Raw genomic sequence first — 72,089 nt, 5'->3', positions numbered from 1 at the left:
CCCCCATGCTTCACAGTAGGTATGGTGTTCTTTGGATGCAACTCAGCATTCTTTGTCCTCCAAACACGACGAGTTGAGTTTTTACCAAAAAGTTCTATTTTGGTTTCATCTGACCATATGACATTCTCCCAATCCTCTTCTGGATCATCCAAATGCACTCTAACAAACTTCAGACGGGCCTGGACATGTACTGGCTTAAGCAGGGGGACACGTCTGGCACTGCAGGATTTGAGTCCCTGGCAGCGTAGTGTGTTACTGATGGTAGGCTTTGTTACTTTGGTCCCAGCTCTCTGCAGGTCATTCACTAGGTCCCCCCGTGTGGTTCTGGGATTTTTGCTCATCGTTCTTGTGATCATTTTGACCCCACGGGGTGAGATCTTGCGTGGAGCCCCAGATCGAGGGAGATTATCAGTGGTCTTGTATGTCTTCCATTTCCTAATAATTGCTCCCACAGTTGATTTCTTCAAACCAAGCTGCTTACCTATTGCAAATTCAGTCTTCCCAGGCTGGTGCAGGTCTACATTTTTGTTTCTGGTGTCCTTTGACAGCTCTTTGGTCTTGGCAATAGTGGAGTTTGGAGTGTAACTGTTTGAGGTTGTGGACAGGTGTCTTTTATGCTGATAACAAGTTCAAACAGGTGCCATTAATACAGGTAACGAGTGGAGGACAGAGGAGCCTCTTAAAGAAGAAGTTACAGGTCTGTGAGAGCCAGAAATCTTGCTTATTTGTAGGTGACCAAATACTTATTTTCCACCATAATTTGCAAATAAATTCATAAAAAAATGCTACAATGTGATTTTCTGAAAAAAAATGCTCAATTTGTCTGTCATAGTTGACGTGTACCTATGATGAAAATTACAGGCCTCTCTCATCTTTTTAAGTGGGAGAACTTGCACAATTGGTGGCTGACTAAATACTTTTTTTCCCCACTGTACAAGACCACTGATAATCTCCCTCGATCTGGGGCTCCACGCAAGATCTCACCCCGTGGGGTCAAAATGATCACAAGAACGGTGAGCAAAAATCCCAGAACCACACGGGGGGACCTAGTGAATGACCTGCAGAGAGCTGGGACCAAAGTAACAAAGCCTACCATCAGTAACACACTACGCCGCCAGGTACTCAAATCCTGCAGTGCCAGACGTGTCCCCCTGCTTAAGCCAGTACATGTCCAGGCCCGTCTGAAGTTTGCTAGAGTGCATTTGGATGATCCAGAAGAGGATTGGGAGAATGTCATATGGTCAGATGAAACCAAAATATAACTTTTTGGTAAAAACTCAACTCGTCGTGTTTGGAGGACAAAGAATGCTGAGTTGCATCCAAAGAACACCATACCTACTGTGAAGCATGGGGGTGGAAACATCATGCTTTGGGGCTGTTTTTCTGCAAAGGGACCAGGACAACTGATCTGTGTAAAGGAAAGAATGAATGGGGCCATGTATCGTGAGATTTTGAGTGAAAACCTCCTTCCATCTGCAAGGGCATTGAAGATGAAACGTGGCTGGGTCTTTCAGCATGACAATGATCCCAAACACACCGCCCAGGCAACGAAGGAGTGGCTTCGTAAGAAGCATTTCAAGGTCCTGGAGTGGCCTAGCCAGTCTCCAGATCTCAACCCCATAGAAAATCTTTGGAGGGAGTTGAAAGTCCGTGTTGCCCAGCGACAGCCCCAAAACATCACTGCTCTAGAGGAGATCTGCATGGAGGAATGGGCCAAAATACCAGCAACAGTGTGTGAAAAACTTGTGAAGACTTACAGAAAACGTTTGACCTGTGTCATTGCCAACAAAGGGTATATAACAAAGTATTGAGAAACTTTTGTTATTGACCAAATACTTATTTTCCACCATAATTTGCAAATCAATTCATTAAAAATCCTACAATGTGATTTTCTGGATTTTCTTTTCTCATTTTGTCTGTCATAGTTGACGTGTACCTATGATGAAAATTAAAGGCCTCTCTCATCTTTTTAAGTGGGAGAACTTGCCCAATTGGTGGCTGACTAAATACATTTTCCCCCCACTGTATGTCTTCCATTTCCTAATAATTGCTCCCACAGTTGATTTCTTCAAACCAAGCTGCTTACCTATTGCAGATTCAGTCTTCCCAGCCTGGTGCAGGTCTACAAATTTTTTTTCTGGTGTCCTTTGACAGCTCTTTGGTCTTGGCCATAGTGGAGTTTGGAGTGTGACTGTTTGAGGTTGTGGACAGGTGTCTATTATACTGATAACAAGTTCAAACAGGTGCCATTAATACAGGTAACGAGTGGAGGACAGAGGAGCCTCTTAAAGAAGAAGTTACAGGTCTGTGAGAGCCAGAAATCTTGCTTGTTTGTTATTGACCAAATACTTATTTTCCACCATAATTTGCAAATAAATTCATAAAAAATCCTACAATGTGATTTTCTGGAAAAAGAATGTCTCATTTTGTCTGTCATAGTTGACGTGTACCTATGATAAAAATTACAGGCCTCTCTCATCTTTTTAAGTGGGAGAACTTGCACAATTGGTGGCTGACTAAATACTTTTTTTCCCCACTGTAGTGTCCTTAAAACAAGTGTGAGAGATTTTTATTTATTTTTATTTCACCTTTATTTAACCAGGTAAGCCAGTTGAGAACAGGTTCTCATTTACAACTGCGACCTGGCCAAGATAAAGCAAAGTAGTGCAATAAAAACAACACAGAGTTACATATGGGGTAAAAAAAAACATAAAGTCAGAAATACAACAGAAAATATATATACAGTGTGTGCAAATGTAGCAAGTTATGGAGGTAAGGCAATAAATAGGCTATAGTGCAGAATAATTACAATAGTATTAACACTGGAATGCTAGATGTGCAAGAGATTATGTGCAAATAGAGATACTGGGGTGCAAAAGAGCAAAATAAATAACAATATAGGGATGAGGTAGTTGGGTGGGCTAATTTCAGATGGGCTGTGTACAGGTGCAGTGATCGGTAAGGTGCTCTGACAACTGATGCTTAAAGTTATTGAGGGAGATAAGAGTCTCCAGCTTCAGAGATTTTTGCAATTCGTTCCAGTCATTGGCAGCAGAGAACTGGAAGGAATGGCGGCCAAAGGAGGTGTTGGCTTTGGGAATGACCAGTGAGATATACCTGCTGGAGCGCAGACTGCGGGTGGGTGCTGCTATGGTGACCAATGAGCTAAGATAAGGCGGGGATTTTTCTAGCAGTGATTTATAGATGGCCTGGAGCCAGTGGGTTTGACGACGAACATGTAGTGAGGACCAGCCAACAAGAGCGTACAGGTCACAGTGGTGGGTAGTGTATGGGGCTTTGGAGACAAAACGGATGGCACTGTGATAGACTACATCCAATTTGCTGAGTAGAGTGTTGGAGGCTATTTTGTAAATGACATCGCCGAAGTCAAGGATCGGTAGGATAGTCAGTTTTACGAGGGCATGTTTGGCAGCATGAGTGAAGGAGGCTTTGTTGCGAAATAGGAAGCCGATTCTAGATTTAACTTTGGATTGGAGATTCTTTATGTGAGTCTGGAAGTTGAGTTTACAGTCTAACCAGACACCTAGATATTTGTAGTTGTCCACATACTCTAGGTCAGACCCGTCGAGAGTGGTGATTCTAGTCGGGTGGGCGGGTGCTAGCAGCGTTCGATTGAAAAGCATGCATTTAGTTTTACTAGTGTTTAAGAGCAGTTGAAGGCTACTGAAGGATTGTTGTATGGCATTGAAGCTCGTTTGGAGGTTTGTTAACACAGTGTCCAATGAAGGGCCAGATGTATACAAAATGGTGTCGTCTGCGTAGAGGTGGATCTGAGAGTCACCAGCAGCAAGAGCGACATCATTGATATACACGGAGAAAAGTGTCGGCCCAAGAATTGAACCCTGTGGCACCCCCATAGAGACTGCCATAGGTCCAGACAACAGGCCCTCCGATTTGACACACTGAACTCTATCTGAGAAGTAGTTGGTGAACCAGGCGAGGCAGTCATTTGAGAAACCAAGGCTATTTAGTCTGCCAATAAGAATGCGGTGGTTGACAGAGTCGAAAGCCTTGGCCAGGTCGATGAAGACGGCTGCACAGTACTGTCTATTATCAATCGCGGTTATAATATCGTTTAGGACCTTGAGCGTGGCTGAAGTGCACCCGTGACCAGCTCGGAAACCGGATTGCATAGCGGAGAAGGTACGGTGGTATTCGAAATGGTCGATGATCTGTTTGTTAACTTGGCTTTCGAATACTTTCGAAAGGCAGGGCAGGATGGATATAGGTCTGTAGCAGTTTGGATCTAGAGTGTCACCCCCTTTGAAGAGGGGGATGACCGCGGCAGCTTTCCAATCTCTGGGGATCTCAGACGTTATGAAAGAGAGGTTGAACAGACTAGTAATAGGGGTTGCGACAGTTTCGGCGGCTAGTTTTAGAAAGAAAGGGTCCAGATTGTCTAGCCCAGCTGATTTGTAGGGGTCCAGATTTTGCAGCGCTTTCAAAACATCAGCTGTCTGAATTTGTGTGAAGGAGAAGCGGGGGGGGGGCATGGGCAAGTTGCAGCAGAGGGTGCAGAGTTGGTGGCCGGGTTAGTGGTAGCCAGATGGAAAGCATGGCCAGCTGTAGCAAAATGCTTGTTGAAATTCTCGATTATTGTAGATTTATCGGTGGTGATAGTGTTTCCTAGCCTCAGTGCAGTGGGCAGCTGGGAGGAAATGCTCTTATTCTCCATGGACTTTACAGTGTCCCAAAACTTTTTGGAGTTAGTGCTACAGGATGCAAATTTCTGTTTGAAAAAGTTAGCCTTTGCTTTCCTGACTGCTTGTGTATATTGGTTCCTAACTTCCCTGAAAAGTTGCATATCGCGGGGGCTATTTGATGCTAATGCTGTACGCCACAGGATGTTTTTGTGCTGGTCAAGGGCAGTCAAGTCTGAGGAGAACCAGGGGCTATATCGGTTCTTAGTTCTGTATTTTTTGAATGGGGCATGTTTATTTAAGATTGAGAGGAAATTACTTTTAAGGAACAACCAGGCATCCTCTACTGACGGAATGAGATCTATATCCATCCAGGATACCTGGGCCAGGTCAATTAGGAAGGCCTCCTCGCTAAAGTGTTTTAGGGAGCGTTTGACAGTAATGAGGGGTGGTCGTTTGACCGCGGACCCGTTACGGACGCAGGCAATAAGGCAGTGATCGCTGAGATCCTGGTTGAAGACAGCTGAGGTGTATTTAGAGGGTATGTTAGTCAGGATGATATCTATGAGGGTACCCATGTTTACGGATTTAGGGTTGTACCTGGTAGGTTCGTTGATAATTTGCGTGAGGTTGAGGGCATCTAGCTTGGATTGTAGGATGGCTGGGGTATTAAGCATATCCCAATTTAGGTCACCAAGCAGTACAAACTCTGAGGATAAATGGGGGGCAATCAATTCACATATGGTGTCCAGGGCACAGCTGGGGGCTGAGGGGGGTCTGTAGCAAGCGGCAACAGTGAGAGACTTATTTCTGGAAAGGTGGATTTTTAGAAGTAGAAGCTCAAACTGTTTGGGCACAGACCTGGATAGTATGATAGAGCTCTGCAGGCTATCTCTACAGTAGATTGCAACTCCACCCCCTTTGGCAGTTCTATCTAGATGGAAAATGTTATAGTTGGGGATGGAAATTTCAGAATTTTTGGTGGCCTTCCTGAGCCAGGATTCAGACACTGCTAGAACATCAGGGTTGGCAGAGTGTGCTAACGCAGTGAATAACTCAAACTTAGGAAGTAGACTTCTGATATTTATGTGCAAGAAACCAAGACTTTTGCGATTACAGAAGTCATCAAATGATAGCGCCTGGGGAGTAGGAGTGATACTGAGGGCTGCAGGGCCTGGGTTAGCCTCTACATCACCAGAGGAACAGAGGAGGACTAGAATAAGGATACGGCTAAAGGCTTTAAGAACTGGTCTTCTAGTGCGTTGGGTACATAGAATAAAGGGGGCAGATTTCCGGGTGTTATAGAAAAGATTCAGGGCATTATGTACAGACAAGGATATGGAAGGATATGAGTAAAGTGGAGGTAAACCTAAGCGTTGGGTAACAATGAAAGAGATAGTATCTCTAGAGGCATCAATTGAGTCGGTCTCTGAGTGTATGGGGGGAGGGACAAAGGAGCTATCTAAGGCAGGTTTAGCTAGGCTGGGGGGTCTACAGTGATATAGTACAATTAGAAATAACCGAAACAACAATAAACTAACCATGTTTGGGCTGAGGCTAAACATAAACAGGATGTAGTACCGTAAAAAGGAACAGTCCAGCAGATATCAGCTGTATAGCTGAGTTATCATAAGGTCCGGTGGTGAAGCGCTAGTGAGTAAGAGGCCACGGCTAGCGTGTGCTAGCGGGCCAGGGCTAGCAGATGGATGGAATCTTCGTGGTTAACGTCGTAACCACATCAGACGATTTCGTCGGCAGACCAGTCGTGTAGGATCGGCGGGGCTCCGTGTCAACACTAGGTGGTCCCGTCCGGTTGACAGAGAGGTAGATAGCCGGGAGATGGGCCTAGCTCAGGATGATTAGCCAGACCACAGCGTCCGTTTTGTTGTAGCCAGCTGGTAGCGATGAATCCGGAGTTAAAGGTCCAATGATTCAGTGATTCCAGCGGAAAAACTGATATGTTCTGGGTCGATAACGCGCTGTGCAGACTGGCCGAATATCCGGTGATCAATGTCCAGTGATTAAAATTAATCCTGCGGAAAAAAATCCAATGTTCTGGGTGAAGCACCGCTAGCTGTGGCTAATAGCAAGTAGCAAGTTCAGTAGCTAGTTCAGTTTAGTGAGTAAGAGGCCACGGATAGCGTGTGCTAGCGGGCCAGGGCTAGCAGATGGATGGAATCTTCGTGGTTAACGTCGTAACCACATCAGACGATTTCGTCGGCAGACCAGTCGTGTAGGATCGGCGGGGCTCCGTGTCAACACTAGGTGGTCCCGTCCGGTTGACAGAGAGGTAGATAGCCAGGAGATGGGCCTAGCTCAGGATGATTAGCCAGACCACAGCGTCCGTTTTGTTGTAGCCAGCTGGTAGCGATGAATCCAGAGTTAAAGGTCCAGTGATTCAGTGATTCCGGTGGAAAAACTGATATGTTCTGGGTCGATAACGCGCTGTGCAGACTGGCCGAATATCCGGTGATCAATGTCCAGTGATTAAAATTAATCCCGCGGAAAAAATCCAATGTTCTGGGTGAAACACCGCTAGCTGTGGCTAATAGCAAGTAGCTAGTTAGCTGGCTAGCTAGTTTCAACTGGAGATTCTAGATTCTAAATAAAGGTAAGTCAATAATAGAATCCGTTCCACATTGAGTGAGGCGGGTTGCAGGAAAGTATATTTTGTAGAAGGATGAAAAGTCTGATAGGGAAATATGTACGAAAAATACAAAAAACAGGGTATTTACAGGCTATTTACAGACACACGACAGAAACAGGACTGCACTACTTCGCCATCTTGTATTCAGATGTATTATTTTTATAATTGATGGGATGACTAACTTAGAAAGAATGCATTCTTGACTGGGCTAATGTAGGTTGTGTCACCTGGCAAGCTGTGATTGATGTGAAGAGCTGTTTTAGGGGCTAAAATGAGATAAGGATTTGTGTCTCCAAATGCTAGACTATACTGGTTCTTTGTGATCTGTGAACCTTCCTTGGACGTAGGAATGGTGTCTAAGGGAGCTGGCTCTTTTCACTATGACAGGTTGTTATGATAAACGTATGCCTGGTAACAGAAGAGGCAGGGAACAGCCGGTGCGCCAACGGATAGGCTGAGTAAGTCTAAACCACGCTCAAGTCTCTACTCTGATTGGCCAGCAGAGAGGTGGGAAACTCTCTCTGTAAGAGAATTTGAAGAACAATCTGAAACAATGGATTTAGTTCTCTGAAGTGCCCTGCGGGGTATTTCAAAGAGCCCGCATATACGAAACATCATATTTACCATTGAAGGTTTTTGCATTAATTAAAATAACTAGTATATCTTAGAAGTCGTGTTGACCTCTTTTGTTCCTAATGCCAGATTTGAATTGACGCAACTTTGACAATTGGTGACTTCCGACGTGATCTGGTAGAAGGGACTTCGCTGGGTATTGTCCGGCCCATTTGGTCACCTCTTTCATTGGACTGTGTGTTTCACAAAAAGTCCGGACCACTACAAAGGTAAGCAGATACCTATTGTTAAATAACTAAAGATCTGTACATTGGCTTTATCCAAATTAATTTTGTGAAACAACTGTTTGATGTAAGTGAACTAAATTATGAAACTATTATGAGTAGATAAGCACAATATTGTGACATGCAAACCTTTGGTAAATGTGATGTTAAACCATGGTACCAGAGAGTATTGGTTCTACCGGCAAGGTCCGTAACTATGGATACGGCTAGGTTCAGGAGACAATACTGACATCTACCGGCAAGGTCCATAACTACGAGGATACGGCTAAGGTTTGGAGATACAGGGAATTATTGGCTAAGGGCGTTGGCTACTGACACATATCCATCGAGATATGGCTAGGATCAGAGGCGCGCCAACATTTTTGTTGAGTATTGTTTCTTTGACACATATCCAGAGAGATATGGCTAGGTTCTGAGAAAATACTGAAGTCTCCAGGCTAGGATCACCAGGGGTGAGAACTGGAGACACAGGGAATTATTGGCTAAGGGCGTTGGCTACTGACACATATCCATCGAGATATGGCTAGGATCAGAGGAGCGCCAACATTTTTGTTGAGTATTGTTTCTTTGACACATATCCAGAGAGATATGGCTAGGTTCTGAGAAAATACTGAAGTCCCCAGGCTAGGATCACCAGGGGTGAGAACTGGAAACACAGGGAATTATTGGCTAAGGGCGTTGGCTACTGACACATATCCATCGAGATATGGCTAGGATCAGAGGAGCGCCAACATTTTAGTTGAGTATTGTTCCTTTGACACATATCCAGAGAGATATGGCTAGGTTCTGAGGAAAATACTGAAGTCTCTGGACCACAAATGGTGGAACTGTGAGATACAGGGATTAATTGATCAAAGTGTAACGTTGTGGCACATATCCACTGAGATACGGCTAGGATCATAACGGGCACTTACATTTTAGATAGTGTTACGCTACTGACACGTATCAGAGGGCTAGATACGGCTAGGATCAGGGGGACACTGGGTGTTGTTGTATGCATGAGTGCGCGAATGATCACAGACGAAATAAAATAGTGAATAGGGGTTATTAAAAATAATAAACCTGTATATTAAGACGTCTGTGGCTGTCCAAACTGTATAATTTGTGAATAACTGTTGGGTTTGTGGTTGCTTAAACCGTATAACCCGTTAATAACAAATGGGAATATGAAGGTAAAATAATGAATAACTAGTATGACTAAACTGAAACGTTTGAACTGATATAATTGAATTGTAATGTTTAATGTTTGACATAACATAACACTGGTTTTAAATAAGTAAATTGAAGTAATATGGTGTGGCGCTTGATTTGATATAACAACCATTGGTTAAATAATTGAAACACTTGGGTTTATTAGTTCGATTTACCATTTGATGTGTGGCGTTTAATTTGATGTATCAACCATTGGTTAAATAATTGAAACACTTTGGATTATTTGTTTTGATTTACCATTTGATGTGTGGCACAGTAAGAACACTGCTTTCAAACAATTAGACTGAAATAATTCGGTTTATCGTTTAAATATAAACGTGCACCAACTTTAACTAATTAGGTGGGAATTATTTGATTTAAATAAATAGACTAAAGGACCTTAATTAACGGCAGAATATTGAAAACAAGAAACACAGCTCCTCAGAGGACACGGAAGGTAGAGTTGCGAGGGGAGGGGCTGGAGAGAGCGAAAGTGTGGCTTTTGGAGCCAGGAAAGACTGGGAGTTGGCTGGGAACGACACACGGGGTGATTAATTGAGAGGTGCATGTGGGTTTCTGACGAGAGATGTTCTAAACTTGCTCACTCGAACGTAGACGTACGTCATGGGTGAGAAAGTAGAGAACATTTACATTTGCATTTTTGGTAATTTGGCGGACGCTCTTGTCCAGAGCGATTTATGGGAGCAATTGGGGTTGAGTGCCTTGCTCGAGGGCACATCGGCAGATTTTTCGCCTGGTCGGCTCGGGGATTGGAACCGGCGACCTCTCGGTTGTTGGAGCGGCGCTATTGGTCACTAAACTGCCTGCCGCCACATATGAGTTTAAGATTGTGGCGTTGTTGGATCATGTGATGGTGGAATAAACTGACCATAAGTAATGTTGTTTTAGACGTAATGTATAATATAGTACAAAGCAAATAGAGGGTTAAATTGAACTAATTATCATGGTAGAGCTAACGTTGTACAGTGAGGGAACTTCATTTTGTGTTAGAGGGTAAGATGAGAAATCATTGTAATATGCTATTGGTGGAAATCTATTTATCATTTCAAGGCATGGAGTAACAATCTGCATTTATGAGTGTAAATTCCACTGCTGATGTGTTGATTGAATGGGTACGATGGAGTATTTGGTTTGGTAATGTTGAATGGACTATTTGTAGCGTGTTTTGGGGTTAAATAGAAAAAACTCACTTATTCAATAGGGAATGGGTGGAGAGAGAGAGAGTTTTTACGTGTATTAAAAGTTGCATAAGATAGCTTTAGTAGTATTCTAGATAGGTCTATGAAAATATGTTACAAGTACGAATGACATTATTTCCTAAGAAGGAAGATTGTAGGGACATTTCCCGCGCCTCCCCCATAATGTAGGAAGGAGCAGGAGAGGGGAAGGAGAGGTAAGAGACAGTACATAGTTCAAATGATAGGAACATCATTAAATGTATGCTTATCAACGATAGCAAGTATTTGTTTTATTAATTAGGGCCTAATCAGAGAGAACGGTTAAAGAAATTGAATAGCGAACTGAAATGGGTTAGCGGGAAAATACAAAATTGTTGGTACATTCTAGAACGATAATTTATTTTGGTTACAGGGATGCAAGTATGCATTGGATGTTGTGCTGGGGAAATAGCGCCAGCCTGTGGTGGGTTCTGGATTGGTGAAACAGGGGAGACAGATTTTCCTAGGGGGTTGAACAAATAATTGATAATGGATCATTTGAGATGAGATCACATGTAGCAGAGATAGGGTAATCAATTAAATAATCATTGTATACTCGAGGAATTTTGAGTGGTTTAATGGATTAGTTATGAGGAATTAGATTGATACAAACAATTATTGATGGGTTAAGACTGGGGATATCTGTATCATGTTTTGTGTGTACTACCATCTTTAGATTATAACCAGGAGAAAGAGATTAGCTCATCTCAGTTAGGCAGTATTTAGGTCATAAAAGTGAGCTACCAAATTAAGTGAGGCCTGGTTATTTGTGGTTGTTGTTTTTCAAATTGGGTTAAAATGGATTCACAGAGCCAGAGGCTGTACAGAGAAAGGTGGAGCCCCCATGTTGCCCTAGTGAAAGAACATTCAGAGGAATGGTTATCACTAGGTAAATGGATAAAACTGGGGAAAAACATTACTGACTGGCAGAATACACCAAATGGGGATCAGTATGGCCACTCCACTGGGAGATATAGAAGAAAGTTGAATTGGAGAGCAAAAACCCTGCCCGGGGTCCACTTGGAGATAAGTTTTAACGGATGACAGGAAGAGATTTTCTTATCTCAGGAACAGGAGGCTGAGTTAGCAGCAATTCCGTTCAAATTATGGTCACAAGGACCAGCAGAAGTAGGACTAATTAAGGGGGTAGCTCCAGTACAAGTGATTCCTCGATCCGATAATAGACCATACCAAAAGCAATATCCTATGAAACCAGAAGCAATAAAAGGGATAACACCTACATTTCAGCATTTACTTAAGGGAGGGGTGATAATTCCTGGAGATGAGGCACAATGCAACTCTCCAGTATTTCCTGTTAAAAAGGCGGCACCTAGCGCCGACTGGAGGATGGTCATGGACTTGCAGGGGGTTAATAGAAATATAATTCCCAGAGCTCCATGTGTACCAGATCCACATACATTGCTGAACCAATTGAAACCAGAGAACTCCTATTTTACAGTGATAGATTTAGCTAATGCTTTCTTTAGTATCCCAGTTCATCCGGATAGTCAGGGGTGGTTTGGCTTTACTTTTCAGGGAAGGAAATGGACTTACGCTAGGATGCCTCAAGGCTACTCGGAAAGTTTTACAATCTTAGCCCAGGCTATAACTAGGAATTTGGGAAACTTTGAACATAGGGAAGGAAGCCAAATGTTAGTTTATGTAGATGATATTCTATTGGCTAATCCCACTCAGGAGGGATGTAAGAGGGATACAATCCAATTGTTAACCTTCCTGGCAGAACAGGGACACAAAGTGAGCAAAAAGAAACTTCAACTTTGGCAGAGCGAGGTCATTTACCTAGGACACACTATAACTCAGGAGGGGCGAATGTTAAACTCATCCAGGAAAACTGCTATACTTGAAGCGCCAAAACCGTTAAACAAAAAACAAATGATGAGCTTTTTGGTAATGATAAACTGCTGTAAAGCTTGGGTACTCCATTATGTACTGCATACAGGTAAATTAAGTGATCTTATCTATGGGAAGGCAATGGTGGCCCATGGTAAAATAATTTGGAACTCTAAGGAGGCATACATACATCAGGGATGTTATCCAAATGGTAGAGAGTAAAGAGGGATATGACATTGGTCGTGATTTAAAGATGATGAGGTTTTTTGGTGGGCTATTAGATATAACTGGGTTAATCATGAACATAGAGGTTTTTATTCTTTGTTGCTAGGCAGAAGACTTAGGTGACCTAAATATGGACTTGTCATGTCCAACAATCAGTCTTCAGGTCAAGCCCGGGAGAGCCTGGGTAGAACAGAGTTTGAACTAAACATGAGTGTTTTTACAAGATAAGAGATTGATGATTGGATTACTAATTAATTCTGAACTGGATGAAAGTCGAATTTAGCTGCCATAAAAGACAAAGGAAGTGGGAGGAGCAATAAAGAAGCAAAAGACAATCTCGAAAATTAAAGGCATGGCAATTGGATGATAAATTACCTAAGGGATGGTTTAGGAAAGTGGTAATATTGACACATGGGCAAATCATGTGTCAAAAAGGGGGAGTGATAGGATTAAATAATAATGATAGGATTAAATTAAAAAAACTTTTAAAAAAACAACAACAATAGAAATTGAGAGCTCAACATGTATGTGTGAAGATAGTTTATTAACCACACCCGTATGTCAGAGGTTTTGTGCCCCACAGGTGAACTAAAGGAGAAGGTGACCCACTCTATCTCACCAGGAGACTGGGTGTGGATCCAGTCCCTAAAAGAAGAAAAACTGGAAGCAGGCCTGTTGGGAAGGGCCCTACCAAGTCCTATTAGATCCACCTGGGTGCATGTCACACACTGCAAAAAGGTAAACCCAGTTACACCTGATGAACAAACACAGAGTTAGGAGAAAGAACCGATCACCATTAGGGCTCGGGGGTTGGCTCCTTAACGAAGATTCCCTTACCCTGTCTGATCATCCCTGTGTGAGTTAGGTAGAAGGTGAAGCAATGGGTTGGCGTCTGACATGTTCTCAGGGCGAGGGTGGGGATTCACAGGTCTCCTGACGGTAGGTAGCTGTCTGATTGTGGGGGCCATATTCCTAACACACTCAAACCCTCCTGATCAGCCAGAAGTAGTAGTTAACCTAACACAAGTTGATAAAATAATACCTGAGCACAGTCTACGAAGGCATAGGAGACAGCTAGACGTAGGGAAAGGGGAAGTACTAGGGACTTTAGGGAAGGACATCACCATATGTATGTCACCATGTACATCCTGGGACTATGTAGTTGCTCATACCGAGCGGGGGGGATATGTTAATCTCCATACACAGTTTAGGGACAGGTGTAGTATTGTGAAAGTAGGGAATTACCAGAAATGGCAGTGCGACCCATAGAAGGGTAGGTACTGTCTGAAAGTCTGAAGTACGCAAAAACAGGTTTATCCTCCATACAAGCCACCTGGGAATGTTGTGAAAGAGTCTAGTAGTAACTTGAACTATCTGTATCCCCCGATAACAAGTCATTCCGACCTAGGTTGCCTACGTTTGAAGTCTCAGGGGATTCTAATTGTTTTTCTAGGACTAGTAAGATAGGATACAGAGTAGGGCATCTTAGCTCCTGCTCCCACACAGAGAATATCACAACTAAAAGAGACCATGACTAATCTCTCCTCTTTGTTGCAGCCAGAGGATTTTAGGAACCAAAACCAGGCCCGTGCTGACATCTGATGGTTGTGTGGTGATAACTGATTGTGAACTCACCTACATATGTAAACAATCAAACGTGTCAGAGACTGGTGAGTTGTCACGTACAAAGTAGGACCTCCTCCCAGGATCCTTTGATGAAAGGATATATATATTGATGGGATAGGAGTATCTCGAGGGGTTCCAGAACAATTCAAAGCTAGGAATCAGATCGCAGCTAAGTTTGAATCAAGTCTTTTTTGGTGGTCAAGAATTAATAAAAACTTAGATTGGATAAATTATAAAGATTTATAAACCACACTCGTGATGCAATATAGGGATTAGCTAAGCAGACATCGGCAACTAGCTTAATGACATGGCAGAATAGAATAGCTTTAGATATGCTTTTGGCTGAGCAGGGCGGAGTTTGTGTTCTGTTTGGATATATGTGCTGTATTTTCATCCTCAAACAATATAGCACCGGACGGGTCCGTGACAAAAGAGCTTCAGGGAGTAACTACGCTGACGAATGAATTGGCTGAGAACTCTGGTATTGATAGCTCCATAAACGGTTGGTTTGATAACATAATTGATAAATGGAAAACTATTGTTGTAACTATTCTGGGTGAAGTTATAGCTTCTATGGGTATACTTGTTCTTTGTGGATGTTGTCTTATTTCCTGTGTCTGAGGTTTGGTGAGAAAGGAGATGGAGAAGGTGGTTTCTCAACAGATGGTGAGATACGGCCCAATCCTGGACTCCAACCTAGGAATGGAGGATATGACCTACCAGACTTGGTGGAGTGACACTAGAGGGTGTCTAAAGGGGGCCAAAATATACTTCTCTGTTTGTGTTTTATGTTTTAATAGTCTTATGTTTTGTGTTCTATTAATCCTGTGTTTTATGGTTTGAAGTTCTTTGATGACTGGTAACAATTTGCAAGTTGGGTGTAGATGGACTGAGGGTTTTAATTTTTTTGGATCATTATGGCCTATTAATAAAAGTGTGATTCTTGTTGTTTGTATTGTATTATAATGAATGACACCCTGTGTTTTCTCATTTTTTGAATCACACCCTAGGGGGTGTGAAAAGGGGGATTGTGAGAGATTTATTATTTTTATAATTGATGGGATGACTAACTTAGAAGGAATGCATTCTTGACTGGGCTAATGTAGGTTGTGTCACCTGGCAAGCTGTGATTGATGTGAAGAGCTGTTTTAGGGGGTAAAATGAGATAAGGATTTGTGTCTCCAAATGCTAGACTATACTGGTTCTTTGTGATCTGTGAACCTTCCTTGGACGTAGGAATGGTGTCTAAGGGAGCTGGCTCTTCTCACTATGACAGGTTGTTATGATAAACGTATGCCTGGTAACAGAAGAGGCGGGGAACAGCCGGTGCGCCAACGGATAGGCTGAGTAAGTCTAAACCACGCTCAAGTCTCTACTCTGATTGGCCAGCAGAGAGGTGGGAAACTCTCTCTGTAAGAGTATTTGAAGAACAATCTGAAACAATGGATTTAGTTCTCTGAAGTGCCCTGCGGGGTATTTCAAAGAGCCTGTATATATGAAACATCATATTTACCATTGAAGGTTTTTGCATTAATTAAAATAACTAGTATATCTTAGAAGTCGTGTTGACCTCTTTTGTTCCTAATGCCAGATTTGAATTGACGCAACTTTGACACAAGTCAAAATGAGGCTCAGTAGTGTGTGTGGCCTCCATGTGCCTGTATGACCTCCCTACAACGCCTGGGCATGCTCCTGATGAGGTGGCGGATGGTCTCCTGAGGGATCTCCTCCCAGACCTGGACTAAAGCATCCGCCAACTCCTGGACAGTCTGTGGTGCAATGTGGCGTTGGTGGATGGAGCGAGACATGATGTCCCAGATGTGCTCAATTTGATTCAGGTCTGGGGAACGGGCGGGCCAGTCCATAGCATCAATGCCTTCCTCTTGCAGGAACTGCTGACACACTCCAGCCACATGAGGTCTAGCATTGTCTTGCATTAGGAGGAACCCAGGGCCAACCGCACCAGCATATGGTCTCACAAGGGGTCTGAGGATCTCATCTCGGTACCTAATGGCAGTCAGGCTACCTCTGGCGAGCACACGGAGGGCTGTGCGGCCCCCCAAAGAAATGCCACCCCACAAAATGACTGACCCACCGCCAAACCGGTCATGCTGGAGGATGTTGCCGGCAGCAGAACGTTCTCCACGGCGTCTCCAGACTCTGTCACGTCTGTCACATGTGCTCAGTGTGAACCTGCTTTCATTTGTGAAGAGCACAGGGTGCCAGTGGCGAATTTGCCAATCTTGGTGTTCTCTGGCAAATGCCAAACGTCCTACACAGTGTTGGGCTGTAAGCACAACCCCCACCTGTGGACGTCGGGCCCTCATACCACCCTCATGGAGTCTGTTTCTGACCATTTGAGCAGACACATGCACATTTGTGGCCTGCTGGAGGTCATTTTGCATGGCTCTGGCAGTGCTCCTCCTGCTCCTCCTTGCACAAAGGCGGAGGTAGTGGTCCTGCTGCTGGGTTGTTGCCCTCCTACGGCCTCCACCACATCTCCTGATGTACTGGCCTGTCTCCTGGTAGCGCCTCCATGCTCTGGACACTACGCTGACAGACACAGCAAACCTTCTTGCCACAGCTCGCAATGATGTGCCATCCTGGATGAGCTGCACTACCTGAGCCACTTGTGTGGGTTGTAGACTCTGTCTCATGCTACCACTAGAGTGAAAGCACCACCAACATTCAAAAGTGACCAAAACATCAGCCAGGAAGCATAGGAACTGAGAAGTGGTCTGTGGTCACCACCTGCAAAACCAGTCCTTTATTGGGGGTGTCTTGCTAATTGCCTATAATTTCCACCTGTTGTCTATTCCATTTGCACAACAGCATGTGAAATGTATTGTCAATCAGTGTTGCTTCCTAAGTGGACAGTTTGATTTCACAGAAGTGTGATTGACTTGGAGTTACATTGTGTTGTTTAAGTGTTCCCTTTATTTTTTTGAGCAGTTTATATATATATATATATATATATATATATTTACATACAGTGGGGGAAAAAAGTATTTAGTCAGCCACCAATTGTGCAAGTTCTCCCACTTAAAAAGATGAGAGAGGCCTGTAATTTTCATCATAGGTACATGTCAACTATGACAGACAAATTGAGAAAAAAAATCCAGAAAATCACATTGTAGCATTTTTAATGAATTTATTTGCAAATTATGGTGGAAAATAAGTATTTGGTCACCTACAAACAAGCAAGATTTCTGGCTCTCACAGACCTGTAACTTCTTCTTTAAGAGACTCCTCTGTCCTCCACTCGTTACCTGTATTAATGGCACCTGTTTGAACTTGTTATCAGTATAAAAGACAACTGTCCACAACCTCAAACAGTCACACTCCAAACTCCACTATGGCCAAGACCAAAGAGCTGTCAAAGGACACCAGAAACGAAATTGTAGACCTACACCAGGCTGGGAAGACTGAATCTGCAATAGGTAAGCAGCTTGGTTTGAAGAAATCAACTGTGGGAGCAATTATTAGGAAATGGAAGACATACAAGACCACTGATAATCTCCCTCGATCTGGGGCTCCACGCAAGATCTCACCCCGTGGGGTCAAAATGATCACATGAACGGTGAGCAAAAATCCCAGAACCACACGGGGGGACCTAGTGAATGACCTGCAGAGAGCTGGGACCAAAGTAACAAAGCCTACCATCAGTAACACACTACGCCGCCAGGGACTCAAATCCTGCAGTGCCAGACGTGTCCCCCTGCTTAAGCCAGTACATGTCCAGGCCCGTCTGAAGTTTGCTAGAGTGCATTTGGATGATCCAGAAGAGGATTGGGAGAATGTCATATGGTCAGATGAAACCAAAATAGAACTTTTTGGTAAAAACTCAACTCGTCGTGTTTGGAGGACAAAGAATGCTGAGTTGCATCCAAAGAACACCATACCTACTGTGAAGCATGGGGGTGGAAACATCATGCTTTGGGGCTGTTTTTCTGCAAAGGGACCAGGACGACTGATCCGTGTAAAGGAAAGTATGAATGGGGCCATGTATCGTGAGATTTTGAGTGAAAACCTCCTTCCATCAGCAAGGGCATTGAAGATGAAACGTGGCTGGGTCTTTCAGCATGACAATGATCCCAAACACACCGCCCGGGCAACGAAGGAGTGGCTTCGTAAGAAGCATTTGAAGGTCCTGGAGTGGCTTAGCCAGTCTCCAGATCTCAACCCCATAGAAAATCTTTGGAGGGAGTTGAAAGTCCGTGTTGCCCAGCGACAGCCCCAAAACATCACTGCTCTAGAGGAGATCTGCATGGAGGAATGGGCCAAAATACCAGCAACAGTGTGTGAAAACCTTGTGAAGACTTACAGAAAACGTTTGACCTGTGTCATTGCCAACAAAGGGTATATAACAAAGTATTGAGAAACTTTTGTTATTGACCAAATACTTATTTTCCACCATAATTTGCAAATAAATTAATTAAAAATCCTACAATGTGATTTTCTGGATTTTCTTTTCTAATTTTGTCTGTCATAGTTGACGTGTACCTATGATGAAAATTACAGGCCTCTCTCATCTTTTTAAGTGGGAGAACTTGCACAATTGGTGGCTGACTAAATACTTTTTTTCCACACTGTACTATGAGGTTGGAATAATACTGTGAAATTGTGAAAATGATGATGTTTGAAAAGACTGCATGAAATGTCAGCCTGTTTTGGTGGGATGGGGTTTTGATATTGAGATAAAACCAGCTGAAATGGACTGTATAACTTATAGTATAAGAGTAAAGAGGTATGAATTCAGTGTATATGTGACTGTTCAATATGTAATCAAAAGAAAAAATACATGTGCCTGTGGATGTATTATTAACATAAGCATTATTCTAAAGGTGTTTGAAATGTTACTTTTGAGGCTGGTGGCACATTATACATATTTTATTATGGTTTATACAAATGGAGTTGTATAAAGGCCAGTAACCTTTTGGCCACTCTATTAGAACAGTGTTCTCTCTGGGGATTTGAACCATCAACAAACCATTACAGCTAATTTCTCCTCTACTCCATCTCACTTCAGGGACCTTAGCTGCCCAATACACTCTTAGAAAAAGAGGTGCTATCTAGAACCTAAAAGGGTTCTTCGGATGTCCCCATAGCCCTTTGAAGAACCCTTTTTGGTTCCAAGTAGAACCCTTTTGGGTTCAATGTAGCACCCTTTCTACGTCAAATGTAGACAGCTACGTTTAGGCATTAATTCTGAATGATTAAGGTACGGGTTCATGTTTGGGGTAGGGTTAAACATTTTTTTTCAAACATGAGTGCCTAGCGCTGAGATTGAATAAGCTCGCGGTTTACGCCCATCCAACTTCCCCGTCCACAACACCCTAGCAAGCCGCAAGCCTACTTCATGATAATAGCGTTCAATGTTACCTCTAGTGGCCGGTTTTGAAGGCATCTATTGTTAATCAAGCAACCTATTAACATGGAGCAGGAGGCAATTTGTCAGGCTGAGCTTGTCGTTAATGAGTGCAGTTATCTCAGTGATCTGCCTGGACTGTGATTCACACACACACACGATGCTCGCTCTGATGTACTGATGAGACTTTAGTACTTCCTGCAGTCAAATGTCCAAATCGCCCTCTAGTGTCCTCATGGGTGGAATGTTATTAATGTTTTTCATAATTTCGGAATTTATAAACATTAAAAAAAACGTAAAGCCAAAAATCCAATGTTTCTATGTCAAACGGTTTTGTTTTATTTCAGTCTTCTGTGATGTATATCAAGTGTAATATTGGGATGCAAATGCAAAACTGAATACATTCCAACTCTATATCTGACATGGTACAGGTGTCTTCGTTTTTTTAAGCCCATAACCATGTGTGAGAGGTGTATACTTTTGTTTCAAAGTAGATTTGTTTAAGACTACCAAGAAACACTGTGTGACCCTTGTCAGTAACCGGCTGAGGTGGATGTGGTGGAGGAGTCACACGCAGGACACAGAAGCTAAGTCAACCGACTTTTACTGCACAAAACAATAAACAAGACACTGACCTCAAACAAAACAGGAGGCGAGTGATACGCATCAGTGTGTAAAGTACAATACTCCAAGCGCACGAAAACACACAGTGCGACAGACCAGGAAAATACAAAACACGAGCAGCACCAAAAATGACAGGCGAACAATAACACACAACACACGACTAACAAAACGAGAAACTTATAGGGGACATCATTAACCCAAGCGGAAACAGGTGTACAATAAAGACAAAACCAAACAAACATCGATAACATACAACGGTGGTAGCTAGTACTCCGGGGACGACGACCGCGGAAGCCTGCCCGAGCAAGGAGGAGGAGCAGCCTCGGCCGAAACCGTGACAACCCTGCTTTAGCCCACTGCAGTAAAGGGTTTAAAGTCTCCACAGGCCCATTGAGGAGCGTTCGTCTCCCACTCCCCATTCAGTCCCCTTTCAGTCTGCATCAGTCTCACTCTAAACCACAACATGCCGCCTCGCTCTAGCTGCAACTGCTACTGAGGCTGGGGCCCAGACAGACATAGAGAGATAGACAGACACAGGAGATTGCTTTATCAGACCCATAAGTGTGTAACAATCAACCACAAGGAGGGACTGGGGCTCTTGTTAATTATCCCTGAGGTGTAGTGAGTGTGTTGGAGGTGGTTCAGTGAGCCGTTGTTCATGTGATGAGTAAACTAACCTTGCCTGAGACCTGCAGACTCATGTTAGCTCCCAGAGGAAATGCCTCAGGCTTTAGCTCAGTGGGCTAACATGGTATTTATGGTGCGTAGGAGACTGTGGTCCAATAACCAGCCGGTAACAGGTAAACTCCACAGATACAGGGTGAGACATGGGAGTACAAACCACTATAAGGTTATAAGTCATGGACAAACAATTAGTTAAGCCCCCAAATGAAACAGTCATAAATAACATTATCATAAATTGATGGAGCTTCTAACATCCAATGGATGAGGACCAATAGGTTCATATTAGTTCACAGAGTCCCCCTCATACCAGAGATATTCACTTTAAATTCAGATGTTGAGGCCAGGTTTTGCCTGCTTTGTTCTGCATGTGTCAATTATGCAGCCAGTGACAGCAAAGGCAATGTATCTCAGTCAAGAATGCAGCCCGATGCTTACTTATTATAGTAGAGGGGAGTGAGGGAGAGAAAGAGAGCGGGAGAGAGCGAGAGCGAGAGCGGGAGAGAGCGAGAGAGCGGGAGAGAGCGAGAGAGAGAGAGAGAGAGAGAGAGAGAGAGAGATGAGCTTTGTAGCTCAGGTATACACTAAGGGCATTCTTGGGCGTTGGGACAAGAGGAGGGGTTGAGAAGGGGGCGTGCTAACGTTTTCTTCTTTGCAAGAGAAGGGCAGCTTATTCATAACACTCCAAGACGCAGGTGTGGAGCAGGCCACCTCTTCACATGCTCTGCACTCTTCTTCGATCAATACCTACACATCGAGACCAAGGGGCTTCGGGAGGAATTACCAGCCGGAGAATGGTTTTGCAATGTTAATTGCTATTTGGTGCGGTTCTTTTGTTCTCGCTCATCCATACTTCCTGAGCGCAAATGACTTGACATAGATTGTGGTCGCAGTTAAGGACTTTATTTGTGAAAAATAGAGGAATAATTTAACACGATGACTGACCAGGTAAGGTGACAAAAAAATGTCAGCACTCACCTTGCTGTTTTTATGTGTGCCAAACGTTTTATTTGAGTTCAGTAGACTATAACCTATTGCATATTTAGGCTACACACCGGTGCGCTGTAGGCAACACACCGTCTTTAGCGGAAAGACTATGGAGCTGGCTGGGGGGCTTCACGATAACTAGCATTCCAGTAGCACGAGCACGCTGACAAAGCTGTCACTATGTTTACGCGCACAACTCACACTTGTCTGTCATCTTCAAAATGTGCGGACACTCAGTTGAGAAATGTAGCCTACATCAATTAGTATTTTTTTCATAAGCATGCCCATCTCGCTTTTATAATAAATTAGCCTAATTAGTGTTATCATTATTATGATGTTATTACAGTACAATTACTCGACAGTTTGAATCCTGAAACTAAAATGTGAACATCAGTTGGCGACATAATAGCGGGCCTAATAATTGCACTATAGTGGCAACACCACCAACGGTAGCCAAGCAGCCAGAGCAATTTATGTTCTATAGTGGTAATAACATGAGCAAACAGAAGTATAGCAACAAAGCATTGCCTGTAGGCCTACAGTATTGTACTGTAGTATTTGTTATTGCCTCATGTTGTCTGTGTGTTACCGTTTGCCCTAGTTTCTCACAGGTCAGTCGATGACCCTTCTCTGTGTCTTTCTTTATTGCTCTCCTGCATCTCCTTGACAACAAAGACCGTGATTAATTAATTACACCCTTTCAATTACTCTTATTGGTCCAGCCATACACTATCCCTGTGTGTCACTGAGTGGAGTGGAGCTCAGCCACAGGCACACCTGCTCCTAGCTGTGTGCTGGCTCTGTTCTGTCTGTGTGCTGGCTCTGTTCTGGCTGTTTGCTGGCTCTGTTCTGGCTGTGTGCTGGCTCTGTTCTGACTGTTTGCTGGCTCTGTTCTGGCTGTGTGCTGGCTCTGTTCTGGCTGTTTGCTGGCTCTGTTCTGGCTGTGTGCTGGCTCTGTTCTGGCTGTGTGCTGGCTCTGTTCTGGCTCTGTTCTGGCTGTGTGCTGGCTCTGTTCTGGCTGTGTGCTGGCTCTGTTCTGGCTCTGTTCTGGCTGTGTGCTGGCTCTGTTCTGGCTGTGTGCTGGCTCTGTTCTGGCTGTGTGCTGGCTCTGTTCTGGCTGTTTGCTGGCTTTGTTCTGGCTATGTGCTGGCTCTGTTCTGGCTGTGTGCTGGCTCTGTTCTGGCTGTTTGCTGGCTCTGTTCTGGCTGTGTGCTGGCTCTGTTCTGGCTGTTTGCTGGCTATGTTCTGGCTGTGTGCTGGCTCTGTTCTGGCTGTTTGCTGGCTCTGTTCTGGCTGTTTGCTGGCTCTGTTCTGGCTGTGTGCTGGCTCTGTTCTGGCTGTTTGCTGGCTCTGTTCTGGCTGTGTGCTGGCTCTGTTCTGGCTGTTTGCTGGCTCTGTTCTGGCTGTGTGCTGGCTCTGTTCTGGCTGTGTGCTGGCTCTGTTCTGGCTGTTTGCTGGCTCTGTTCTGGCTGTGTGCTGGCTCTGTTCTGGCTGTGTGCTGGCTCTGTTCTGGCTGTGTGCTGGCTTTGTGCTGGCTCTGTTCTGGCTGTTTGCTGGCTCTGTTCTGGCTGTGTGCTGGCTCTGTTCTGGCTGTGTGCTGGCTTGGGGCTGGCTGTTTGCTGGCTCCCAGGGTGAGTGCTCCAGCTAGATGAATTGCTGTATTAATATTGATGGAGGTCATCTGACTGACCTGCTGCAGTACACATGCTGAACGCTCCCAACAACGCAAACTGATGGCTCTGGTTGTTGTTGAAACCAGAGAACACTGAAGTCTCTATACTGTGTGTGTGTTGTGCGTGTTTGCATATACACACACAAAGGTTTACGTAGGCCTATACGTAGGTGTATGTGTTTACTGTCCGCGAGCATAGAGCCCATAGCTTACTGTAGACACGTGTATCTGCTTTTGTGTTTGAAATGCAGGGATGGGAGGGAGGAGGGCTCATGGACATTTATGTTTTGGACCAATTTTCTGCTAATGCATCCCAGAGTCCCATTGTAACAGTCTTGCTTCCGTCCCTCTCCTCGCCCCAACCTGAGCTTGAACCAGGAACCTCCTGAACACATCAACAACAGCCTCCCACGATGCATCGTTACATATCGCTCCACGAAAGCCGTGGAGCTGATCTGATTGGTCAAAAGTCCAATTAGTGTCTAAATGCAGCCTTTGCCTCCATAGTAGTAGGCCTACTGCATCAACTATTTCTGTCAAACGTAACACTTCCTCTCCTGCATTAACATGCTCTCAGCTCCATGCTCATACCTATTTCTTGTCTCTCTCAGTACAGTATGTTTCTCACCACCGCTCCCCCTCTGAGAAGAGGAAGCACACCTCTACCAATCAAGCACCAGCTGAGGCGTGAGGAGGCCGTATCAGAGAACCATGATTGGATACCAGGGATTGACGAACCGTCCACACTGCCAATCAGTGACACTCTTTGCCGGGATGAATCATTTAGTCAGGCGGCAGAAGGGTATCATGGGAGTGCTATAAGGATCGTACTACTTGGGCAGAATGGGGTTGGGAAATCATCGCTGGCTCTGTCCCTGGCTGGACTGTCAGACAGATCTCTGTCTGTGGACTCTGAAACAGCCTGTGGTAAAGTTCTTCAGTGTGTATGTATATTTGTGTGTGTGGGTGCGTGCGTGTGTGCATTGTAGTGTGTGTGCAGTGTGCACGTGGTATCTACTTTATGTCAATCATTTTATGCCAGCCACCACAAAAGAGCAACATCATTCTGATTCGTGAGGTTGAGTGTCACTTTTCCCTTTCTCTGAGTGCACTCTCAAGGCTGAGAAATTACAAGATAAACCAAAAAAGCACTCTGTGTCACTAGGCTGTCTGAAAGGTCAGGGTGATGATAACAGCAGTCTTGGGCCAATCACTCAACCAATAAATGCTTCAGCAGAGTGATGGGCACACTGCTCTGTAAGAGGTGCTGCCAGAGACGTCATGAAGAGTCACACCACACAGTATTCATTATGGATCCTAGATCGCCTGGAGAGTCAAGGTGTTCTATAGTATTTACAACATAGCTATTTCTGGAACATTAATGTTCTATGTGGGGCACCCTACCGTAGGCTACGATAACCTTGTCCCAGATCTGTGTGTGCTTCCAACTCCTCAGCCTATCATTGTGTAATACCAGGCATGGGCCCAGGTTAACGGTACTCAATGGGCTGAATGTTTTCCTGCATATCAACCTCAAACCATTTGTGAGGGTATGTTATCATGTGTTTGTGTGTCACTTTGTGTGGAAGCATTGCTGTGTATGTTCATGTGTGTTTGTGACAAGCATGTTTGTTTACAGGAGAAGGCTACGAGCGCACAGTGTCAGTTGACGATGAGGAGAGTTCAGTCATCATTTATGACAACTGGAAACAGGTATTTAAGGCATTCTCTACACCACAGGTGTCAAACTCGTTCCACGGAGGGCCGAGTGTCTGCGGGTTTTCGCTCCTCCCTTGTACTTGATTGATCAACTAAGGTCACTGATTAGTTACAAACTCCACTCACCTTGTTGTCTAGGTCTTAATTGGACACAAATGGAATGGAAATAACAAAGACCAGCAGACATTCGGCCCTCCATGGAATGAGTTTGACACCACTGCTCTACACTGTCATTCTACTACTGTCAATGTGTTCTACTACGTCACACTGTACTGTCCTGGTCTCTCTCTCTCTTTCACTTTGCCTTTATGACACTGATTGCATTTCTGTTCATGCTGCTGCATTTTGAATAGAAAGTAGTTTTTAGAGTTCTTTCAAATTTCAGGAAGATATTTTTTTTTTTTTTTTTTTTTTTTTTTTTTTACCTTTATTTAACCAGGTAAACCAGTTGAGAACAAGTTCTCATTTACAACTGCGACCTGGCCAAGATAAAGCAAAGCAGTGCGATAAAAACAACAACACAGAGTTACATATGGGGTAAAACAAAACAAAGTCAAAAATACAACAGAAATACATATAATATACAGTGTGCAAATTTAGTAAGTTATGGAGGTAAGGCAATAAAATAGGCTATAGTGCAAAATAATTACAATTAGTATTAACACTGGAATGATAGATGTGCAAGAGATGATGTGCAAATAGAGATACTGGGGTACAAATGAGCAAAATAAATAACAATATAGGGATGAGGTAGTTGGGCGGGCTAATTTCAGATGGGCTGTGTACAGGTGCAGTGATCGGTAAGGTGCTCTGACAACTGATGCTTAAAGTTAGTGAGGGAGATAAGTGTCTCCAGCTTCAGAGATTTTTGCAATTTGTTCCAGTCATTGGCAGCAGAGAACTGGAAGGAATTGCGGCCAAAGGAGGTGTTGGCTTTGGGGATGACCAGTGAAATATACCCGCTGGAGCGCAGACTACGGGTGGGTGTTGCTATGGTGACCAATGAGCTAAGATAAGGTGGGGATTTGCCTAGCAGTGATTTATAGATGGCCTGGAGCCAGTGGGTTTGGCGACGAATATGTAGTGAGGACCAGCCAACAAGAGCGTACAGGTCACAGTGGTGGGTATTATATGGGGCTTTGGAGACAAAACAGATGGCACTGTGATAGACAACATCCAATTTGCTGAGTAGAGTGTTGGAGGCTATTTTGTAAATGACATCGCCAAAGTCAAGGATCGGTAGGATAGTCAGTTTTACGAGGGCATGTTTGGCAGCATGAGTGAAGGAGACTTTGTTGTGAAATAGGAAACCGATTCTAGATTTAACTTTGGATTGGAGATTCTTAATGTGAGTCTGGAAGGAGAGTTTACAGTCTAACCAGACACCTAGATATTTGTAGTTGTCCACATACTCTAGGTCAGACCCGTCGAGAGTAGTGATTCTAGTCGGGTGGGCGGGTGCAAGCAGCGTTCGGTTGAAGAGCATGCATTTAGTTTTACTAGTGTTTAAGAGCAGTTGGAGGCTACTGAAGGAGTTTTGTATGGAATTGAAGCTCGTTTGGAGGTTTGTTAACACAGTGTCCAATGAAGGGCCAGATGTATACAAAATGGTGTCGTCTGCGTAGAGGTGGATCTGAGAGTCACCAGCAGCAAGAGCGACGTCATTGATATACACAGAGAAAAGAGTCGGCCCAAGAATTGAACCCTGTGGCACCCCCATAGAGACTGCCATAGGTCCAGACAACAGGCCCTCCGATTTGACACATTGAACTCTATCTGAGAAGTAGTTGGTGAACCAGGCGAGGCAGTCATTTGAGAAACCAAGGCTATTTAGTCTGCCAATAAGAATGCGGTGGTTGACAGAGTCGAAAGTCTTGGCCAGGTCAATGAAAACGGCTGCACAGTACTGTCTATTATCGATCGCGGTTATAATATCGTTTAGAACGTTGAGCGTGGCTGAAGTGCACCCATGACCAGCTCGGAAACCGGATTGCATAGCGGAGAAGGTACGGTGGGATTCGAAATGGTCGGTGATCTGTTTGTTGACTTGGCTTTCAAAAACTTTTGAAAGGCAGGGCAGGATGGATATGGGTCTGTAACAGTTTGGATCTAGAGTGTCACCCCCTTTGAAGAGGGGGATGACCGTGGCAGCTTTCCAATCTCTGGGGATCTCAGACGTTACGAAAGAGAGGTTGAACAGGCTAGTAATAGGGGTTGCGACAATTTCGGCGGCTAGTTTTAGAAAGAAAGGGTCCAGATTGTCTAGCCCAGATGATTTGTAGGGGTCCAGATTTTGCAGCCCTTTTAGAACATCAGCTGTCTGGATTTGTGTGAAGGAGAAGCGGGGGGGGGCATGGGCAAGTTGCAGCGGAGGGTGCAGAGCTGGTGGCCGGGGTAGTGGTAGCCAGGTGGAAAGCATGGCCAGCCGTAGCAAAATGCTTGTTGAAATTCTCGATTATTGTAGATTTATCGGTGGTGATAGTGTTTCCTAGCCTCAGTGCAGTGGGCAGCTGGGAGGAAGTGCTCTTATTTTCCATGGACTTTACAGTGTCCCAAAACTTTTTGGAGTTAGTGCTACAGGATGCAAATTTCTGTTTGAAAAAGTTAGCCTTTGCTTTCCTAACTGCTTGTGTATATTGGTTCCTAACTTCCCTGAAAAGTTGCATATCGCGGGGGCTATTTGATGCTAATGCAGTACGCCACAGGATGTTTTTGTGCTGGTCAAGGGCAGTCAAGTCTGAGGAGAACCAGGGGCTATATCTGTTCTTAGTTCTGTATTTTTTGAATGGGGCATGTCTATTTAAGATTGAGAGGAAATTACTTTTAAAGAACAACCAGGCATCCTCTACTGACGGAATGAGATCTATATCCATCCAGGATACCTGGGCCAGGTCAATTAGGAAGGCCTGCTCGCTGAAGTGTTTTTGGGAGCGACAGTGATGAGGGGTGGTCGTTTGACCGCGGACCCGTTACGGATGCAGGCAATAAGGCAGTGATCGCTGAGATCCTGGTTGAAGACAGCGGAGGTGTATTTAGAGGGTAAGTTAGTCAGGATGATATCTATGAGGGTACCCATGTTTACGGATTTAGGGTTGTACCTGGTAGGTTCGTTGATAATTTGTGTGAGATTGAGGGCATCTAGTTTAGATTGTAGGATGGCCGGGGTGTTAAGCATATCCCAATTTAGGTCACCAAGCAGTACGAACTCTGAGGATAGATGGGGGGCAATCAATTCACATATGGTGTCCAGGGCACAGCTGGGGGCTGAGGGGGGTCTGTAGCAAGCGGCAACAGTGAGAGATTTATTTCTGGAAAGGTGGATTTTTAGAAGTAGAAGCTCAAACTGTTTGGGCACAGACCTGGATAGTATGATGGAGCTCTGCAGGCTATCTCTACAGTAGATTGCAACTCCACCCCCTTTGGCAGTTCTATCTAGACGGAAAATGTTATAGTTGGGGATGGAAATTTCAGAATTTTTGGTGGCCTTCCTAAGCCAGGATTCAGACACTGCTAGAACATCAGGGTTGGCGGAGTGTGCTAACGCAGTGAATAACTCAAACTTAGGAAGGAGGCTTCTGATATTTATGTGCAGAAAACCAAGACTTTTACGGTTACAGAAGTCAACAAATGATAGCTCCTGGGGAGTAGGAGTGATACTGGGGGCTGCAGGGCCTGGGTTAGCCTCTACATCACCAGAGGAACAGAGGAGGACTAGAATAAGGATACGACTAAAGGCTTTAAGAACTGGTCTTCTAGTGCGTTGGGTACATAGAATAAAGGGGGCAGTTCTCCGGGCGTTGTAGAAAAGATTCAGGGCATTATGTACAGAAAAGGATATGGAAGGATATGAGTACAGTTCAGGTAACCCTAAGCGTTGGGTAACAATGAAAGAGATAGCGTCATTGGAGGCATCGATTGAGCCAGTCTCGGCGTGTATGGGGGGAGGAACAAAGGAACTATATGAGGCAGTTTGAGAGGGACTAGGGGTTCTACAGTGAAATTGTATAATAAGAACTAACCCAAACAGCAATAGGCAAGGCATAATTGACATGGGAGAGAGGCATAAAGCAGTCACAGGTGTTATTAGAGAGAGCTAAGACACAACTGGAAATAGCGATAACGTTTGGGCTAAGACTAAACAGAATAAACAGGACAGGGTACCGTGTAAAGGAACAGTCCAGCAGGCATCAGCTGTGCAGCTGAGTGATCATAAGGTCCAGTGAACAGCAATATGTGAGTCCGAGAGCAGTTCAAATTGGTGCTTCAGCACAGCTAGCAGGGAGCACAGTTGTAGTTTGCGTGTGCTAGCGGGCCGGGGCTGGCAGATGGATCTTCGTGGTCGTCGCAACGGGAAGCCTGTTGAAACCACATCAGACTATTTCGTCAGCAAACCAGTCGTGTTGGATCGGCGGGGCTCAGTGTCAACACCAGGAGGTCCCGTCCGGTTGACAGAGAGGTAGATAGCCGGGAGATGGGCCTGAGGCTAGCTCAAGGCTAACTGGTGCTTGCTATAGGGCAATGGTAATGGTAATCAGCCAACAACAGGTTGCAGCTAGCTAGCTGGTTGTGATGATCCGGCGCTAGGGTCCAGTGATTCCGGCAGAAAGTCCAATAAGCTCTGGGTCGATAGCACGCTGGGTCGATAGCACGCTGTGCAGACTGGCCGACGAATTGTCAAGGCTAGAGCTAGAGCTGGCTGGTGGATAGTGTAGGCCACGGACAGTGGTGAAGACGCTAACGTTGACTAATAGTAGGTAGCCATTCAGATTGCGGCTACACTCGTTTCAGCTTACGGTTCTTGATGAAAGTTATAAAGAAATAATAGAATCCTTTCCACGTTGGGTGAGGCGGGTTGCAGGAAAGTATATTTAGTTAAAGAATGAAAGTAAAAAAATTGAGAAATATATACAAAATAGACAAAAAAAATCAAGAAACGGGATATTTACACAGGACGAAGAAATAAAAGCGACCGCACTGCTACGCCATTTTGGAAACAATGTATCCGGGCTGTATCCGGGCTGTGTGTGTGTGTGTGTAGTGTGTGTGTGTGTGTAGTGTGTGTGTGTGTGTGTGTGTGTGTAGTGTGTGTGTGTGTGTGTGTGTGTGAAGTGTGTGTGTGTGTGTGTGTAGCCACCCTAAGGCAGTGGCAGCCAATGACTTATTAGCCTTTTTCTACTCTTACTTAGAAAACTTGAAATCTCTGATATTTGGAGGGTGGTAATACCGATTATTTTATTCATTACATATTTAGATAAATAGCCTGAATGCGTACAGTCTTCTCTCTTCTGGCAGAATTTGGAAGAGATTTTGAATGGGCTTTGAAAGAGATTGTTTTGTCTTATTCAAATATTTGAGTTACAAAGAGGCTAGAGGAGCACAGCTGTTCTAAGGCTCATCTGTGTTAATATGTGTGTGTGTGTGTGTGTGTGTGTGTGTGTGTGTGTAGGTGTGTGTGTGTGTGTGTGTAGGTGTGTGCGTGCGTGCGTGTGTGTAGGTGTGTGCGTGCGTGTGTGTGTGTGTGTGGACGTGTTTAACTGGTCCCCACAAGAGTAGTAAACCAAGAAACCTTTGACCAACTGGGGACATTTTGTTGGTGTCCACGAGGTCAAATGCTATTTCTAGGGGGTTTAGGGTTAAGGTTAGAATTAGTGTTAGAGTTAGAATTAGGTTTAGGGTTTGGGTTAAGGTTAAGGTTAGGTTTTTGGGTTAAGGTTAGGGTTAAGGTTAGGGTATGGGTTAGTGTTAGTTTTGGGGTTAGGGAAAATAGGATTTTGAATGGGACTGAATTGTATGTCCCCACAAGGTTAGTTGCACAAGACTGTGTGTGTGTGTGTGTGTGTGTGTGTGTGTGTGTGTGTGTGTGTGTGTGTGTGTGTGTGTGTGTGTGTGTGTGTGTGTGATCAGCCTTAGAACAGCTGTGCTCCTCTAGCCTCTTTGTAACTCAAATATTTGAATAGGACAAAACAATCTCATTCAAAGCTCATTCAAAATCTCTTCCAAATTCTGCCAGAAGAGAGAAGACTGTACGCATCGGTATTACCACCCTTCAAATATCCGACAGAAATTGGAACATGAATGTGAAAGAGATTGTTTTGTCCTATTCAAATATTTGAGTTACAAAGAGGCTAGAGGAGCACAGCTGTTCTAAGGCTGATCTGTGTTAATATGTGTGTGTGTGTGTGTGTGTGTAGGTGTGTGTGTGTGTGTGTGTGTGTGTGTGTAGGTGTGTGTGTGTGTGTGTGTGTGCCACTGAGGATTACATTATGATAAAGTACACTCGGTAATAGTCGAATATTAACCAGGTAATAGCCTTCTGTGACGATGGTACACTCAGTGCTGTAGTGTGGACAAATGGACTTTATACCAGGTGTCCAGGAGTACTCCCTAAGTCTGAATGATTTAAACCTACAGATGTAGGATCTTAATTTTATCAGCAATGCAGGACATTTAAAACTTGTAGTGTATTTGAGGTTTAAAAAGGCTAGTAAAGTTTGTAATTTCCACTTTGAAATGTCAGACTTGATTTTCCCTTACAAAAAATATATAAACCCATACAAAAATGTCCTTGAATTATAATCCACATAATAATTCACATTTCCTGGTAGTGCAGAATGATTTTCCTGCTGTAACAAACTGGTTAAAATTAAGATCCTGCATCAAATAACATAAAATAGTGTTTGTGACATGCTTCATAAACAACAGGTGTAGACTAACAGTGAAATGCTTACTTACGGGCCCTTAACAACAACGCAGAGAGAAAAACAGATAAATAATAGAAAAATAATAACGTGAGTAATAAATACACAATGAATAACGATAACTTGGCTATACACAGGGTTCCAGTAACGAGTCGATGGGGTACCAGTGACGAGTCGATGTGCAGGGGTATGAGGTAATTGAGGTAGATACAGTACAGTGCATTCGGAAAGTATTCAGACCCCTTGACTTTTTCCACATTTTGTTACGTTACAGCCTTATTCTAAAATTGATTAAATTAATGTTTTTCCTCATCGATCTACACACAATACCCCATAATGACAAAGCGAAAACAGATTTTTAGAAATTTTAGCTCAGGTGCATTCTGTTTCCATTGACCATATTTGAGATCTTTCTACAACTTGATTGGAGTCCACCTGTGGTAAATTCAATTGATTGGACATGATTTAGAAAGGCACACACCTGTCTATATAAGGTCCCACAGTTGACACTGGCCACTTTAAGAAATGGAACACTAGTCACTTTAATAATGTTTACATATCTTGCATTACTCATCTCATATGTATATACTGTGTTCTATAATATTCTACTGTATCTTAGTCCATGCCGCTCTGTCATTGCTCGTCCATATATGTATATATTCTTAATTCCATTCCTTACTTAGATTTGTGTGTATTTGGTATATATTGTGAAATTGTTAGATATTACTTGTTAGATATTACTGCACTGTCGGAGCTAGAAGCACAAGCATTTCGCTACACCCGCAATAATATCTGCTAAACACGTGTATGTGACAAATACAATTTGATTTGATTTGAATAAGGCGGTAACGTAACAAAATGAGGAAAAAGTATAGGGGTCTGAATACTTTCCAAATGCACTGTATGTATATGTAGGTAGGGATAGTGACTAGGCAACAGGATAGATAATAAACAGTAGCAGCAATATATGTGATTAATCAAAAAGGGTCAATGCAGATAGTAAAATAGTTAACCAATAGCTACCCGGACTAACTATTTAGCAGTCTTATGGCTTGGGGGTAGAAGCTGTTCAGGGGCCTGTTGGTCCCAGACTTGGTGCTCTGGTACCGCTTGCCGTGCGGTAGCAGAAAGAACAGTCTATGACTTGGGTGGCTGGAGTCTTTGAGTATACATACATTATTTTAATGTTTCATTTTCGTTAGTAATTTTGTATACTTTTTTTTTTCATCTGTAGTGTCGTCTCGCTCAGGGGAACTCAATTTTAAGGCATTTCTCTAAAAGGGAATCAACTTTCAAGCTTTCTTTCACCTCTTTTTATCTGTCTGGTCTTGCTTTCTTCAGTAACTCTGTCTCTGCCTCCTCCCTGCATCTTTTCCCGGGTTGGTCTCTTTTCTACAGCTGTGTCGTCATCTCAAAATCCATCTCCTCTCTCTCGCCCATCTCGTTCGTGTGCTCCCTTTCATACTCAGAACTGACCCTTTTTTGTAGAAGTTACATCTCTCTGAAAGTCAATTACATGTGTTATTCTCTGCATGTTAATACAAGCACTGGTATTAAGCCATGGCAACAAAAGCAGGTCAATTGGGTTTGGAGCGGCTCCAGCCCAGCAGCAGCAAGGAGAGAGATAAGACTGGTCCAGCTCCCGCTCTCCCCAACACACACACACACACCCTTCTTTAACTGCTGATGCCACTTTTAACCTGGCAGCACAGCAACGCATTGTGGGTGTGTGTGCGTACTTGCATGCGTAGCATGCGTGCAGTGTGCACTGGCCCCAGAGGATTTTGCCTAACTCTAGCTAGTCCCCTATTCCATGGGTGCTCCACCCTCCCCCAGGTTACCATGGTGACCAGGATTACATCATGTAGTTTTAGAAGCAGTGGGCTACAAAGCTTCTGGCTCCCTGGGTCGGGGGGAACCACTGGTTTTACTGGAGCTGCATGTGCCTCATCATAACCCACCTAATTATCTGGAGTATTTTATAGGACAATAAAACATTTATAAAAACTAGATGGTGATTTTAGAGTGGTTCCTTGGTTCCCAGCTGATTCAGACCTGCTGCTAGTTGTACCTTCTTCTTCCATGTCAAAGCAACCGACTCCTACACTGTCAGCAGCCCCCACAGCCATCCAGCAACATCATCACAGAACATTCACAGAGTACACACACACACACAGCGCTCATAGCATCTACACACACACAGCAGCGCTCAAAGGCGTCTCTTCAGCTAGCCCTGGGACTGGGAGTGTTCTTGACGTCAGGCTTAAATAAGTCATCCAGCTTCCTAAAATAGCCGGCACATGCTTGGATGTCCTCTACTGTACTATTGGCCGTCTTCCATGTAAAGCACTCATGCAGCCAATCAGCCACCATCTTTCAGGGTCAGTGGGAGGGGCCAAGGTGTTTTGATGGCTGTGGGTTGGTTCTCTAGCACTTCCTCTCTCTAATAACAGGCTGGCCACACCTGTCTGCACCCCCAGGCTTTTTCGATGCTGGAGGTCTGAGCCAGCTGTGAGTGAATGGATCTCATTGTAGAGCCATTTAGTACTGCACCGGCAAGCCTATCGAAATACACTGTCTGTCTGCTGCAAGTGTCCATAATTATTTGACAACTGTAAAGTGCAATATTTATGGTAGAGAACCTTGGATGCACTCCAAGGCCAGTTGAAGTAGGCCAGTACATGGTAGCTATTTTGTAAGGATATGGATGTGTGTGATTTGGTGGTGTGTGGTGCTTGACTTGGGCAGGAGCTCACCGGAGCTGAGGACCGGCACCTCACATTTTATACTGCTTGAGCTCGTTTAGTTTAATTTTAGTTTAATTTATTTTCACCAAAGAAAACAAGTGATAGACAACAATTTAAAAACAGTGCGCAGGTGTGGTTGGATCCCAAGGGCTTATATGAAAACCACCTCTTATAGAATATTGTGGAGTTCCTGCACCTAAATATAAACACCTAAATTGAGTACCGGCACCTATTTCAGTCCAAGTCATGCACTGGTGGTGTGTGGTTTTAGAGAGGATGATGGTGTTTGTATATGTGGAGGTCCAGGTCTAGTGGTGCGTAAAGTCATGTTTTCGGGTAGGGATGTTGGGTTGACTTTGTCCCTGGTCAGTGTGCAATAGTGTGTACAGGTATTTGTGTAGAGAGGTTTGTCTACAGTGATGTGTTTATTTGTTAAGCTGCACTGTTGTGTATGTGTGTAGACTGGTCATTATGTTGTTGTGTACTGTATGTGTGTAGACAGGTCATTATGTTGTTGTGTATGTGTGTGGACTGGTCATTATGTTGTTGTGTACTGTATGTGTGTGGACTGGTCATTATGTTGTGTACTGTATGTGTGTAGACTGGTCATTATGTTGTGTACTGTATGTGTGTGGACTGGTCATTATGTTGTTGTGTATGTGTGTAGACTGGTCATTATGTTTTTGTGTACTGTATGTGTGTGGACTGGTCATTATGTTGTGTACTGTATGTGTGTAGACTGGTCATTATGTTGTGTACTGTATGTGTGTGGACTGGTCATTATGTTGTGTACTGTATGTGTGTAGACAGGTCATTATGTTGTGTACTGTATGTGTGTAGACTGGTCATTATGTTGTTGTGTATATGTGTAGACTGGTCATTATGTTGTTGTGTACTGTATGTGTGTGGACTGGTCATTATGTTGTGTACTGTATGTGTGTAGACTGGTCATTATGTTGTGTACTGTATGTGTGTGGACTGGTCATTATGTTGTGTACTGTATGTGTGTAGACTGGTCATTATGTTGTTGTGTACTGTATGTGTGTGGACTGGTCATTATGTTGTGTACTGTATGTGTGTAGACTGGTCATTATGTTGTTGTGTACTGTATGTGTGTGGACTGGTCATTATGTTGTGTACTGTATGTGTGTAGACTGGTCATTATGTTGTTGTGTACTGTATGTGTGTGGACTGGTCATTATGTTGTTGTGTACTGTATGTGTGTAGACTGGTCATTATGTTGTTGTGTACTGTATGTGTGTAGACAGGTCATTATGTTGTTGTGTACTGTATGTGTGTAGACTGGTCATTATGTTGTGTACTGTATGTGTGTAGACTGGTCATTATGTTGTTGTGTATGTGTGTAGAATGGTCATTATGTTGTTGTGTACTGTATGTGTGTAGACTGGTCATTATGTTGTTGTGTACTGTATGTGTGTGGACTGGTCATTATGTTGTGTACTGTATGTGTGTAGACTGGTCATTATGTTGTTGTGTACTGTATGTGTGTGGACTGGTCATTATGTTGTGTACTGTATGTGTGTAGACTGGTCATTATGTTGTTGTGTACTGTATGTGTGTGGACTGGTCATTATGTTGTTGTGTACTGTATGTGTGTAGACTGGTCATTATGTTGTTGTGTACTGTATGTGTGTAGACAGGTCATTATGTTGTTGTGTACTGTATGTGTGTAGACTGGTCATTATGTTGTGTACTGTATGTGTGTAGACTGGTCATTATGTTGTTGTGTATGTGTGTAGAATGGTCATTATGTTGTTGTGTACTGTATGTGTGTGGACTGGTCATTATGTTGTGTACTGTATGTGTGTAGACTGGTCATTATGTTGTTGTGTACTGTATGTGTGTAGACTGGTCATTATGTTGTTGTGTACTGTATGTGTGTAGACTGGTCATTATGTTGTTGTGTACTGTATGTGTGTAGACTGGTCATTATGTTGTTGTGTACTGTATGTGTGTAGACAGGTCATTATGTTGTGTACTGTATGTGTGTAGACAGGTCATTATGTTGTTGTGTATGTGTGTAGACAGGTCATTATGTTGTTGTGTACTGTATGTGTGTAGACAGGTCATTATGTTGTTGTGTATGTGTGTAGACAGGTCATTCTGCATTGTTTTTGTTTGTGTAGAGAAGTCAGTCTGCATCCTTGTGTAGGACTACATTCATCAGTCTGCATTGTTGTGTGTATTTGTGTAGTGAAAGATCGGTCTACATTGTTGTGTATGTGTGAAGACAGGAAGCAGTTCTGCTCTATGTATGTAGAGCAGTGTTGTGTGTGTCTGTATAGAGGGGTAAGTATCTATTGTTGTGTGTCTGTGTAGAGGAGTCAGTATCTATTGTTGTGTGTGTCTGTATAGAGGGGTCAGTATCTATTGTTGTGTGTCTGTATAGAGGGGTCAGTATCTATTGTTGTGTGTCTGTATAGAGGGGTCAGTATCTATTGTTGTGTGTCTGTGTAGAGGAGTCAGTATCTATTGTTGTGCGTGCCTGTATAGAGGGGTCAGTATCTATTGTTGTGCGTGTTTGTATAGAGGAGTCAGTATCTATTGTTGTGCGTGTCTGTATAGAGGAGTCAGTATCTATTGTTGTGTGTCTGTGTAGAGGAGTCAGTATCTATTGTTGTGCGTGCCTGTATAGAGGGGTCAGTATCTATTGTTGTGCGTGTTTGTATAGAGGAGTCAGTATCTATTGTTGTGCGTGCCTGTATAGAGGGGTCAGTATCTACTGTTGTGCGTGTTTGTATAGAGGAGTCAGTATCTATTGTTGTGCGTGTCTGTATAGAGGAGTCAGTATCTATTGTTGTGTGTCTGTATAGAGGAGTCAGTATCTATTGGTGTGTGTCTGTATAGAGGAGTCAGTATCTATTGTTGTGTGTGTCTGTATAGAGGAGTCAGTATCTATTGTTGTGCGTGTCTGTATAGAGGGGTCAGTATCTACTGTTGTGTGTGTCTGTTTAGAGGGGTCAGTATCTATTGTTGTGTGTCTGTGTAGAGGGGTCAGTATCTATTGTTGTGTGTCTGTGTTGAGGGGTCAGTATCTATTGTGTGTCTGTGTAGAGGGGTCAGTATCTATTGTTGTGTGTCTGTATAGAGGGGTCAGTATCTATTGTTGTGTGTCTGTATAGAGGGGTCAGTATCTATTGTTGTGTGTCTGTGTAGAGGAGTCAGTATCTACTGTTGTGTGTGTCTGTATAGAGGGGTCAGTATCTATTGTTGTGTGTGTCTGTGTTGAGGGCTCAGTATCTACTGTTGTGTGTCTGTATAGAGGGGTCAGTATCTATTGGTGTGTGTCTGTGTAGAGGGGTCAGTATCTACTGTTGTGTGTGTCTGTATAGAGGGGTCAGTATCTATTGTTGTGTGTGTCTGTATAGAGGGGTCAGTATCTATTGTTGTGTGTGTCTGTGTAGAGGTTCAGTATCTATTGTTGTGTATATCTGTGCTGTGTGTGTGTGTACGACCGGAGCCAGAGCTGACCAGATGGCCTCTATAATGTCTGTCCGGAGGGGTGTGGCGCCTCGATGCCCCAAGAAACCAACTCAGCACTCAACACCACTGAAGCTCTACATCCAATTATCAGATTTTGACTCCTCACCCAGAGGAAGGTCTCTGGGCCTATCTATCTCTATTCATCATACTCTTGACCTATTTTATTCTGCCACTTCATTCTCTTGTGGTGCTGGACGGTTGTCTGTCTGTTTGTGTGCGTGTGCATGCAAGTGTGTGTTATTCGGTGTAATGAGGGGTGATTTCTGAACTGTTTTCCATGTAAGCTGCTTTATTTTGAACTCTCATAACTCATCTTGTTTTTGTTAAGAAGTGGCTTTAGAACAAATAGATTTGAGGGTTTTTTACTGAGTTCAGAGTTTAACATGGGACACAGTATTTGGTAGTTCATTAGGATCCCCATTAGCTGTTGCTGAAGAAGCAGCTACTCTTCCTGGGATCCACATAAAACATGACATAATACAGAACACTAATAGAAAAGAACAGCTCAAGGACAGAACTACACACATTTAAAATAAGAACAATGGACTACAGGAGGAGAATGCAGACTGTCTTGGAGACACTAACATACAGTAAGAGAATGACAGTGTATTTTCTGTAGGAATTGTTCATCAGAGAGGCTAAGCATACAAGTCAACTGTATGTCTAGAAATGCATTGGAAATCATTCAGCTTTCTTTGTAAAAAAACAAATACTTTTAACTTCAAAACATTTGACAAAATGATGTCTAATGTCATGTATATTCACAGTTTTCCTGCATTGGTTTTACACATGATCCTGAATGAGATTCATGGTGAAATCATTAGGTTTCAGTTGTTTCTGTTTACGGCTTTTACTCAGGAGGCCCTGGTACATCAATCATCTCTGGTGAGTATATGGTGACATACGCTAAGTAATAAGTTACCGGACTCTCACAAGCACACTTTGAGGGTATATATGTTCCTTAGTGTGGCCATGTGAGAGGGTAGTACACATATGCAAGCTGTAAATTATTTTGTTTGCTTGTGTGGTGTGTACTCACGTGTGTGTGTGTGTGTGGAGGGCTGTATACCATGACAGATGGTCTGAGCGGCAGCAGTGGAACAGAACAGAGAGGAGCTGACTGACTAGAAGACAAACACAGTGTTGAGTAATCAAGCATCCCTCTGATGGAAAACCCTTTTATTTTATCACAGTTACCCTGGAGAGCTATCTGTCATGACGCCACCCATCGATCTCTGACGTTGCTGTGTTTCTCTTGACTGCTTACAAAGATTAGTGGCTGTCTCTCCCTGCTCCACAAAGCCTGCTAGTCCCACTCTCACTACCCATCTCCTCCCTCCACTCATCCCCTCCCCTCTTTCCTCCCCCCGCACCCAGCCCAGACTGTGACAGGTGGCCAGGCTCACTTCCGCGACGCTAGCTTCCCTCCCTCCTCCAGAGAAAGATGAAGTGGGTTCCGGAGACCATGGATTCCCTGCTGCGGGGTACAATCCTCTTTGGCTTGTAGAAGCTGGGAATTTTTCATTTGGAGGCTCTCCATAGGGCTGAAATGTACCTTCAGGGCCATTTGAATGTAGGGCACACAGACAGAAACAGACACAGGCAGACATGGCTGGCTATGGTGGGTTAAGAGAGGAGGATGGCAGCTCTTCTCCTCCTGTGTGCCTAAATCAGGGAGTGAATCAGTGAGGCCTGTCCTCTAGAACCACAGCTTACTATACAGGCCAGGACTAGAGGGAGAGAGACATTAATTGAAGCCCAGTGAAACAGTGCTTCAGTGGGGAGTGGCCACCACTAAAAGGGTTAGAAGCCTCAAACTGAAGCAGGAAGTTCACAATGTGTTGTGTTGGATTCAGGACAAAGCCCCTGTGAGTCCACTCATCAGAGAACATAAAGTAGGATTAAAATAAGCTTTATGCCAGGTGGTGAGGGATAAGAACTGGCCCAATAGTACTGATTTAGAATGATTTAAATTTAGAATTTCTGAGCTGGGTAATCATCTTAAATCATCCCTCTGATATAAGCTTTCATTATGTTACCTGCATTAAAACCAGGTAAGTTGTGGCCTGGTGGTCAGTTTACATGTTTGCCGGTGTGGGTTTGAATCCAGCCCACTCTTTACCTTTCTTTCTCTCGGTCTCTACGCTATCCAACAAAACATACAAAAATGCTAAATATATTTATATTAACAAAAATTAGGTTATTGAGAACAAGTGTGTATCAGTGTCATTAATGTGTGTGTGTATATATATACAGTGGGGAGAACAAGTATTTGATACACTGCCGATTTTGCAGGTTTTCCTACTTACAAAGCATGTAGAGGTCTGTAATTTTTATCATAGGTACACTTCAACTGTGAGAGACAGAATCTAAAACAAAAATCCAGAATATGATTTTTAAGTAATTAATTTGCATTGTATTGCATGACATAAGTATTTGATCACTACCAACCAGTAAGAATTCCGGCTCTCACAGACCTGACCACAGTCTCAAAGAAAACCATTAGTAACACACTACGCCGTCATGGATTAAAATCCTGCAGCACACGCAAGGTCCCCCTGCTCAAGCCAGCGCATGTCCAGGCCCGTCTGAAGTTTGCCAATGACCATCTGGATGATCCAGAGGAGGAATGGGAGAAGGTCATGTGGTCTGATGAGACAAAAATAGAGCTTTTTGGTCTAAACTCCACTCGCCGTGTTTGGAGGAAGTAGAAGGATGAGTACAACCCCAAGAACACCATCCCAACCGTGAAGAATGGAGGTGGAAACATCATTCTTTGGGGATGCTTTTCTGCGAAGGGGACAGGACGACGGCACCGTACTGAGGGGAGGATGGATGGGGCCATGTATCGCGAGATCTTGGCCAACAACCTCCTTCCCTCAGTAAGAGCATTGAAGATGGGTCGTGGCTGGGTCTTCCAGCATGACAACGACCCGAAACACACAGCCAGGGCAACTAAGGAGTGGCTCCGTAAGAAGCATCTCAAGGTCCTGGAGTGGCCTAGCCGTCTCCAGACCTGAACCCAATAGAAAATCTTTGGAGGGAGCTGAAAGTCCGTATTGTCCAGCGACAGCCCCGAAACCTGAAGGATCTGGAGAAGGTCTGTATGGAGGAGTGGGCCAAAATCCCTGCTGCAGTGTGTGCAAACCTGGTCAAGACCTACAGGAAACGTATGATCTCTGTAATTGCAAACAAAGGTTTCTGTACCAAATATTAAGTTCTGCTTTTCTGATGTATCAAATACTTATGTCATGCAATAAAATGCAAATTCATTACTTAAAAATCATACAATGTGATTTTCTGGATTTTTGTTTTAGACTCCGTCTCTCACAGTTGAAGTGTACCTATGATAAAAATTATAGACCTCTACATGCTTTGTAAGTAGGAAAACCTGCAAAATCGGCAGTGTATCAAATACTTGTTCTCGCCACTGTATATGTGTGTGCGCGTGATGCAGGACCTGTCCACGCTGCAGTGTGAGGTGGTTGTCCTGGTGTTCTCGTTGACTGACAGGAGGAGTTTCCAGCGCACTGCACAGCTCCGCCTCATCCTCAGGGAGTCACTGCCCCAAACTCCCATCATCCTCGTGGGCAACAAGAGTGACCTTGTCCGCTCTCGAGAGATCAGCACAGAAGGTAGGGAGGACGGCCTCGCTATACTGTAACACACACACCGTTATCACATGAGTGCCCACAGCATTTTAATATGTACCTCCTGTCAATCTAATGGTCTTGCCTTTCCACCTTGTGCCACCATTCTCATGTGTTCACCTACAGTACAGAGATACAGTATTGCATGCAAATGTATAAAATACATACTTACAGTCGATACAATATAACCCCCACCCTTTCCCAACCATTATCATCATAACACCTGCAGTGCCTCAGTACAGCATGGTAGAGGTTGGCACCGGAGTGAAAATCCATTCTTGTCCTGTCCATTTTTTCCCCATACTGTCTTGATCCTGTAACAGTTCTGTATACTGGAAACTTTCCTGTCCCGCCCGATAAAAATCACTCCTATCCCGTCCCGTGCTAATTTTAACACGCAGAAATCAGAAGTCAGCTCTGCATGTGAGTAGCCATAGCAACTGTTCTGTTTTGGCTGCTGCTCAGCGCTCACGAGACAGTTGCCTGCCCTGCACACACAGCCGATAACAACAACATTATGAGATTTTGGCAATGAAGGCAGCCATACTACTTACCCAGAGATTTGGATGAACTCAATTCCTCTCCTGAAGGCTTCATCATTGACTGACGTACATTGGCATCTAAGGTAAAGTAGTGAGTGCGCAGTTGTAACGTAGACGCAGGGAGTCAGGAAGCAGATGGTGAGTTTAATCATAAAGACCATGAAGAGTACAAAACAAGAGAACCGTCTGGACATGAAAACTAAACCAATGCTGCCTGCAGAGTGATGCGAGGGAGTGCTAGATAAAGGGGGAGTAATCAGAGTAGTGATGGAGTCCAGGTGTGCCTCATGATTGGGTGCAGGTGTGCGTAATGAGGGTTGCCAGGTGTGCGTAATGATGGGATGCCAGGACCGGTGGTTATTAGACCGGTGACGTCGAGCGCCGGAGAGGGGGGACAACTGGAGCGAAATGACAATTTATTTGTATAGATTTTTATTAAGTAAACTATATTAGGCCTACACACACTTTTTAAAATTAAATGCTCCACACATTACATATTTATAACCCCGCCCCAAAACTCAGTTTACAACTATTCCTGTACTGCCCGCTACTGTGGACTGTCAAACCTGTCCCATCCTGTCCTGAACTTGACTCTAGATCTTCTCTCCCATTCCTGCTGGAATCCCGCGGGACCTGCAACACTCCTGTCCCCATGTCAACCTCTCAGCAGGGTTTCCCAAACCTCTCCTTGGGCCCCACCAGACATTAAACCCTAAACTGGCACACCTGATTCAATTAGTCAACTAATCATCAAGCCTTTGACTAATTGAATTAGGTGTGCCAGTGTAGGGTTAAAGGCAATGTTCATGCGTTAGCGGAGACTACATTTACGGTAAATGCTGCATACAGTGGGCTTGCGAAAGTATTCATCCCCCTTGGCATTTTTCCTATTTTGTTGCCTTACAACCTGGAATTAAAATTGATTTTTGGGGAGTTTGTATAATTTGATTTATACAACATGCCCACCACTTTGAAGATGCAAAATGTTTTGTATTGTGAAATAAGACAAAAAAACAGAAAACTTGAGCGTGCATAACTATTCACCCCCCCAAAGTCAATACTTTGTAGAGCCACCTTTTGCAGCAATTACAGCTGCAAGTACCTTGGGGTATGTCTCTATAAGCTTGGCACATCTAGCCACTGGGATGTTTGCCCATTCTTCAAGGCAAAACTGCTCCAGCTCCTTCAAGTTGGATGGGTTCCGCTGGTGTACAGCAAGTCATACCACAGATTCTCAATTGGATTGAGGTCTGGGCTTTGACTAGGCCATTCCAAGACATTTAAATGTTTCCCCTTAAACCACTCAAGTGTTGCTTTAGCAGTATGCTTAGGGTCATTGTCCTGCTGGAAGGTGAATCTCCGTCCCAGTCTCAAATCTCTGGAAGACTGAATCAGGTTTCCCTCAAGAATTTCCCTGTTTTTAGCGCCATCCATCATTCCTTCAATTCTGACCAGTTTCCCAGTCCCTGCCGATGAAAAACATCCCCACAGCATGATGCTGCCATCACCATGCTTCACTGTGGGGATGGTGTTTCCGGGGTGATGAGAAGTGTTGGGTTTGCGCCAAATAGCGTTTTCCTTGATGGCCAAAAAGCTCAATTTTAGTCTCATCTGACCAGAGTACCTTCTTCCATATGTTTGGGGAGTCTCCCACATGCCTTTTGGCGAACACCAAACGTGTTTGCTTATGTTTTTCTTTAAGCAATGGCTTTTTTTTGCAAGGCACTATATGTTGGCTCAATCTGAAATGACCTTTAAATGTCTATTGCACAATCTGTAACAGAGATACAAATTGAATAGAGCCCTTACTGCGAAATGGCTTCCAGTGGGTTTAAGAGCACACATTCTCTAGGCCCGGGAAATTATGTTGGCTACCTTTAGTTTCTGTGGGCCTTTGTCCCATTTGGACATGATGCACAGAATTGACTCTGTGAAACCACAGAGCTTTCTAGTGGAATGGCCTATGTCTCTGTATCCATTTCCGTGATTACAATGCAAAACTCATAGTTACATAGCCTACAGTAAGTAACAGAAAACCACAGTTTTTGTTTCCCTTTTATTATTATTCTTTCATGCCTGTTCAGAATTAAAGCAGTGACCTCTACCTACTTGTAGAGGTGTTTATGAACACGTAGCTCTCCCTGCTATCTCATGCCATGCTGGGGGAATTCAGCTGTATGCCTCCTGTCTTCTGTTGTTATTTGGATTATCTCTCTAGCACAGAGGGCTGGTGTCACTATCTTTACACACATGCATACACGGACACACGCACCCACACACTCTCACACCTCTCCCTCCCCTCTCAGTGTGTGTGTGTGTGTGTGTGGGAGGAGGGGGGGTGTGTGACACTGCCTGTGCCATGTGTGGAAAGCTGTGATAAGGAGCCTCAGAGAGAAATGACTGGGATGTCCATGCTACAAGGGGCTGCTGCAGGGGTGTGTGAATAAAAGTGATTAAATGGGGCCAGTTGTGAGAGTCTGTATTTGTGTAGAGTGTGGGTGTGAGACCTTTTGTTTTGGGTGAATTTTTGTTTGTTTAGTATAGGTTGTCCAGAAGAGAGTCAAAGTGTGTGTGTGTGCGTGTGCGCATGTGTGTGTGTGTGAGAGAGAGAGACAGAGAACCACAGTAATGATGTGATCATCGATGTGGAAAAGCTACATCTCTCTTTTGTATTAATCGATCTAGGGTATTCTGAGCCTTGACTCCCTGTCCGATATTTCAGCCTGAATAAGGAAGAAAACTTGCCTGGCTGGTGGACTACTTATCATTGACAATATTGCTTGGTGCCTGTGTTTGAGATATGGGTTTGGTCATAAAATGTATTTATGGTATTACTGTGGCACATTTATTTCTCTCTCCCCTCTCTTTCTCTCACTATATATATACACATATATGTTATTCATTCATTAGCTAAGTGAGGGCGAAGCCAACCACCTTAATTGGGGAGGACGGGCTTGTGGTAATGGCTGGAGCAGAATGGGTGGAATGGTATCAAATACATCAAACACATAGTTTGATGCCATTCCATTTGCTCTGTTCCAGCCGTTATTATGAGCCGTCCTCCCCTCAGCAGCTTTCACTGAGCCCTAACCATCGTTAATAACACAATGCTGTTGTTTAATATATGCTGCTCTTTCTAATGCTTAGTCTGCCTTCTCTCTACCCCTCCTCCCTCTCTCCTCTCCTTCTCCCTCTCTCCTCCCCTCCTTCCTCCTCCCTCTCTCCTCTCCTCCCCTCCTCCCTCTCTCCTCCCCTCCTCCCTCTCACCCCCTCCTCCCTCTCCTTCTTTGTCCCTGCTCTCTCTCTCTCTCTCTCTCTCTCTCTCTCTCTCTCTCTCTCTCTCTCTCTCTCTCTCTCTCTCACTCGCTCTCCCCTCTACTCCCCTCTCCCCTCCCCCCTCCCCTCCCCCATCCCCTCTCCTCTCCCACCTCAGCCACTGCCACCACAACACTATGATCTCATGTTGGTCTCATCTTATTGTGGCTCATCCCTGCCTCGGCTCAGCTCAGAGCGGCTCAGCTACATTCAGTAAAATTTCATTTTCATTCCGCTCTTAACAAGTTAAGACTCAATCAGCTGTTATATGTAGTAGATATTAGGATAAGCCCAGCTGATCTGATTGGGAATTTTTTTCCTTTCCACTAAACATGACTGTCATGGTATCTCTCTATCGCTATGTACCTAACCACTCTCTCTGTGTTCCAGAGGCCCACTCCAGTGCCATGATGTATGACTGCCAGTATCTGGAGCTGTCTGCTTCCCTGGACCACGGCACCACCGAGCTGCTGGAGGGGGCAGTGAAGGCTGCCAGGGGCGACTGCGTGGGGCCAGGCTGGACGGAGGGGGACCCTGGGGCAGGGCGCAGGGAGAGCCTGACCAGCAAGGCCAAGCGCTTCCTGACTGGCCTGGTGCCACGTTCCTACGGCCGAGGAGACAGGGACCGAGGCCAATACAGGGAAATGAGCAGGCACCGGGGCAGCAAGATCCTCCGACAGAAATCACGCTCCTGCCATGACCTCAGTGCGATGTGACACCAGACAGACTGAGAGAGAGAGGGGGATGGGAGGTGTGTGAAAAGGGGAAAGAATGAAGGAGGACAACAGGAGATGGGAGATGCGTTATGGAGGGGGAAACAGAAGAGGAGGATGGTGAGAAGTGTAGAGGAAGAAAGACTAGTGAAGGACAAAGGAGAGAGAGAGAGAGAGCAGAAGACGACCTGGTTAGAAATGAGGCAGTACCTGAGGGAGAGCGAGGGAAAGAGGTGAAGTCATTAGAATAGCAGGATGAGATGAATACGAGATGACTCATTGTGCAATGAGAGAGAGAGAAAAAAAACACAGTGAAAAGTGAAATTGGGGAAAGATGAATGAATCAAGTAGGAAAAAGGTGATTGGAAAATGATTGTGCAAGATGGAAAAGAATTGGTCACAAATGAACACACCCAAGAGGCATGTAGTGTCTGATTATGTAGAGACTGATAGAGATCTAATATAGTCCCTGTTTAAAAGCATGATGTTACACAGTGAATAGAGTTGCAGAGATAAGACTTGCTCAGTAGGCTCATGTAATTATAATAACAGCGTCCTGGATTTACTTCTTACTGGCCGGAAGCTACGGTATACTGTCCCTCCGTCCTCTGTGATGTTCAATGCAAGGCCCTTTACAAATGCCTCATCCATGCACTTTTTATACCAATCAGATTTAATGTCGCTGCTGCATAATCCCTTTATATCAGGTACTGATTTTGGAGATCATTTTTTCAGTAGAGCACACAGTGCTCAATAATCCCACAGATTAAAGAACTTGGTTGGAGCAGGTCATATATTACAGTAGCTATTTTGAAAGTGAATGTAGACTCAAGTCTTGCAGTTACATGAAATCTGGCCACTTATCCCACTACACTCACCTTTACACTGACTCCATGCTAAACATACCTGCACTCAATAATTTTCCTTACCAGGCCCTACCTATATATGCAGCTACTGCAGTGCCTAGCGATAAGTAAAAAGCTCTAAATCAATAGAAGTAAACAATACTTGTAACTAAGGCCCAGAGTTGTCCCCGTCCACAGGACTTGAAGACCTGACAGGGAAAACTCTGGTCCCTATGTGTACCCACAGACTGGTAGAACCCACAGACTGGCAGAACCCACTCCACTAACTCCTGACTGAGGCAGATTGAGAGCACGTTGGCTTGCTAGAAGAACACAGGACGATAGATATATAAGAGCAGATGAGGAGAAAGACTCAACTAGCCTACCTGTGGCTGTTTCATGTTAGATTGTTAGATAGTTTTTTTACCTGCTGAAATTGTGTACATACAGTACATACATAGAGAACATGTACATAAACATTCCCAACCATAGAACAGAGCATTACTGTGGGGGCTGGCCACACAGGCAAACACAACAATACGCGTTCTGGAAACGTTGCTTGGATGTGTTGACAGCGTGTGGCAACGTCATTGATATACATTAGCTACACATGCTCAATTATTTGTCACTGTCTATTATTTCACACTCTTGTCTTTCGAAAGAGAATAAATTAATTTTGTTTGACATCTTTGATGAGTGTTATGCTCTTGTCTCATTTGTTTGAACTTGACAGCATGACAATAGTGTCTCACTGAAGTACTGGCGTTGTAAGGTAGCCTAGCAGTTAGAGAGGCGAGCCAGTAGCGTCGACAGTTCGAATCCCAGGACCGAACGGGAAGAATCTGGCAGGAAGTGAGCTGGCAACCTGAGGGTTGCTGGTATCAAATCCTAGATGCCATTGCCTGCAGTTTTAAAAGTGGAAGTCAAATTTCAGTCAGACCTGGTGTACAATTGACAAAAAAAGTGATCTTGATCTTAAAATAAAAGGCTCTATAAAATATGTATTGCTAAAGAGTTACAGATTGTGTGATAGAAATGTAAAGGTCATTTCCGATTGAGCTTAGCCAGAGGCGTCACGTTCATAGATGTGTTTAGTTTTTTGGGGGTTGTTTCTCTGTAATACTATTAGCCACATAGCAATTTTATGAAGTTATCTGGGCTAGCTAAAGCTAGGTTCCCAATCTCATAACTAGCTACCAAGAATCCATTTCAGGCTATCAATCAAGTTAGAGTAGCTAGCTTGTCTAACTATCTTAGCTGGCATGCCTGCTGGCAAGGTTCATAGACTTTAGAAATCCAAGCAATACCTAAATGTACGGAATAAGATTCCTTTCAATCTTTTACCCAGATTTTAGCAGAGATGCAGAGAAGCATATTTATTTTATTTTAAAAAAGAACCACCAGTCACCACAGACAGCTCAAGAGGTATGCAGAAAAATATACATATTTTTTACATATAATTAAGCATAATGATTATGGCTCTAAATTGCAGGAAAAAGTTGTTTCAGGTGTTTGAAAATGCTAAATTCTCCAACTTCCGGACCACCCCACAGCCATCTTCACATATTTTGTGCCCCCTCAGATCTTTGGGGTGCATGATGCCCCTGGAGCCAACATATGCAGCTTTTACCATGAATGCAGTCTTTTCTAACTCGAGAACATTGCCTTTACATTTCAATCACACTGTAACGCTGAACTTCCGCGATATGGATTGAATAGAGCACAAAGTCTACAAAGAAAAAAAGGCTATTGAGGGCAGGTAAAAGTACAACCACAACACTTCGGGGGATAGAAAATAACTCCAATGTCAACATGTTCTTGTACTCTCCAGAAAGAAAGCATTAGAAATCTTCATCAAGGACAAGTCTTCTGGCATTTAGCACCGTTCCAGTATTGCACAGTTCTTTCTGCTTTACCCTAGTATGTGGGCAAAAATAACATCACACACCCTGTTCCCTTTCAGAGGGGAATACACAGCCGAAGCTACAGACTCAGAACTACTGATGTTCATTGGGGCTAGCTGAAGTGAATCTAGGTGAACTCTTGAGATGGAGAGGGAAGATAGGGGAAGGGACAGACAGAGGGGTAGGGGAAGATCGGGGTGGAAGCGTGATGGTTGCTTGGAAACTGTTGTCAAGGAGACAAGGAGTCCCAGGGTCCTTTGACATCTCCGTCTTTTTTATATATTTTTTAATATTTTGGAGTAGGTTGTTTTGTTTTTTCCAGAAGAGAGAGGGACAGAAATAAGCAGGGAGGTGCTGTCTGTTGTAAAGTGAAAGTAGAAGGAAAAGAATAAGCACATATTCAGCCTAGGACTAATCAGAGCTATTTAATACACACCTCTCTCTCACAGGCCTGCACACATTCACAAATATACTGTACACTTGAGGAACACAACATACGCATTAACATATGATCAAAATCACACAAACACACTCAAAAAATAGCTGTAGACTCACTGTCACACTGAAATCACATATGAAAATGCACCACATAATGATAAGCTCAAATTGGAGAGTACAGGGGTAAAGCAAAGTGGAAAATGATAGAACATGACATGATTCTTCACTGAAACCTGATCAGTCTCTCAAATCGTGACAGATGCCAGATGCCTTCTATCACTCCTATGCTGACTCATTCTCTGGGCAAAGACAGAGAGACTGGCTAGATGAAGAGGAGGGATGGGGAGAGAGAGGTGTAGTAATATCTATGCCAGAGATCATTTATATCCTGACTAATCTTAAAAACATCACCTAAAAACAAGTAAACTCATTCTTAGTAAATTGGAGTATAGGTTACATCTCTAAACACACAATGATATTAATATGCATATCTTTGTTTGTGTGTGTGTGTGCGCTTGTGAGTGCGTGTGGCAGTATGTTATGAAAGAGGCAATTTAGCAGGAGGGGGATGGAGCCTAATGCACATAAAGGCAGCTGTGCTCAACTACTGATAGCTGCCATGCACTGAAGTAACTAAGACATTCAATGGCATTGAGGGATGCTGCACTGAATCCCAGGGGAATGGTTGTGATTTATTTTCATAGAGCACTGCCTCATTGTACCCTAAAGGTCAGTGTTCTGCCGGCTCTCCCCTGTGCATATAGAGCAGATTGTACATGCACACTAATAAACATCCACAGAGCTTCTAAGGACAGAGAAACACACCACTAAATGGAGTACACTGTGGCTTCTTATTCATGCAGATTTTGTTGCATAAGAATCGTGCCCCACAGAGTACAGTAGAGACAACGCATCATGCTAAATGATTGCATTGTTGGAGGAAAAGTGGCAAATCAACATCAATATGGGCTGAAAGCCCACTAAACCCCCTTAATGTGGATTAATAGCAGGTAAACAGGCAAGAGGAAAACGACATGTGGTTCTTAAGCTCTTTTTGGCTAGTGTGACAGAATGAGTTTATGGCATTAGTATCGATTTGAATGTTTGGACATAGGCCTATTGTTGAAAACAATTATACACAATAGATTACATGAAGAGGATAAACTGAACAGACTCAATAACATATTTATTTTACCTCCAATGCCATCAGCCTATAAGCCCTCTGTATGGATACAGTAGTATCTATACAGAAATGTGTGTTAAGAGCTGATTAATGGTGACGTTGCAGTGCATTATTATGTGATTCTTTGCTATCACACTGCCATCTAGTGGGGAGTATAGAGCATTGTGTGGCCCTATGAGTTTATTCTTCGTGCTGAGCTGGAAAGAAGAGGCATTTTTAACCAGACCTTCATAAAACAAACCAGGTAAGTGCTTCCAGTTCCAGTTGCAATGCCATTATGACAAGTGCTTCCAGTTGCAATGCCATTATGACAAGTGCTTCCAGTTGCAATGCCATTATGACAAGTGCTTCCAGTTGCAATGCCATTATGACAAGTGCTTCCAGTTGCAATGCCATTATGACAAGTGCTTCCAGTTGCAATACCATTAAGACCGAGCACATAGAACATCATTAGAATGACAATAGAGGAAGTGAACATGATTAACCAAAACATTTATTGATTCTCAATTAAAAACAAAAATAAGCATGACATACCTTTTGGAATAAGTGCAGATTTGACACAGGTATAATGCATTCCAATGAATCAGTCAAGATTAATTTGTAAATATATACACTGCTCAAAAAAATAAAGGGAACACTAAAATAACACATCCTTGATCTGAATGAATGAAATAATTTTATTAAATACTTTTTTCTTTACATAGTTGAATGTGCTGACAACAAAATCACACAAAAATTATCAATGGAAATCAAATTTATCAACCCATGGAGGTCTGGATTTGGAGTCACACTCAAAATTAAAGTGGGAAACCACACTACAGGCTGATCCAACTTTGATGTAATGTCCTTAAAACAAGTCAAAATGAGGCTCAGTAGTGTGTGTGGCCTCCACGTGCCTGTTTGACCTCCCTACAACGCCTGGGCATGCTCCTGATGAGGTGGCGGATGGTCTCCTGAGGGATCTCCTCCCAGACCTGGACTAAAGCATCCGCCAACTCCTGGACAGTCTGTGGTGCAACGTGGCGTTGGTGGATGGAGCGAGACATGATGTCCAAGATGTGCTCAATTGGATTCAGGTCTGGGGAACGGGCGGGCCAGTCCATAGCATCAATGCCTTCCTCTTGCAGGAACTGCTGACACACTCCAGCCACATGAGGTCTAGCATTGTCTTGCATTAGGAGGAACCCAGGGCCAACCGCACCAGCATATGGTCTCACAAGGGGTCTGAGGATCTCATCTCGGTACCTAATGGCAGTCAGGCTACCTCTGGCGAGCACATGGAGGCTGTGCAGCCCCCCAAAGAAATGCCACCGTACACCATGACTGACCCACCGCCAAACCGGTCATGCTGGAGGATGTTGCAGGCAGCAGAACGTTCTCCACGGCGTCTCCAGACTCTGTCACGTCTGTCACATGTGCTCAGCGTGAACCTGCTTTCATCTGTGAAGAGCACAGGGCGCCAGTGGCGAATTTGCCAATCTTGGTGTTCTCTGGCAAATGCCAAACGTCCTACACGATGTTGGGCTGTAAGCACAACCACCACCTGTGGACGTCGGGCCCTCATACCACCCTCATGGAGTCTGTTTCTGACCATTTGAGCAGACACATGCACATTTGTGGCCTGCTGGAGGTCATTTTGCAGGGCTCTGGCAGTGCTCCTCCTGCTCCTCCTTGCACAAAGGCGGAGGTAGCGGTCCTGCTGCTGGGTTGTTGCCCTCCTACGGCCTCCTCCACGTCTCCTGATGTACTGGCCTGTCTCCTGGTAGCGCCTCCATGCTCTGGACACTACGCTGACAGACACAGCAAACCTTCTTGCCACAGCTCGCATTGATGTGCCATCCTGGATGAGCTGCACTACCTGAGCCACTTGTGTGGGTTGTAGACTCCGTCTCATGCTACCACTAGAGTGAAAGCACCGCCAGCATTCAAAAGTGACCAAAACATCAGCCAGGAAGCATAGGAACTGAGAAGTGGTCTGTGGTCACCACCTGCAGAACCACTCCTTTATTGGGGGTGTCTTGCTAATTGCCTATAATTTCCACCTGTTGTCTATTCCATTTGCACAACAGCATGTGAAATGTATTGTCAATCAGTGTTGCTTCCTAAGTGGACAGTTTGATTTCACAGAAGTGTGATTGACTTGGAGTTACATTGTGTTGTTTAAGTGTTCCCTTTATTTTTTTGAGCAGTGTAGTTCCTTCAAAATAAGTGTTTCCGTAGATCAAATCAAAAGTGCAGTGAGTCAAAGCAACCATATTTTCGGGAAACACTGGGTGAAACAAAAACTTACAGTATTCAATCACATCTCATGTGCCAAACGATCCCTCTTTCTTCATGCCTTATCTACATGAGTTTGCAGATGGCTCTTCAGATGAAAATGTCCTGATAAAACCCTTTCCACAAACACCACACTGGTGTGGTTTCTCCCCAGAGTGGATCTTCTCATGCTTTCTGAGGTGCATCAGCTGGGCAAAGGTCTTCCCACACTGGGTACAGGTGTGTGCCCTCTCTCCAGTGTGGCCCAGCTGGTGACTCACCAGCTACCCTAGGTAGAAGAAGGACTCTCCACACTGAGCAGTGGTAGGGCTTCTCCCAAGTGTGGAGCTGTTGGTGCTTCTTTAGATATGCTACTGAACTGAAACTCTTCTCACTGTCGGGGCAATCGTACATCTTTCTTTCCCCCTGGTGATTTTCGGACATGGAGTTTGTGGTTGCTAGAAGAGCTTAGTGTTTTCACGCATTTTGAGCATTTGTACTCTTTGGCACCAGAGTGGAGGTCCTGGTGTTTCTTGAAAGTGTATTTTATAGTGAAGGTCTTGCCACACTCACCTCAGTGAAATGGTCCCTCGGTGGTGAATGATCTGATGTGATTTCAGATTACTAGGAGTGTTAACACACATCCTACAGTGACGAAAGCTGTTGTCTCTGGTTAGTAGGATGTATCTCATGCCATTTGAGTCTGTCAAGCCTTCTGAAAGTCTTTCCACATTGCACACAAGAGAAGGGTCTGTCCTCGGAGTGGGTTTTCTGATGTCCTTTCAGAGTGGTAGAGTGTCGGAAACTCTTCTCGCATAAGGAACACTTGTATGGTTTCTCATCGGTGTGGCTACGGAGGTGTTTCGACAGATAGCCAGAGCAGCTTAACCTCTTCTCACAATGGACAGAAGGGTAAGGTTGCTCACCTGTGTGAACTCTGTGGTGGTTTTTCAGAATATTGAGGCGGCTGAACGTCTTCTCACATAGGGTACATTTGTGCGGCTTCTCTCCAGTGAGTTCTCGTGTGTGATGTGAGATGAGGCGCGGCAGAAAGCTTTCTCACATTCAGAGCACTGAAACGGTCTGTCTTCAAAGTGTATCGTTTGATGTGTAACAAGCTCATAGTCCTTGCCACACTTTGAACGAACAGTGGAATGGTCTTTGTCCAGCATGTTTGCACATTTGATACTCAAGGGTAGACTTTCTAAAGAATGTTGTGTCACACAGAGTGCAGGAATACGTCTTTCTCCAGTGTGAAGAAACGTATGCTCCTTCAGATGGGTTACGGAACTGAAAACCTTCCTGCAATCTTGGCACTGATGAGGTTTGAATTCAGTGTGGGCTCGCTTGTGGTTTTTCAAGCCAAATCTCTTGGTGAAGCCCTTTGATACGGTTTCTCTCCAGTGTGGCTTCGGCCATGATACAACAAGACACTTTTCATTGTGAAGTTATTTTCACACTGTAACAAGGGGAACAGCTTCTCACCAGTATGGAGTCGCATATTAAGCACAAGACCATCCATATAAGGATAACTCTTACCACATGTGGTACAATGAGGCATTTTGAGGCTCACTCTCGCTTCCAAAGCTTCTCCCACGCAGAGCACAAGTTTGACCCGAGAGGAACTGCATCAGGAGGCCGTGGTGGAACGACATGCAAGTTTCTGACTTGATGTGTCTTATTTGGTTTAGTGTCTGGATACAGAGGACCTTTGGTGACTTAGAGATTCTCAGTAGTCTGGACGTGCTGGTTGCACCTTCATAACTCGCTGTATGGGGGTGGTTGAGGTTTTGGTAACATGGAAGTTGGAACACTTACAGATCTTTGTATCATTAATGGACTTGGCATCAACTTCTTCCCCTTGTTCCATCTTAATCAGACTAGAAAATAATAAAAGAGATGGCATAGATAGGACCAGTAATATACTCAAAATAGAAAACAATGTAAGGAGGAGAAAGAAAGACAATACTATACCTTTTATTTGTTCACAGCTCATTCTGCTGAATTAAAAATGACAAGTAAATATCCACATAACATATGTGATGTGTGTGAAAACAGAGGATTAACATGAAGTAATGTGTTAACAAAAGAATGTATGCACAACCAAACACTTTGAGGATTATCATGTGTTATTTGATAGAGGGCCTGTCTGGAGCTTACCTTCATGGGTGATATGGCCTCAGCTGTGTCCTCACATCAGCCATGTTAGAGGAAGCTAATATCTCTTCAACTGGCTCAGCTTTCACCTTTACCATCGGACAACTCTGGAATCCTTTTTCTTCCTTTCGACAGTCGATTAGGATGGTTGTTTTCTTCGTTCTTTATAACCGGTGTCCTCAAACTTTCAGCCATGTTGCTGGTAAAGCTTCGGAGGTTTGTTTCATTTACAAAACAAGATGTTTCTATCGAAGAAACTGGACATTGGAAGGAGTATGAGCTTCTCCAGTAATGCAGAAGCTGTGGCTAGACCTCAAGTTTCACCACCAATTCTATTTGAGGCTTCATTTATTATCACTAACCTAATATTTGAGTGCCTTTCAGTTGATTTTCAGCTTTCAGCTCCTTTGACACACACCAGAGAACCATTTAATGAGAACCTATCAACACACCTGATGCTCAGGGCCACAATTTCTTGTTAGGTGATGTCATTTCCTCTTGATAATATCAAGATTTAAATACTTCTTTGGAGTTTTATGGCAGTTGGCAATCCAACTGTTATGTTGCAAGCAATAAATCATTTTCATAGTAAAAAATGTGTCTATGGATTTTCACACAAAAATTCCATCTAAAGTTCTCTGAATCTTAGTGTGAGTTTTGTTCATTAGTGGACTTTTATCACTCATTACCATGTACACAAATGAAGAGTGGATGATTATATTATTTTTTTAATGTAGAAAAATCACAGTGAAATTCCATAGAATATAATTCCCAGCACCATCTACTCTTCTCACTCCAGAATGTCACTAAAGAGCTTCGGCTTCTTTGATTCGCCTGTCTGTACTTCCTGCCACTGGGCCCGCCTCTTCACAAAGTGGGTCAGGGCAAATTTGGGCCAAACGTGACGAGCAAACTGGTCTGATCTCAGTTGTGTCTCACAAGGCACTGAGAGGGAAAGAGAGATAAATAAGAGTCCCAGTCATAATACCCATGAGACCTGGCGGTCAAACAGGGAAAGGGTTCCAATCGTTTTTCCACCATTCATTTTTCCAATAGGGGATTTTAGAAACACTTAAAATAAGGGCTGTGGTTCGTGTAGGCTTACCCTGGCGTGACGTTTTGATAACCATGTAAATCTCTCTCGGACAAGGTGACTTATTATTCATTATTACCCCCCAAAATGAAATGCTAATTAGCTGCTAATGTGGCTATTATAAAGAACTACATTTTACATTTTAGACATTTAGCAGACGCTCTTATCCAGTGCATACATTTTTTTATTTTTTTTTATTTTTTACAACTACAAATGCCATGATGATCTGGACGAGACTGCAGAAGAGGTAAAGGTAAGAATCTCTGGATTAAATATCTAATGTTAGCTAAATGTAGTAATTAATAAATTGGCTACATTTCTTTAAATTGATAATTCTGTGAACAGTCTTGTATAATTTTTAAGTTGACACAATACCTGTTAGCAAAGGTGTCAGTTAGGGATGACGTGCAGGAGCTTGCAGGGATTTGTAGTTTTGCATGGTCTACTTTGACGCTAATTAGCATTTTCGAATTTGAGAGTAAATAGAGACTAATATATTGATTAGTCACCTTGTCCGAGAGAGATTTACATGGTTATCCAAACGTCACGCCAGGGTAAGCCTACACGAAACACAGCCCTTATTTTAAATGTTTCTAAAATCCCCTATGGGAAATAAGTTTGGGAAACCCTGGTCTAAAACAGCGTTTCCAAAACTCTGTACTGGGGGCACATTTTGTTTTTTGCCCTAGCACTACACAGCTGATTCAAATAATCAACTCCTCAAGCTTTGATAATTTTTATCAGCTGTTTAGTGCTAAGGACTGACACAGAATATGATTACGCTTGCAACAACACCCCACACGATGAAATCAACATTTACATTTTAGTCATTTAGCAGACGCTCTTATCCAGAGCGACTTACAGGAGCAATTAGGGTTAAGTGCCTTGCTCAAGGGCACATCGACAGATTTTTCACCTAGTCTGCTCGGGGATTAGAACCAGCGACCTTTCGGTTACTGGCACAACGCTCTTAACCACTAAGCTACCTGCCGCCCTCAACTCTAACCAGTAAAGGAGTACAGTGGTGCTGTTCCAGACTGCCTCCAACACACGGCTGCCATACCTGGAACAGGCCATCTGGACATACTGGCCCTAGGAGCCAAGTCAGGACATGGCAGGGAGAGGGAGAGGACACAGGGGATTAGGGTTATGGGGACTACTGTGAGAATATGATCAATGAAACAGCCAGCTTTGGATCATGACCATGACTAGCAGTGAGAGGACGTACTCTGTTCAGGTTATCATCTTTAACAGTGAGAGGAAATACTCTGTTCAGGTTATCATCTTTAACAGTGAGATGAAGTACTCTGTTCAGGTTATCATCTTTAACAGTGAGATGAAGTACTCTGTTCAGGTTATCTTTAACAATGAGAGGAAGTACTCTGTTCAGGTTATCATCTCTCGCACAGGTCCTACCTCCAGTCTCCTCAGGATCTTGCCCCTCCCCTTATCGCTGTATGATGTCACCAGGAGCTGGAGAACGTGGCTGCCTGATTGGTCGGTTCCCAGGGTCAGGTGGTCAGCGGGGGTCAGAGAGCGGAGGCTGTTCAGGAGCAGGGAGCGGTCTTTAAACTTGGCCAGCGATTGGACCAGACGGGAGCCAAGGTAACAGATAGAGGATAGGGGGCACTAAAGAGGGAGATACAAAGGACAGTGGTGTTGGTCTCTACATTGGTAGACACGTAGTATGCTTTCATAAATAACAAAAGACTGTGAGCTTTGGTGTCAGGTACAAAAGTACTCACATTTTTGTAGGGTTTGCATTCAGAATATCAAGTTAATACAGTAACTTCGAGACCAATACCTCTGTTTCGCCCTCTGCTGTGCCCTCTGCTGTCTCTGAGCTGTAGTACACCTCGTGTGAGCAGCGACAGGAAGAGAGGCAGGCAGGCGGTGTGTCGGGAGGCAGGTTCAGCACAGTGAAAAGCACTGAGGAGGCGTTGCATCATCTCTCGCCGTTTCTCCTCCCGCTCTGCACAGCTGTCTGTCAGCTGGACGATCACACCCATGTGACCTGCCGCCAAGATGGCCTCCAGACCCTCGGCTAGCTCATCGAACACCTTCAGAAACTGTGGAAAGGGGAGCGGGAGGAAGGGAGAGGAGAGAAAGAAGTAGAAGGTATAGAGTTCCTACTGTCACTGTAAACCTGTGTTCTGTATGAACTCTGATGAATACCAACAAAACAGATTATATTCAGCAGTATCTACCATCTTATGGATTTGGGGACTAATAGTATGTTATTTGTGTGAACAATGCTACTAAGTAACAATGATGTATACACAGAAATAACTATAGGGGGTATACATATTGGCATACAACTTTGTAATTGGTGGAAGCTGCTGTCAGTCTCTGTATTGGGAAGTTAGCGATTGGATGGATGGCCAGGGTGGCCAGCTGACCCTGGAGGTGGTTCTTATAGAGGTGCCGGAGCAAGGCCTTGTGGGACAGCTGGATGACTGTCTCAATGAGCCAACTAGAAGCCTGGTCTTTCAGAAACACAAAGAGAGGACTGAGAGAAAGAGAGAGACAGAGAGACATACGACACATTGGATTCAAAACCACAAGGACATAGAAACATTGACTTAGGTCTGTGAGACTTCCTCTAATCACCTAACTCCAGGAGCAGAGGTGAGTGATGTCAGGTACTTCACGATGCCTTTGGTGAGAAGTTTGCAGAGTTTGGGCCGGTTTCTGTGACACACCGTCAACATGGTCTGGAACACAATACTAGCCACAGCATCGGTCATACACACTGATGGAGAGACGGAAGAGGAGAGATAGGTCATGTAATGTCACTGTGACAAAATGTCTCCAATAGTATGTACTACAGTGAGGGAAAAAAGTATTTGATTCCCTGCTGATTTTGTATGTTTGCCCACTGACAAAGAAATGATCAGTCTATAATTTTAATGGTAGGTTTATTTGAACAGTGAGAGACAGAATAACAACAAACAAATCCAGAAAAACGCATGTCAAAAATGTTATAAATTGATTTGCATTTTAATGAGGGAAATAAGTATTTGACCCCCTCTCAATCAGAAAGATTTCTGGCTCCCAGGTGTCTTATATACAGGTAACGAGCTGAGATTAGGAGCACACTCTTAAAGGGAGTGCTCCTAATCTCAGCTTGTTACCTGTATAAAAGACACCTGTCCACAGAAGCAATCAATCAATCAGATTCCAAACTCCACCATGGCCAAGACCAAAGAGCTCTCCAAGGATGTCAGGGACAAGATTGTAGACCTACACAAGGCTGGAATGGGCTACAAGACCATCGCCAAACAGCTTGGTGAGAAGGTGATAACAGTTGGTGCGATTATTCGCAAATGGAAGAAACACAAAAGAACTGTCAATCTCCCTCGGCCTGGGGCACCATACAAGATCTCACCTCGTGGAGTTGCAATGATCATGAGAACGGTGAGGAATCAGCCCAGAACTACACGGGAGGATCTTGTCAATGATTTCAAGGCAGCTGGGACCATAGTCACCAAGAAAACAATTGGTAACACACTACGCCTTGAAGTACTGAAATCCTGCAGTGCCCGCAAGGTCCCCCTGCTCAAGAAAGCACAGATACAGGCCCGTCTGAAGTTTGCCAATGAACATCTGAATGATTCAGAGGAGAACTGGGTGAAAGTGTTGTGGTCAGATGAGACCAAAATCGAGCTCTTTGGCATCAACTCAACTCGCCGTATTTGGAGGAGGAGGAATGCTGCCTATGACCCCAAGAACACCATCCCCACCGTCAAACATGGAGGTGGAAACATTATGCTTTGGGGGTGTTTTTCTGCTAAGGGGACAGGACAACTTCACCGCATCAAAGGGACGATGGATGGGGCCATGTACCGTCAAATCTTGGGTGAGAACCTCCTTCCCTCAGCTAGGGCATTGAAAATGGGTCGTGGCTGGGTATTCCAGCATGACAATGACCCAAACCACACGGCCAAGGCAACAAAGGAGTGGCTCAAGAAGAAGCACATTAAGGTCCTGGAGTGGCCTAGCCAGTCTCCAGACTTTAATCCCATAGAAAATCTGTGGAGGGAGCTGAAGGTTCGAGTTCCCAAACGTCAGCCTCGAAACCTTAATGACTTGGAGAAGATCTGCAAAGAGGAGTGGGACAAAATCCATCCTGAGATGTGTGCAAACCTGGTGGCCAACTACAAGAAACATCTGACCTCTGTGATTGCCAACAAGGGTTTTGCCACCAAGTACTAAGTCATGGTTTGCAGAGGGGTCAAATACTTATTTCCCTCATTAAAATGCAAATCAATTTATAACATTTTTGACATGCGTTTTTCTGGATTTGTTTGTTGTTATTCTGTCTCTCACTGTTCAAATAAACCTACCATTAATCATGTCTTTGTCAGTGGGCAAACGTACAAAATCAGCAGGGGATCAAATACTTTTTTCTCTCACTGTATGAACATCTACTATGAAGATGTGCAATGTGCAATGTGGGGCTTAGTTTTATATATACTGTAGCTTGATGACAGAAGCCTTGCGATTGAACTTGTCCATCAAGGAGGTAGACAGGGTTTTCAATTCCCACCAAAATGACGTGGCCATCTCAAAGTATGTCAGCTGAGTGGTGACATTCCTGTCCTTTACACCTGAAACAAAATACACAGATAAGATAAGTTAGTGTGTATGAGTGTATGTTTGGATAATCGTTTGTGTGTGTGTACCTGAGCGTGCTGTATTGGTGCGGGCTGGACAAGGCAGCCTGCCAGTACATTTATGAGCGTGCGAGCTACGTGGGAGCCATGTGTGTGTCTGATGAACTCTACACAGTGCTCCCTCACTACGCAACACAGGGACAGAACCTGGGTCTCCAGTATCCCATAATCCTCCCCTTTTGTCTCTGCATCTCCTTCTGTGGTGGCTGACTTGTCCTCTGATGTGCTCTTTTCTAAGAGACATAAACAAGTAAGATTCATTATATGTGTCATTCTATTAGACCTTAATGAAGTTACCTAAAACAAGACATTTCAGGGCCTAGGTGTTTTTTTCAGATTGGTCACCATCAGATTCACCTCTCCATCTGGGCATCTGTCTGAGGGCGCTCTCCACGACGTGACCCCCACATTTGTCACATGACACTGTCTTGAACTCCAACCCGGATTCTCCGCCAAGCTTGGCCAGCACGTCCCCCACCTGGCCGGGGCTAGCCAATGGGAGCAGCTGCTGGAGGGTGACACTTCTGGTCACATCCATGGCAACCAGGGCGGCCTACCCTTTGATCTCCGTTAGCACGTTCTCCACAAAGAGAACTACAAGGGAGGGAGGAAGAAATAAAGATATGTTGTAAAGGCCACAGAAATGTACATTTACACACACACAATTTCTCCCCCAATCCCCTCCCCCTGTGCAAGGTCATTCATCTCACCTCTCTCCTCATCCTCTGTGAAGCCTTCGCTGAGTCTCTCTCCCACTCTGCGGAAGTAGCCCACACTCAAGGCATCCAGATGCTTCCTGGCACCTCCTTCTTCACCTCCTCCTCTTCCACCCCTACCTCCTATTCCACCCACTCCTCTTCTCTTTCTCTCTCCATCTTCTCCTCGTTCACCCGCTTCTCCTCTTCTTCCACTCCCATCTCCTCCTCTTCCTCCTCCTCCACTCGCTCCTCCTCCTCTCCTTCTCCTCTTCCACCTCCTAATTCTCTCTCCATCTCTAAAATGTTTCCTCTTCAGTCCTCCCTCTCGCCACTGGTTATTTTCTTCAATTTTAGCCAACATTTTAAAATACACAAATGTAAATTGATCACTGGTGTACTGGGGTCTTCATCCTGATAAAGAATGTGCATGCTGTTGAGTATGATGAAAAACCAATTTTTACCCCTGGTCTCTCTAGGAAGCTACGAGTTAACTGACAAGCCAAGATAATTTTTTTGTCAATAAAAAAATACAATTTTGACCACTTTCGTTGAAGGAGTGGTCAACAAATTAAGAATATGTCTGATCTGAATCTGCTTTTGGTGAAGCTACCTAACGTTAGCTAATAAGAACCATGGTCATGGAAGCCGGCTACAACCCCTTTCAGCCTATTCAAATCGCCTACATTGTTCATCTTTATTAATATCTTATAACTTTACCATAGGAGTCAACTCAGTAGCAAGATATATTACAATATAAATGTTACCAAATGCAGCCAGCACGCTAGCTAATAGTACAACTCACATGTGAAGTGATGGCAAAAATATTTTTAACTAACCCAAGATAGTTCATCTTTTTCGTTTACAGTGGGAGCAAATGAAGCATAGTGGGCAGAACAAGCAAGGAGTTGGGCAAAGCCAAGCACGAGCAAGTCGAGATCCTATTGGCGCGTTGTAGCGTGTATTTGCATATTTCCATTAGGGAACGCCTCCTCTGTGAAGTGCGCGTGTGCACAAATTTAATTCAACCTTGCACTGCTTCTAAACAACGCAATTAAAAAAATACTTTGGCAAAGTGTCAAGTCTATAAAACTTTGTGAACTTTGGCAAAGTGTCAAGTCTATACAACTTAGTGAACTGTGTTCTTAACATATTCTAGTTTTAGGAACAGAAAGATGTATTGAGATCATATGTTTCATCGATAAGAAAATTTGCAGAATGTCGCCCCAGTTTTACCTAGTTCCATCCTCTCCAACTACCCTTGACTGGACTACCTCTCACAACCATATTTATGGAACACAAAGCCTTCACTATTTCATCCTGGAATATCCAAGGCCTGAGGTCATCTGCCTTTGGCCTAAAGAGCAGGAATCTGGACTTCACCAAAGAAATCGGAAATACAGACATTGTCATCCTACAAGAAACATGGTATAGAGGAGACGGACCCACTGGTTGCCCTCTAGGTTACAGAGAGCTGGTAGTCCCATCCACCAAACTACCAGGTGTGAAACAGGGAAGGGACTCAGGGGGTATGCTAATTTGGTATAGAGCAGACCTAACATTTGGTTAGAAATTCAAAAGGAAATTATCTCAACTGAGAAAAATGTCCTCCTGTGTGCTACCTATATCCCCCCACTAGAATCCCCATACTTTAATGAAGACAGTTTCTCCATCCTGGAGGGGGAAATCAATCATTTCCAGACCCAGGGACATGTACTAGTCTGTGGCGACCTAAATGCCAGAACTGGACAAGAACCTGACACCCTCAGCACACAGGGGGACAAACACCTACCTGGAGGTGACAGCATTCCCTCCCCCATATGCCCCCCTAGGCACAACTACGACAACATAACCAACAAAAACGGGTCACGACTCCTGCAGCTCTGTCGCACACTGGGTATGTACATAGTCAATGGTAGGCTTCGAGGGGACTCCTATGGTAGGTACACCTATAGCTCATCTCTTGGCAGTAGTACTGTAGACTACTTTATCACTGACCTCAACCCAGAGTCTCTCAGAGCGTTCACAGTCAGCCCACTGACACCCCTATCAGACCACAGCAAAATCACAGTATACTTGAACAGAGCAATACTCAATCATGAGGCATCAAAGCCAAAGGAACTGAATAATATTAAGAAATGCTATAGATGGAAGGAAAGTAGTGTTGAAACCTACCAAAAAACAATTAGGAAACAACAAATTCAATCCATTCTAGACAACTTCCTGGACAAAACGTTCCACTGTAATAGTGAAGGTGTAAACTTGGCAGAAGAAAACCTAAACAGTATATTTGACCTCTCAGCTTCCCTATCAAATCTAAAAATCTCTAACAGAAAACCAAAGAAAAGCAATAACAGTGATAAATGGTTTGATGAAGAATGCAAAAACCTAAGAAAGAAATTGAGAAACCTATCCAACCAAAAACATAGAGACCCAGAAAACCTGAGCCTACGCCTTCACTATGGTGAATCACTAAAACAATACAGAAATACACTACGGAAAAAGAAGGAACAGCATGTCAGAAATCAGCTCAATGTAATTGAAGAATCCATAGACTCTAACCACTTCTGGGAAAATTGGAAAACACTAAACAAACAACAACACGAAGAGCTATCTATCCAAAATGGAGATGTATGGGTAAACCACTTCTCCAATCTTTTTGGCCCTATAACAGAGAACAAGCAGCAAAAAAATATACATGATCAAATGCAAATCTTAGAATCAACTATTAAAGACTACCAGAACCCACTGGATTCTCCAATTACATTGAATGAACTACAGAACAAAATGCAAACCCTCCAACCCAAAAAGTCCTGTGGTGTTGATGGTATCCTCAATGAAATGATAAAATATACAGACCACAAATTTCAATTAGCTATACTTAAACTCTTTAACATCATCCTTAGCTCTGGCATCTTCCCCAATATTTGGAACCAAGGACTGATCACCCCAATCCACAAAAGTGGAGACAAATTTGACCCCAATAACTACCGTGGGATATGCGTCAACAGCAACCTTGGGAAAATCCTCTACATTATCATTAACAGCAGACTAGTTCATTTCCTCAGTGAAAACAATGTACTGAGCAAATGTCAAATTGGCTTTTTACCAAATTACTGTACGACAGACCACGTATTCACCCTGCACACCCTAATTGACAAACTAACAAACCAAAACAAAGGCAAAGTCTTCTCATGCTTTGTTGATTTCAAAAAAGCTTTTGACTCAATTTGGCATGAGGGTCTGCTATACAAATTGATGGAAAGTGGGGTTGGGGGAAAAACATACGACATTATAAAATCCATGTACACAAACAACAAGTGTGCGGTTAAAATTGGCAAAAAACACACACATTTCTTTCCACGGGGCCGTGGGGTGAGACAGGGATGCAGTTTAAGCCCCACCCTCTTCAACATATATATCAACGAATTGGCGAGGGCACTAGAACAGTCTGCAGCACCCGGCCTCACCCTACTAGAATCTGAAGTCAAATGTCTTCTGTTTGCTGATGATCTGGTGCTTCTGTCACCAACCAAGGAGGGCCTACAGCAGCACCTAGATCTTCTGCACAGATTCTGTCAGACCTGGGCCCTGGCAGTAAATATCAGTAAGACAAAAATAATGGTGTTCCAAAAAAGGTCCAGTTGCCAGGACCACAAATACAAATTCCATCTAGACACCGTTGCCCTAGAGCACACAAAAAACTATACATACCTCGGCCTAAACATCAGCGCCACAGGTAACTTCCACAAAGCTGTGAACGATCTGAGAGACAAGGCAAGAAGGGCCTTCTATGCCATCAAAAGGAACATAAAATTTGACATACCAATTAGGATCTGGCTAAAAATACTTGAATCAGTTATAGAACCCATTGCCCTTTATGATTCTGAGGTCTGGGGTCCGCTCACCAACCAAGAATTCACAAAATGGGACAAACACCAAATTGAGACTCTGCATGCAGAATTCTGCAAAAACATCCTCTGTGTACAACGTAAAACACCAAATAATGCATGCAGAGCAGAATTAGGCCAATACCCGCTAATTATCAAAATCCAGAAAAGAGCCGTTAAATTCTATAACCACTTAAAAGGAAGCGATTCCCAAACCTTCCATAACAAAGCCATCACCTACAGAGAGATGAACTTGGAGAAGAGTCCCCTAAGTAAGCTTGTCCTGGGGCTCTGTTCACAAACACAAACAGACCCCACACAGCCCCAGGACAACAACAACAACAACACAACTAGACCCAACCAAATCATGAGAAAACAAAAAGAGAATTACTTGACACATTGGAAAGAACAAAAAAAAAAACAGAGTAAACTAGAATGCTATTTGGCCCTAAACAGAGAGTACACAGTGGCAGAATACCTGACCACTGTGACTGACCCAAACTTAAGGAAAGCTTTGACTATGTACAGACTCAGTGAGCATAGCCTTGCTATTGAGAAAGGCCGCCATAGGCAGACCTGGCTCTCAAGAGAAGACAGGCTATGTGCACAATGCCCACAAAATGAGGTGGAAACTGAGCTGCACTTCCTAACCTCCTGCCAAATGTATGACCATATTAGAGACACGTATTTCCCTCAGATTACAGCGATCCACAAAGAATTCGAAAACAAACCCAATTTTGATAAACTCCCTTATCTACTGGGTGAAAAACCACAGTGTGCCATCACAGCTGCAAGATTTGTGACCTGTTGCCACAAGAAAAGGGCAACCAGTGAAGAACAAACACCATTGTAAATACAACCCATATTTATGTTTATTTATTTTCCCATTTGTACTTTAACTATTTGCACATTGTTACAACACTGTATATATACACAATATGACATTTGAAATGTCTTTATTCTTTTGAAACTTCTGAGTGTCATGTTTACTGTTAATATTTATTGTTTATTTCACTTTTGTTTACTATCTACTTCACTTGCTTTGGCAATGTTAACACACGTTTCCCATGCCAATAAAGCCCTTAAATTGAATTGAATTTAACTTTATAAACGGATGCTTCAGCTTTAAAGCCCCTGTGACGTGTCTGGTTACTCTTTCAGTGGAGATTGTGTGTTGGCACATGATGATGACGTCAATGTGCAAAAGTCGTTTTCTTTTTTATTAACTGGCAGGGGGCTCTTGGCTTTGCGTCATTGTTTTATACCCAGGGCCACTTAGTGAATCATCAATAGTGGTTGGTGGTTAGCAAATACAGTATGTGGGTTTTATGAATGGTTGATTAAAAAAAAAAAGAATCACCATCATCACATTGTCTAACATCCCTTGACTCACACACAGTGAGGCAATCACCCTCATGATGTCACCAGGTCGTTAGCTCGAACTCTTGATTGCAAAAAAATCCCTCCACTCCCCTGACGTAAACCCTCAGACACAGTAAAGACATGACACAATAAAGCAAGATAGAACATGTATATACAAAACATGCACATAGATCATCTGTTTTATTCCTGTATTTCATAATTCCCTCACTCCCTTCCTGACCTTAATAACGTTTCTGAGTTCTCCTCATCTATGGGTGCTCTCTCTCTGGGTAATCTACAACATATTAAACAAATCCCAGATTTTAATTTTAAAAATGTGGTAACCTTAATCTACTATATATATATATATACAGTGGGGGAAAAAAGTATTTAGTCAGCCACCAATTGTGCAAGTTCTCCCACTTAAAAAGATGAGAGAGGCCTGTAATTTTCATCATAGGTACACGTCAACTATGACAGACAAAATGAGGAAGAAAAATCCAGAAAATCACATTGTAGGATTTTTTATGAATTTATTTGCAAATTATGGTGGAAAATAAGTATTTGGTCAATAACAAAAGTTTCTCAATACTTTGTTATATACCCTTTGTTGGCAATGACACAGGTCAAACGTTTTCTGTAAGTCTTCACAAGGTTTTCACACACTGTTGCTGGTATTTTGGCCCATTCCTCCATGCAGATCTCCTCTAGAGCAGTGATGTTTTTGGGCTGTCGCTGGGCAACACGGACTTTCAACTCCCTCCAAAGATTTTCTATGGGGTTGAGATCTGGAGACTGGCTAGGCCACTCCAGGACCTTGAAATGCTTCTTACGAAGCCACTCCTTCATTGCCCGGGCGGTGTGTTTGGGATCATTGTCATGCTGAAAGACCCAGCCACGTTTCATCTTCAATGCCCTTGCTGATGGAAGGAGGTTTTCACTCAAAATCTCACGATACATGGCCCCATTCATTCTTTCCTTTACACGGATCAGTCGTCCTGGTCCCTTTGCAGAAAAACAGCCCCAAAGCATGATGTTTCCACCCCCATGCTTCACAGTAGGTATGGTGTTCTTTGGATGCAACTCAGCATTCTTTGTCCTCCAAACACGACGAGTTGAGCTTTTACCAAAAAGTTATATTTTGGTTTCATCTGACCATATGACATTCTCCCAATCCTCTTCTGGATCATCCAAATGCACTCTAGCAAACTTCAGACGGGCCTGGACATGTACTGGCTTAAGCAGTGGGACACGTCTTGCACTGCAGGATTTGAGTCCCTGGCAGCGTAGTGTGTTACTGATGGTAGGCTTTGTTACTTTGGTCCCAGCTCTCTGCAGGTCATTCACTAGGTCCCCCCGTGTGGTTCTGGGATTTTTGCTCACCGTTCTTGTGATCATTTTGACCCCACGGGGTGAGATCTTGCGTGGAGCCCCAGATCGAGGGAGATTATCAGTGGTCTTGTATGTCTTCCATTTCCTAATAATTGCTCCCACAGTGGATTTCTTCAAACCAAGCTGCTTACCTATTGCAGATTCAGTCTTCCCAGCCTGGTGCAGGTCTACAATTTTGTTTCTGGTGTCCTTTGACAGCTCTTTGGTCTTGGCCATAGTGGAGTTTGGAGTGTGACTGTTTGAGGTTGTGGACAGGTGTCTTTTATACTGATAACAAGTTCAAACAGGTGCCATTAATACAGGTAACGAGTGGAGGACAGAGGAGCCTCTTCAAGAAGAAGTTACAGGTCTGTGAGAGCCAGAAATCTTGCTTGTTTGTAGGTGACCAAATACTTATTTTCCACCATAATTTGCAAATAAATTCATTAAAAATCCTACAATGTGATTTTCTGGATTTTTTTTCTCAATTTGTCTGTCATAGTTGACGTGTACCTATGATGAAAATTACAGGCCTCTCTCATCTTTTTAAGTGGGAGAACTTGCACAATTGGTGGCTGACTAAATACTTTTTTCCCCCACTGTATATATACATACACACACACAGTTGAAGTCGGAAGTTTACATACACCTTAGCCAAATACATTTAAAGTTTGTTTTTCACAATTCCTGACATTTAATCATAGTAAGAATTCCCTGTCTTAGGTCAGTTAGGATCACCACTTTATTTTAAGAATGTGAAATGTCAGAATAATAGTAGAGAGAATGATTTATTTCAGCTTTTATTTCTTTCATCACATTCCCAGTGGGTCAGAAGTTTACATACACTCAATTAGTATTTGGTAGCATTGTCTTTAAATTGTTTAACTTGGGTCAAACGGTTCGGGTAGCCTTCCACAAGCTTCCCACAATAAGTTGGGTGAATTTTGGCCCATTCCTCCTGACAGAGCTGGTGTAACTGAGTCAGGTTTGTAGGCTTTCTTGCTCGCACATGCTTTTTCAGTTCTGACCACACATTTTCTATAGGATTGAGGTCAGTGCTTTGTGATGGCCACTACAGTACCTTGACTTTTTTGTCCTTAAGCCATTTTGCCACAACTTTGGAAGTATGCTTGGGGTCATTTGGAAGAACCATTTGCGACCAAGCTTTAACTTCCTGACTGATGTCTTCAGATGTTGCTTCAATATATCCACATAATTTTCCTTCAAAGCAAAGCACCCCCACAGCATGATGCTGCCACCCCCGTGCTTCACGGTTGGGATGGTGTTCTTTGGCTTGCAAGCCTTCCCCTTTTTCCTCCAAACATAACAATGGTCATTATGGCCAAACAGTTATATTTTTGTTTCATCAGACCAGAGGACATTTCTCCAAAAAGTACGATCTTTGTCCCCATGTGCAGTTGCAAACCGTAGTCTGGCTTTTTTATGGCGTTGGAACAGTGGCTTCTTCCTTGCTGAGCGGCCTTTCAGGTTATGTTGATATAGGACTCGTTTTTACTGTGGATATAGATCCTTTTGTACCTGTTTCCTCCAGCTTCTTCACAAGGTCCTTTGCTGTTGTTCTGGGATTGATTTGCACTTTTCGCACCAAAGTACGTTCATCACTAGGAGACAGAACGCGTCTCCTTCCTGAGCGGTATGATGGCTGCGTGGTCCCATGGTGTTTATACTTGCGTACTATTATTTGTAGAGATGAACGTGGTACCTTCAGGCATTTGGAAATTGCTCCCAAGGATGAACCAGACTTTATTATTTTTCTGAGGTCTTGGCTGATTTCTTTTGATTTTCCCATGATGTCAAGCAAAGAGGCACTGTGTTTGAAGGTAGGCCTTGAAATACATCCACAGGTACACCTCCAATTGACTCAAATGATGTCAATTAGCCTATCAGAAGCTTCTAAAGCCATGACATCATTTTCTGGAATTTTCCAAGCTGTTTAAAAGGCACAGTCAACTTAGTGTATGTAAATGTCTGACCCACTGGAATTGTGATACAGTGATTTATAAGTGAAATAATCTGTCTGTAAACAATTGTTGGAAAAATTACTTGTGTCATGCACAAAGTAGATGTCCTAACCGACTTGCCAAAACTATAGTTTGTTAACAAGACATTTGTGGAGTGGTTGAAAAACAAGTTTTAATGACTCCAACCTAAGTGTGTGTAAACTTCCGACTTCAACTGTATATATATATATTTCACCCCCTTTTTCGTGATACCCAATTGTGATCTTGTCTCATCACTGCAACTCCCCAGCGGGCTCAGGAGAGGCAAAGGTCAAGTAATGCGTCCTCCGAAACATGACACGCCAAACTGCACTTCTTAACACCCACCTGCACCAATGTGTCAGAGGAAACTGTTCAACTGACATCAGCCTGCAGGTGCCCTGCCAGCCACAAGGAGTCGCTAGAACGCCATGAGCCATGTAAAGCCCCCAGGCCAAACCCTCCCCTAACCCAGACGACGCTGGGCCAATTGTGCACCGCCCTATGGGACTCCAGGTCACAGCCGGTTGTGACACAGCCTGGGATTAAACCCGGGTCTGTAGTGACGCCTCAAGCACAGCAATCCAGTGCCTTAGACTGCTGCGCCACACGGGAGGCCGCTAAAATATATTTATATTCCATACATTTCTGATGTGGCCCTCTCCTCTTGGCTGTCTGTCAAAATGATCACCAAAGGCATCACTTCCTATTGAATGTTCTTCATTGTGTTTTCTTAAAACCCAGCCCAACATAGCATAAGTCATTATATTAAACAATTAATTGTTTGCCCATTTCCGTTTCATGAATTTCAGGGCTCCGAAGATACGACTAAATACCCATGCTCTTCAATATGCTCTATTCAAATATTGAGGAAGTACGTGAATATTTCAGCTCTTTCAGACTGTGATGGGCTATGGCCAATGTTATACCAGCCCTGCCCCTGACCCAACCCATTTCCTGTTAGAGAAACAGTATAATAGTCCAGTGATGATATGGAATCAATACCTGAAATACCTGCTCTGACCCTGGCTTGGCCTTTCCCCAGTACTTGTTTTATTTAATATTTATTTAAACAGGTTAGTCTGATGAAGATACATCAGTATAAAAAGCAACACGCCAGTAAAGAACAAGCAGACGACACAAGTCAAAAAACGTTATAGTGCAATACGTGAAATTACAGGGCCATTACAGTATCAAAAATACTTCAAGTAAAACAACATGCCTCCTTACATAAGGCAACGCTGACTAGTGATATCAGGTGACAACTAGAAACAGCTACATAACTAACCAACCTGTCCATCTATTTGACCTTTGAACTCCTCTAGAGACCAGGTCCTGTAGCTTTAGGTTGGCTTGGAGGAAATTCCAAGAGCAGGGGGGCTGAGTAATGAAAATACTTTTTTCCATGCTCGGTTCTAATGTTCGGGACTGTTATCATAAAACAAGATTAGAATGAAAACGTACATGTATGTGTTTTCGTTTCAAGCTAGAAGAGACGATAGATAATATGGCAGTTTTCCTAAACTGGCCTTATAAATAAGAATGTACCAGTGTTTGAGTCTGCGTGTTGCTATCGATGTCCATCCGACAGCATTGTAAAGTTCATAATGGTGAGTTAGACATCTGTGGTTAGTGACAAAACGAAGGATGCATGATATACAGAGTCAAGAGCCTTCAGTGTAGAGCTTGAACATAAATAGTAT

The 72,089-nt window shown here is 43.6% G+C and overlaps 1 protein-coding gene and 1 pseudogene across 2 annotated transcripts; one reads left to right on the top strand and one right to left on the bottom strand.

Moving 5' to 3' along the window:
* The first annotated feature begins 21,865 nt into the window (after positions 1–21,865).
* On the top strand, positions 21,866–47,988 carry LOC311150606 (GTP-binding protein REM 2-like). The gene is made up of 5 exons (XM_084188092.1): positions 21,866–21,917; positions 24,240–24,555; positions 25,268–25,341; positions 41,754–41,931; positions 46,194–47,988. The coding sequence occupies exons 1-5, from the start codon at positions 21,906–21,908 to the stop codon at positions 46,517–46,519; spliced, it is 906 nt and encodes a 301-aa protein (XP_084044218.1). The 5' UTR covers positions 21,866–21,905; the 3' UTR covers positions 46,520–47,988.
* An 8,101-nt stretch (positions 47,989–56,089) lies between these two features.
* LOC311098659 (nucleolar protein 9-like) lies at positions 56,090–62,127 on the bottom strand (annotated as a pseudogene). The gene is made up of 10 exons: positions 61,779–62,127; positions 61,426–61,662; positions 61,078–61,301; positions 60,895–61,002; positions 59,003–59,144; positions 58,709–58,901; positions 58,197–58,461; positions 57,809–58,021; positions 57,379–57,484; positions 56,090–56,244 (listed from the first exon to the last, which is right to left on the bottom strand). The product of its transcript is annotated as a nucleolar protein 9-like (transcript).
* Between the last annotated feature and the right edge of the window lie 9,962 nt (positions 62,128–72,089).

This window comes from Coregonus lavaretus (genome assembly GCF_964263955.1).
Source record: "Coregonus lavaretus genome assembly, chromosome: 23".
Taxonomy (NCBI): domain Eukaryota; kingdom Metazoa; phylum Chordata; class Actinopteri; order Salmoniformes; family Salmonidae; genus Coregonus; species Coregonus lavaretus.
Note: the sequence above shows the minus strand (reverse complement) of the source record. Positions and strands in the feature narration are given on the sequence as shown.

Excerpts from the sequence above, each read along its gene's own strand:
- LOC311150606 (XM_084188092.1), top strand. Across the intron at positions 24,556-25,267 it reads GGACTCTGAAACAGCCTGTG|GAGAAGGCTACGAGCGCACA; the intron begins GTAAAGTTCTTC and ends GTTTGTTTACAG. Across the intron at positions 25,342-41,753 it reads TTTATGACAACTGGAAACAG|GACCTGTCCACGCTGCAGTG; the intron begins GTATTTAAGGCA and ends CGCGTGATGCAG.